We start from the raw sequence: 72,089 nt of genomic DNA, 5'->3' as shown, positions 1-72,089 counted from the left end.
TCCCTGCTCCAGGAAGATCCCACATGCCGCGGAGCAACTAAGCCCGTGCGCCACAACTATTGAGCCCATGTGCTGCAGCTACTGAAGCCCACGCTCCTAGAGCCCGTGCCCCACAACAAGAGAAGCCACGGCAATGAGGAGCCCGTGCACCACAACGAAGAGTAGCCCCCACTCACCTCAACTAAAAAGAAAGCCCACGCACAGCAAAAAAGACCCAACACAGCCAATAAAATTAATTAATTAATTAATTAATTAATTTAAAAATTGGTCTGAGTGGATTTTTATAGTTTTGAATGGAGAGACAGAGTTTTAGGGAGGCAGGGAGGAGAAAGGCAGCACACTGAGAAACTAGGACCCAGGCAAGAAAGAGAGAACACCCACATTCCCTAAATCCCCACAGGAAGCAGCAGACAGCTGTGGGAAAGCTTTGGAATTGCACAAGCTTAGAGAATGGGGATTTCAAGGCATTTTTACCAGATATCAAGGGCAGGGAGTTCTCCAGCTGTCATCCAAGCTGCCATTATAATATTGATCATAATTTTCAAACTATCTCCACCACCATATGCAATAGAGTTTAGGAAAACTCACGATGCTGCTCAGATCTGGTGGGTGGGAGATGGGCAGAAGAGTCAGATGGTAACCAGCTCCAAGAAACCCAAGAAGCTAGTGGGATGCGAGACGGATGAATCCCAGTTTTAGAAAAGTTTAAGACCACTAAATTTGTAGACACAGAACTATTCTGAGGGAGGTTGATTCATTTTTTATAATGATTTTCTGAATGGCTGGGTATTTTTAGTGGCGTGTCTCAGATGTATAAAAAGGTGTTAGAGAGTAGTAAGGCAAACACCTTTGTCCCTTCCACCCAGTTAAAGAAAAAGAAAAAACTTCATACAGGTAACAAGCCGGGTAGCATGATCGGAGTCTTTAAATTATGGCTGTGATCAACATAAAAAGTGAAAACAAGTTATTAAAGAATAAAGCAAAGAGCAGACAAATGTAAGAAAATTTAAGAATAAAATCACAGTGGCAGCGTCTTACATGCCCATCATGGACTGTGTCTTTAAATAGCTGTTTTTCTTTAATGAATAAATAATTACATCCATTTTTTTTTTTACAACAGACCCCTGTGAACCTCTCAACCTCTCTGATCATATTTCTCTACTTCTCCCCTAAGATAACCGCAATCCTGAATTTGACGTTTTCCTTCCCATGCATATCTTTATGTTTTTTTTAATATTTTAATCCTTGTATGATGTACAGTGTTCTGCATGACTTTTAAACTTCATACCAATGGTATCATTCTGCCCTTATCCTGCAGCTTGGTTTCCTCACAACACGTTAGTGTTTGAAATGGACCCATGCTGGTTAGGGTAGCTCCAGCTCCTCCCTTCTTGTGGTAACGTGGCTTCCCATTCTAGAGGCAGGACAAACACAGACTTCCCTGGTGGTCCAGTGGATAAGACACTGCTTCCCCCGCAGGAGGCACAGGTTTAATCCCTGGTCGGGGACCTAAGATCCCCCGATGCCTCGTAGCACAGCCAAAGTAAAAAAGAGAGCAACACGACGTATTTATTCACTCTCAGTGCTGAACCTCTTGTTTGTTTCTGATGTTTGGCAACACAGTTTTGCAGTTGACCCTTGTTCACAGGTGTGTTTTTCTAGGTGCCTGCCTAGGAGTGAAACCGCCGAGTGTGCCCGTTAAAATTTCCTTTGCTCCCCTCTCTACCAATCCTTGCTTTAAAAAACATTGAAATTGTTGCCAGTTTTTTCCAGACCTGGAACACATTTCTCATGAAATTGCTCAGCAGAAAGTCCCATCTCCACAGTCCTGCCAGCCTCATTCACTCTCTCACCCAACCAGTGATGCTGTTCCTTTCCTGACACCATTGGCACGTGGCTCTCTCCAGAAAACCCCAGCACACATATTTCTTCTCAGTCTTCTTCCTCTTCCTCGATTCTCCTGCACTGTTGGAACTTGTTGGCCCGGAGTCCAGTAGGGAGAAAACTTCAGAAATTGAAGACATGTTTCCTTGCCCACGAGGACCCCACACTTGAGGCCTGCATCGTCCGAAAGAAACAGTGAGCCACACAGGTACTTTAAAATTTCTAGTAGCCCCATTTCAAAAAGCAAGAAGAACCAGGTGCAATGAGTTTTAACAGCATAGTACATTTATTATAGTATTATTAATAACACAGTATATGTAATTATATTAAGACAATAATAAAATAATATAGTACTGTCATTTAAACCTGTAATAAATATTAAAATCATAAAATATGTTTTTCAGGGTTTTTCAGAATAAATCTTCAAAATCTGGTGTGTATTTTACACTTACAGCACATCTCAGTTCGGATAAGCCACGTTTCAAATTCTCGATAGCCACACGTGGCTGGTGACTACGTGGGGACACAGAGGCATGTGGACTTTGTTTCTCAAAGTGTGGTCCCGGAAACTGTTCTCTTAGAAACCCAGAGTCTCAGGCCACACCGTAGAGCTGCTGAGTCCAAATCCAGCTTTCACAAGCTCTCAGGTGATTTGTGTATGCTCATCAGAGTCTGAAAAGCGGCTCTGGAGTTCCTTAGGGACCTAAAGATCTAGGACCCCCGTGGTGTTCTTGTTTCACTGTCTCATTCACTCATCAAATACTTGTTTTGTCAGACTCTGCGCCAAGCCCAGGCTGGGGCTCGAGGATAAACTGGAGAACGGTCCTTCCATTGTTCATGCTCTCACGGAGATTACTCTGTCGAAAATGATAGAAAAACCCAACTCAAACGGGTTCAAGCAAAAATGCAAATGACTGGGTTCTGATTACGAACATAACCCCATCTGGATCTGGAATTAGCTGGCTGTTCTTGGGCAAGTTCCTCATTGCTCTGCCCCTCAGTTCCTCAAGCACTGGAAATGAGAAGAGCCTTGTGTTGGGCACGGTTGGTTATCGACCCAGAATCCACTGCCCTTTCTTCTCCAGCAGCAGAACTCTGATCTTGTTGCAGGGTTCATTCCTCTCCGACACGGCCCAGGCGACCCGGGAAAAACCGAGATTACCCCCCAGCTGTTCAGGGCATGGCATGTCCCTGGCCATTGTCCCCATGACCTCACAAGCTTGTCCCCGGACCAGTGACTGTGGCCAGAGGGATACAAGGTTCCAATTGCCAAGCCCAGGCCCCTTCTTGGATTCAGGGATAGAGCGGATTCTGTCCAAAGCTCATGGAGGGAGCAGCTGCTGGGTGCCAGCCACTACATTCCACATACATTCATCACCTGATAAAACAATTTTATCTTCAACTAACAGAAAAGGAAACTGAGGCCAGGAGAAATGAAATGACTCCCTTAAAATTACACCTGCAGGGACTTCCTAGGTGGCACAGGGGACCTAGGGCAGGGGACATGAGTTTGAGCCCTGCTCCAGGAAGATCCCACATACCATGGAGCAACTAAGCCCATGCACCACAACTACTGAGCCCATGTGCCACAACTACTGAAGCCTGCGTGCCTAGAGCCCGTGCTCCACAACAAGAGAAGCCACTGCAATGAGGAGCCCGCGCTTGCCACAACTAGAGAAAGCCCATGTGCAGCAATGAAGACCCAACGCAGCCAATAAATAAATAAATTAATTTATTTTTTAAAAAATCACACCTGCAGGAAATGGCCAGGACAGCATAGATGGTGCCCCCAAGCCCCCCAAGTCTGTGACCACACCGGAATGGGATGTGATTTCATTTTCTCCCTCCCCTCCTCCTCCCCCTCCCTTGCCGTCCTGGGCGCCACATGAAGGAGACACCACAGAGGGATGGGTGGGGGCCAAACACGGAAGCCTCTGTTTTTCACACAGTTTCCTCACTTGTAGACCCAGCAGCTGCCCAGTCTCCTGGAAAAGTAGAGCATCCAGTGTCTCTTTAGGGAACCAATGGTCCACATCCTTGTCAAAGCACCCACACCTTCTGTATCAACTTCAATCTAGAAAACTCTACAGGCTTGTGGTGAAGCCCATGGGCCCTTGGCCTAATTGACAGGTTCAGATCCCAGCTCTGTCAAACAATATGATCTCAGGAGAGTTCTCTGTTCCTCAGTTTCCTCATCTGTCAAATGGGTCATCAAATCACAGCACCTTCCTCATAGGGCTGGTAGGATTAATTGGAGCACTGGCCGTATGGCAGACACAGTGAAGTTAGTTATTATGGCTACAGTTCCTCTTCAGATACCATCCCACTGAAGGGTAAGACTTAACTTTAGCTATTTGAGCCTCTACACTAAAGTGCCTGGGGACTTCCCTGGCGATCCAGCAGTTAAGACTCCTTGTTTCCACTGCAGGGGGTGTGGGTTCCCTGGCGGGGGAACTAAGATCCCACATGCTGTGCAGCCAAAAAAAATTTTTTTAAAAAAAGGGCCTGAAGGATGGAGGAGCATTTTTGATTGTCAAGGCCGATGTCCTCAAGAGCATCTTCCCCTCTCAACCGCTAAACTGGAAACACTCTTGGAATAATAATAATAATGAAAATTGTTGCCAATAATTGAGAACTTGATATGTTCCAGACGTTGCTAAGAGCACCTTCCATGCACTCTTATGGGCCCATCATGGCAGCTTTCACAGGAGGTGCCATTATGGTGCCCATTCAAAGAGAAGGCAATGGACTGCGCTGAGGTCACGTGATTTAATACCATCTTTAGAGGCAAGTGGCAGACCCAGGACCCCAGTTCTCCCTGACCCCAAAGGCCATGTTTATCATTGTCAACCTGGATAGCATTGCTACATAAAACGGTCAGATGCCCAGTTATCAAAGGGGAAAGAACTGAGAAGATTCAACTTTGGCAGGAGTGTGGAGAGTGTGGTATCATCAGACCCTGCTGATGGGCATGTAAATTTGTGCCTCTGTGGTGCAAGTGAATTCAGCAATAAAAATTCAGATCGGATGTGCACATACCCAATAACCCAGCAATTCCACACTTGGTGCCCACCCAAGAGAAATACCATCATGTGCACCCTAGGGGACAAAGCGAGGCTGTTCACAGCAGCCTGTGTGCAAGCTGGAAATAACCTCCAGGTCCATTCGTGGAAGAGGGGCTCACGTGCTGTGACTGCAGCCACTGGCCGCCTTCAGTGAGGCTGGATGCAAACACGGAATAAGTCCAGGGCACTGACGTGAACAATCTCCTCTACATAATGTTAAAAGTGAAAAATAAGCAGATTACAGAGAAAGCATGAGGAGAACGAGGCTATCTGCATTTTTAAAAACCTTCCACGTCTACGTAATGCATGGGAAAACATCATGAAAGATACACATCACACTGCTGGCAGGGATTATCTCTGAGGAGGGGGTGGTTGGGGGGAGCGCAGAGAATTTAAGCGTCACTAGCTTTTTCTGCATTATTTGAATAGCTTACAAGACTATGCATGTTTTCTTGGGAAATTTTTGCCGAGCATTGGGATTAGATGAGGCTCAGTAAAAAGGAAGACCACCATGCAGTGATTCATAATCTTCCTGACAGTTCATCTCGCTGGGAAAAAAAAATGCACATTTTGCACATCTGTACAAAAGTGCATTCAGGGGTTTCACTGAAAAAATGTCCATGAGACCCTGTGACCCCTGGTTTAACGGACCTGCAATGGAGGGAAGGATTTGATGGATGAACGTGCCACAAGGTCTTTGCTGCCCCTCCCTGGAGAGGTGGGATCTGATGCCACCCTGCCTGGAATCTAAGTGGCCTCAGTGATTTTCTCGGCCAGTAGGATGCAGCAGAAGTGGTGCCCTGAAACCTCCAAGGCTACTCACAAGGAGCCTGGCTTGCAGCTCTGCCCTTGGGACACTCACTCTGCGGGAATCCAGCCCCCGTGTAAGGCCTCTGGCACCCTGACATCGCTATGCTACAGAGGCCACATGGAGCGGTCAGTGCCAGAGGCGCCCAGCCTTGCAGCAATATTTGTTGCCAGGACACCAGACACAGAGTGAAGCCACTTTCACTTCCAGACCAGTCCATCCACCAGCCTTCATGGGATCCCATTCACACCATAAGGGGCAGGAAAACTGCCCTGGGGAGTCCTGCCGACATTCCTGACCCACAAAATCAAGAGACATAATATACAATATACTGCTTGTGGGTTTAAGCCACGAAGTTTTGGGGTATGTGTTACTTGGCAATAACAGGAAGAGGATGCACTCCTATGATCTGGGGTGAAAGTGGGGACCCCACCTACCCAGGGACCCTGGGAGGGGTCTTCCCTTCTTACAGTATGTCCTAACCTTCCACTGGTATAATTTCCTTCCTTCCATCCTTCCTTCCTTCCTTCCCTCCCACCTGTTTCCTTTCCCAAACATTAATTGAGCAGCTACTAGATAAGTACAGAGCATGGACCAGACTCTGGGGAAACAAAGATTGGTTAGATTGGGTCCCTATTCTCAGGGGACCTTTTCAGTCTGAAATGGATAGACATGCAAATAAACAGCGACGATAAACTTCAGAATCATAGTAACTGCAATGCTACTACTTAGCAGTAACTGACTTTACATGGATGAACCCATTTAATCCTCTCAGACGGGTCTGGGTCCCCTTATTATTTCCATCCCTCACGGGAGGAGACTGAGACACACAGACATGAAGAGACATGTCCAAAATTGCGTGAACAAGGAGTAGCAGAGTTCAAATGCAAACCCAGGCTGCCCGGTTCCAAAGTCACCAAAGCTGTTGGGGAGAGAACAGGCTGGGAGGCCCCAAGGCAAGAGGGAGACCCTCAGAGATACAGTGGTTACAGCTCAGGTCCAGGGGAAGGTGTTTTTCGTGTCTAGCACTGAAGGGGTGGAGGCAGTAAGAGCCCCAGGTTAGAAATGCACATGGAAGGTTGACTTGGGGTGGGCTGCTGGCTGCGTTCCTGTGAGCCCCTTGCACGCCATCTCACGGACGCACATGAGGTTTGGGGTGAGAGAGAGAGGAGGTCAAAGACGGAGCAAGATTTGGTGGGAAAACGGAGAGTTCAGTTTGGTGAAGTACATTGGAAATCCACAGATACCTTCCAGTGGCCTGTGGTAAATGAGTCCACTTTTTCAAAGGAGGGGATGTCACTCTTGAAACACACCTGCTCGGGAATTCCCTGGTGGTCCAGTGGTCAGGACTCTCGCGCTCACTGCCCAGGGCCTGGGTTCAATCCCTGGTCAGGGAACCAAGATCCCACAAGCTGAAAAAGGAGTTAGCATTTAACAGGTGTGGGGTTTCCCTGCGGGAAGATGAAAAGTTCTGGAGGTAGAGAGCGGCAGTGGGTACACAGCTATGTGAATGGACAATGTCACAGAACTGTGCCCCAAAAATGGGGAAAATGGTATGTTTTATGTTATGTATTTTTTACCACCAAAAACAAAAAACCTGGATTTTGGAGTCTCTGAAAAAATTGGAAAACCTGGCAACACTGTGATGCCCTCCGGGTCCCCACGACCCAGCCACTCATGTGTCAGGACGCCTGGGTTCTCAGCTCCTTAGAAGGCCCGGCCCGGCTTTCCAGGGAACGTTCCTCCTTCTGGGTGATTCCTTTGCTCTGCCTGTTCCCGAGGCCCAGGGAGGGTCAGGGAGAGAGTCGGGTCTCTGGGGCAGAGGAGGACGGCCGGGCTGGGACCTCAGGCCTCCAGGCCACCTCTAATTATGATGGTCGCTGTGGTCCCTGATTAGCCGGCTCTGAGCCAGCATTAAACAGTCACTCAGCAAACCCTGACGCCCCTCCTTCAACAGACAAGCATGGTCTCGCCCTGCACTCAGCAAGTAGGTCCTGCCAGTCCCCCCTCGGCAGCAGCGTGGGGCTGGGGCTCCTGGCCTGAAGGGAAGAGTGGAAGCAAGGCCACGGGCATAGGGAGAGGACAGCTCTGCGCCCTGCAGGCAAGAGTGAGTGTGTGTGTGTGTGTGTGTGTGTGTGTGTGTACGCACATCTGCCACCACCACCATCACCACCACTGTCATCATCACCACTGTCTGAGCTGCACAGACCAGAAGACACAAATTGGAAGCTCGCAAAGGTGTTTCATGTGTCCTACGTCTTTTACATTTTGAACGAATATTTTTTTATAAAGGGAGATGTCACGTAAATACTCTGATTTCTGGCTTCTTTTTAAAAATCTGCAGATTTGGCAACACTGGACTTGCAGCCCCACCTGGTACTGGTCGGCCAGAGCTAAGTAGCCGCTGCTCCCTTTCAATGGGTACAGGTCCCTAAGCCATCCCCCCAGATTCACAGGTGCACGTGTCCACCCACTTCTGAGCCACCTGACTGGCCCTGATGGCCTTGGAGTTTGTCGCCTCTGCTCTAATCCAATCCTGCCCTTTCCCCAGGGATGACCAGAGAGGTTGTGTGGCCCACCAGAAGTCACACAGCAAGTGTGGACATGGAGTTGAGGCTGGATCCCAGGTCTCTTGGCTTCCAGCTTTCTTGCTGTAACTAAGATAATTATAAATGTGGGGCTTCCAACCTCCAGGACTGTGACAAATAAATATTTGTCATCTAAGGCCCACAGTTTACGGTGTTTTTGTTATAGCAGCCCGAATGGACTAAGACAATCCCTGTTTGGGGATGCTGGGACCTTGAAAAATAAGCCTCCTCTTTACATTCAGATTTTTTTTCTGAAAAATGAAATACAATTTTTAAAAGATGTTTCTGATTAAACAGACTCCAGAAATGACTAAATAGAAAGAGATACTTTCTCTTCCCTCATAAGAAAATTTATAGATATTTCTATGTATATTAGATTAAATCATATGGCCTTTTATTATGACATTTAAAAATTTATGTTCTGCTTCATTTCACAAAGGAGTTAAAACAGAAATTTGCACATACTTTATGGAAATAATTATTTAACTCAGACTGTTACTGTAATATTCAAAAAGTTTCTATGAGAATTATATTTTTAGGGGAACTCACAGGCAGTCTAAAGAGATGCTAGGTATGTCCTAAGCAAATGAAAACACCAATTTGGAAAGCTACATGCACCTCAATGTTCATAGCAGCATTATTCACAATTGCCAAGACTGGGAAGCAACCTAAGTGTCCATCAACAGATGAATGGATAAAGATGTGGTGTGTATAAATATATATATATATATTTACATACATACAATGGACTACTACTCAGCCTTAAAAAAAAGAATGAGTTTGCCATTTGCAACAATGTGGTTGGACCTGGAAGGTATTATCCTTAATGAAATAAGCCCAATGACAAATACTGTGTGTATGTTATCAATTACAGGCGGAATCTAAAAAATAAAACAAGAGAATGAATATAACAAAATAGAAGGCAACTCACAGATACAGGTTACCAGTAGGGAGAGGGAAGGGGGAGGGGAGGGGTGAAGCAGGGATAGGGGATTAAGAGGTACAAACTACTATGTATAAAATAAATAGGGACTTCCCTGGTGGCACAGTGGGTAAGAATCTGCCTGCCAATGCAGGGGACACGGGTTCGATCCCTGAACCAGGAAGATCCCACATGTCACAGAGCAACTTCTTATGTGCCACAACTTCTGAGTCTGTGTAAAGAATAGCCCCCATTCACTGCAACTAGAGAAAGCCTGTGTGTAGCAACGAAGACTCAATTCAGCAAATAAATAAATAAATAAATAAATAAATAAGCTACAAGGATATATTGTACAGCACAGGGAATATAGCTAGTATTGTATAATAACTATAAATGGAGTACAATCTATAAAAATATTGAATCACTATACTGTACACCTGAAACTAATATAAATCAACTGTATGTCAATAAAAATTAATTAATTAAAAAGATGCTAGATCAGGATCAGCAAACTTTTTCTGTGAAGGGCCAGACAAATGTTTTAGGCTTTCCGTCCCTGTTGCCACAATAACTCTGCTATTGTAACACAAAAGCCACAGACAACATGTAAACAAATAAGAGTATTGTGTTCTCATGAAACTTTATTATATCTAGATGCGAAGACAGATGTTAACTGAGCCTATTGTGTAATCACTTCACAATACATACAAATCAAACCATCAGCCTGTAGCCCTTAAACTTATACAGTGATGTCTGTCAGTCAATTATTTCTCAGTGAAACTGGGGGTGGGGGGGGATAAATAGTCTTTGACCCAATAATTCTGCTTCTAAAAAACCTAGCCAGAAGGAAAACTGAAACGTGGGGGGAAAAAAAAAAACTAAATGCACAAAGGTGTCCAATGCAATATTTTCTATAGACAATGAACACCTGGATCAACTTAAAGTGCTGTGGTCTGTATGTCTGTGTTCTCCCGAAATTCATACGTGGAGATCCTAAAGCCCAGTGTGATGGTTTTAGAAGGGGTGATTTGTCACGTGGGTGGACACTTACAGAGTGGGAGGGTGCCCTATCAAGGCGACCCTAGCCCCTTCCTACTGTGTGAGGAAACAGCGAGAAGTGTGCCACCCAGGAAAGGGCCCTCCCCCTGCCACACTGACCCCCCGATCGCAGGCCTCCAGCCTCCAGAACTGTGGGAAATAAAGTTCTGCAGCTTATAAGCCATCCAGTCTGTGGTGCTTTGTTACAGCAGCCCAGCTGACCAAGACACGAAGTACGGGGCAGTAGCGTCAAAATACACATTTCATTCATCAGTGGGAGATGTTACAACCTTCAAAAATGATGGCTACAGAGGATATTGATAACTGGGAAAAATGCTTTATTTTATACTTTTAAGTGAGCCAAGGAGGATGCAAATTCGTTTATAAAGTTCAGCCTCAAAACATAACCCTTTTTTAAAAATCATGAAAAGAATCACGCTCACACATTAGCTGCCTTGAAACAGGGAAGGTACAGGTGATTCTCTTTTTTGACGGTCTACTGGGGTGGTGGTCGTTTTTTAATTCATTCGGAAACCCACTTCTTTCCTTCCCAGAGCAACCTGGAGAAACTAGAGAACAGCAGAGCCGTGTGGCCCGGAGGTTAGGCGGGGTGGGTGGAGGGGATGCTGTCCCCACAGGCTGGGTTCAAATCTCAGCCTCACCAGCTGTCTGCAGGTTACATAAATGCTTCCAGGTCTGGTTTCCTTCCTAGTAAAATGGGAATGATACCAAGTTCCTGTCTCAAAGGGGAGTCATAAGAATTAAATGAGTCAGTACACAGAAAATAAAAATATGGAATTATCACAATGTACACCTGAAGCTAATGTCATATTGGAAGTCAACTATACATCAACTTTTTAAAAAGACAGAAAATGCACAGCCTGATGCAAATGCACAGGAAAAGTGAACTCTCCTCCAGCCTGGTGGAAACAGGCAATGCATTGAGGGAAATTCAGAGGAGTTACTTGCCCTTCGAATCATTCATTCATTCATTCATTCATTATTTCCTTTTTGGACCACAGAGGAGCTTAGTTCTCTGACCAAGTATCAAATCCGTGCCCACTGCAATGGAAGCACAGAGTCTTAACCACTGGACCACCAGGGAAGTCTCATGCCCTTTGAATCCTGATTTCCTTAAGAAGTTTCTCTCAAGCCAAAAGAATTAACACCTTTAGAATAATGCCTCCTTGAGTCTTGATGAAGTTTTCACGGATTTGTTTTTCATGAAAGTCTTGGGGGGTTTTCCCAGTTTAAAGGATTACCTCTTAGTCTTCAATTGTATTTTTCCAACTTAACTGGCAAGATCAAAACTTGATATCCACCCCTATGATGATATCAGCTTTTTCAATGTTCCGGGTTAATGAAATTCCAAAACTCTGAGCACCCTGCCCCCACTGGATGGAAGGTCTGCTTGGACAGTTGCTTTCAGCTGCTTCTGAGATACTCGTCGTGCACCTGGCTGCCCTCGCGTTAGAAAGTTCTTCCCCGAAGAAGCGGGGCCCTTTCTTCGGCTGCTCATCTGTCTGTGACAACCAGCACTGGGGCCACGTTTGGGCATCTCGGATGCAATTGTCAGGCAGACATTTGGAGGCGTGGGCCGTGAGCCCTTTCCCTCCCAGGGAAGAGGTGAGAATCCTCGCTGTGATTTTCGGAGCTGACGTCCGTCCTGTTTTATATTTGTTGACCCAGCGTTCTGCAGTTGCTGATTAATTTCCTGAAGTTGGCCTAGAAGCCCGGCAGCCAGCCTCGCTGCTGGTGACTGCGGCCTTTGTTCCCTTACAATTGCTATTCTGGGGGCGAATACTGCCCTCCTGTGGGCAGAAGCTGCCATTACATCGCCTGGGAAAAACCTTTCCTGGGGCCACCGTTTAAGGAAGTGGCTCTAGTGGGCTTTCCCTACTGAAACTCAAGTTCCCTCTCTGCCTGTGTCCTGCTTCTGAGTGTTCCAGAGCTCTCCAGAGATAGCAGTCCAATTAAGTAGAGACTTCTCTGAGATGTGGGTGTGAATTTAGACTCCACTGCTAAGAGGACACTCCCTCCCAGGCTCAGTTTTCTAATCAATAAAATGGACCAGAAGGCCCCACATGTAACTTGTGAGACTGATAGAGAAACTAAAAATTAAAAACAAAATACAGCCTATGCTCCTTGGCATGAATAAGGGGTCAACAAACATTCACTATAATCAGTTCTTGCAGAGAATTACATGCCCAGAATCTATATTACATATATAACAAGTTTTCAAATGTAATTAATAAGGTACCAATTCACTGACTAGCAAGAGGTCTTGGTGGATTTTGCTGTGAAGGGTTGCCTCAGTGACTATCATTCATTCATTTACTCATTATCTTTAAAATATATTTTTTTAGCAACTCTTGTTTATCACTGTTCCAGGCATTCAAGACTCATTGGTAAAGTGCAATTACTATCATTTGGACTACAAGTCTGGAGGAAAGTAACACACTAAAAATGGGTTTTCCTGGGACTTCCCTGGTGGTGCAGTGGTTAAGAATCCACCTGCCAATGCAGGGGACACAGGTTTGATCCCTCGTCTGGGAAGATCACACATGCCTCAGAGCAACTAAGCCCGTGCACCACAACTACTGAGCCTGCAAGCCACAACTACTGAAGCCTGTGAGCCACAACTACTGAAGCCTGCAAGCCTAGAGCCTGTGCTCTGCAACAAGAGAAGCCACTGCAATGAGAAGCCCGCACACCACAATAAAGAGTAGCCCCCACTTGCTGCAACTAGAGAAAGCCCACACACAGCAACGAAGACCCAACACAGCCAATAAATAAATATATAAAAATATATAAGTAAAAAAATAAAAATGGGTTTTCCTATTGAAAAATAAAAGGAAAAAAGTGTGTGTGATATAGTTATGCTTATGACTAAACAATTCCACTCCTAGGTATACACTCAAAAGAACTGAAAACAGATATCCAAACAGAAACGTGTACACACAAGTTCCTAGCAGCACTATTTCCAAAAGCCAAAAGGTGGAAACAACCCAAAGGCCTATCAACAAATGGAAGATAAACAAATATGCTCTATCCATATAATGGAATATTATTCAGCCATAAAAAGGAATGAAGCGACTTCCTAGGTGGTGCAGTGGTTAAGAATCCTCCTACCCATTCAGGGGACATGGGTTCGAGCCCTGCTCCAGGAAGATCCCACATGCCACAGAGCAACTAAGCCCATACACCACAACTATTGAGCCCATGTGCCACAACTACTAAATCCCATGCACCTAGAGCCTGTGCTCCGCAACAACAGAAGCCACAGCAATGAGGAGCCCTCGCACCACAAGGAAGAGCAGCCCCCACTCGCTGCAACTAGAGAAAGCCCGTGTGCAGCAACAAAGACCCAATGCAGCCAATTAATTAATTAATTAATTTTTTTAAAAGGAAGGAAGCCCTGACTCCTGCCGCCACATGGATAAACCTTCAAAACATGCTGCTGAGTGTAAGAAGCCAGACACTGGAAGTTCCATGTTGTGTGATTCCATGTGCACGAAATACCCAGAAAAAGGTAAATGCACAGAGACATTCACATAGTTATAACTACTGATTTTTCAGCTTTTAGAATCAGGGTAGATGAGTATGGACAGTGTTTCCAGAACCCAGATCAAGGGTCGCCAGTCTCGAACAGGGAACAGAAAAAGTACAAATGACATAAATGGAGAAGTGGAAGCAGAGGGGGGACGAGATGGGGCGGGCACCATTATCATCATGATTTTACAAAGAGGGGAAGCAAGAAGGTCCTCAGTAGAGCAGCTGTTCTCGACTGAAGGAGGTGCCGCCCACCCCAAGGACACTTGAAAACGTTTTCCTCACGTCATGGACAGATGCTACACTTTGGGTGGGGGCAGGGGTAGGAAGGCTAACGTTCCGTCTTGTAATAAATGGACAGTTCCACGCAAAATGCCAATAGTGCCCCCCCGAGGAACACTGCAGTGAGCAAACTAAAAATCCTGGCATAACGGAAGGGAGAGGACTTGAGAGAGGAGAGCTAGTAGCCTTACTGCTGGTAATGCCAGTAGAAGCTTGGAGAAATGGTCTTGCATCAGAAGAGCAGGATTTGGGGGGGGGGGGGGGGGGGGCGGGGGGAGGAAGGAGTGCAAGACCCTCGTTTTTCATTATAAACACTATTTGGTTGTTTTAACTATTTGCATATATGATGGTGTTCATTTCTACATAAATGGCCACTTCAACAGTATGGCAAGGGCTATGACATAAGGAAACCCTATCAGCTAACCTTTCACTTGAATTTTTTAATGTTTTCTAATGCCACATGGCCTTTGGTTTCAAGGGCAAATCCAGTTTGAAACTACAGAGCAGCTGCCTTTTTTCAAGGGAAGAAAACTTATGATCTGAAGCCACATAATTCACATCGCATCTCAACAAAGGATCGCCCACGTTTCTGTTTACCTGACGGCGGGCGCCACCGTGTGGCAATGGTGTGTCCCCAACCTTCAGTCCACACTGCCTGAAGTAAGATTCTCGGAGACTTTCTAATTTTGTGGCATTCACACTACTGCAAATTTGGTGCATGCAGTGGAACTCTAACATGTATCTAATTCACAATTTCAGATTTGCATAATTCAAATTTGCATAAAATAAGACCTCGCTGTGTCAGCTGGGATCCAGCCAGGCAGATGCTGCTTCTGAAAATCTGTAAACTTCTCAACCCCAGGCATCGTTTGTATTGTAGATGAAAGGAGACCATCGAGCTGGCTGTGATTTATGATTATTTGTTTTATATTAAGGATCAGCAAAAAGCAATAAAAAGAGTCATTAGAGGATTCCATTTTCCAATTCGCTACACTTGCCTGCTCACCTTCAGAACTAACCGATAATAATGAGGGAGAGTTAATACAAGTCCAACCACAAGTTCAAGTCTCGCTGTTGATTTTTGACATTGCCTTTCTGCTTCTGGTCGATAAAACCATGGATCTTGCCGTTCTGCAGCTTTGCACCCTGCATCTGTTGGCCACATGATGCTGGAACCTCCTTAATCAGCTAACCAGCACCTCTGCAGCCTCCTCAAGCCTTGCCCTGGCAGAAAATGCTCTCACTCAGGTGCATCGCACCTACTGATGATCCCTGAAGTGGGTGTTGCTGCCTTTAACCTCCAGAGGGAAGTTGGGAGGGAACAGCAGGTGCAAACCCTCTCAGGTCCATGTGCAAGTCTTAGATTATATGCCACTTCTTCCAGGAAGCCCTCCTGACCTCCTCATGGGGGTCAGATGCACCAACAGGTGGGGTCTTCCAAGAATGGGAATCAAGATCAACATGGTGGCATGAGCAGCCCCGCAGGGTCTCTACTGCATGAAAGCTCAACATCACTTGGAGGTAACATCAGTGACTCAACGACCATGTCCCAGCATGGTCAGACATCACGTTAGGATCTGGGGAAAGGGCTGTGACTAAGTCGAATCACATTAATCCTCTGCTCAAAGACCCCAGTGGCTCCTCACCAAGCTCAGAGCCAAATCCAGATCCTTCCAACAGCCAGCAGGTCCCCATCTCCTCTCTCCTCAGCCCCTGGCCAGCCAGCCACCCACCTGCACCTTCTCACTGTTCTTGAGTAACCAGGACCTCTGCAAGAGCCACACTAAGATGGATCTAATTCTGCGAGTTCTGGATGGAGTCACCTTGGGCTGGGGGGAGGTGGAAGAAAGAGAAGTGGGAGACAGGAAAGCAGGATGGGTGTGTGGAGAAAGGGGAAGACGGCAGGAGGGCACAGGCTCGATCCGCTCTCCCTGGAGCCTCCTTCCTGCAGGACTAGATTCCGTTTAGTGTTAGGACGTCATCACCTCCTCCCTCCCGTGCCAGGATCATTGATTTGAACCCGGATCTTCCTGCCCCACACCTCCTCATAGTAACCCAGGAGGCAGGGCACCTCCGTCCAGCCCCTGGCTCTCTCTGAAGCCAGCATCTGAGGCAAAGTGGAGAAGAGGATGGCGCCCAGTTTCTTTCTTCCTTTCTTTTTCATTAAACTGGGCTTGGGGCATTCCTGGAAATAAACATCAAAGTAGAAGTGGTGTCATTCTGCTCCAGTGTTACAGTCACTAAGTACAAGGACTAAGTAATGAACATAAAGGCTAGCTCGTGCGATGTTGAACTACAAAAATGTTAAACATTTCAATAAAAAGCATATTAATAGAGGCTCATAGTTCCTGCAGCATTTGCAATAACACAAATCACTATTGTTCTGTCTTGGAAATTTTGTCCCAAATAGTTGAATAGCAAAGCTGGTTGGACGAGTAAATGGTTTGTTTGCAACAGCGCCGCCTGGTGGTGTAGTTTATGTAACACTTTCCAGTGTTAAAACATCTGGGGTCTTGGTCAGTTCCAAGGGGAAAACAGTCTTGAATTATTCAAAAGGTTTGATTATTGACTGTCTTCAAGAACCCTACCTCTCACATACAATTTGGCAAAAGCATCACCTTCCTCGTGATTAGAGACCGTTTTAGTTCCAAATATAATTAAACCTTAGTAACTTCTTTAGCTTAATTCACAGAAATATATTCACATTTTACAAAACGCACATGGAAAGTATAGCCAGCTACGAATCTCTATGTTATAAATTCTCCACCTTAATATAATGCGTGTAAAGTCCCTTAATGCTTTTCTATTAAGGAAATGCTCAATACTTTTCTATTAAGTTGCGGCGGGGGGGGGGGGGTTGAGGGAGAATAATTTTCAGAAGGCTGGTAATTTCTGGTAATAGTAATAAATAAGTAGCGGTGTGGGCACAGAGAAAAATCAGAAGACGTGAATTCTAAACGATTAAGCGTGGTTATTTTAGAGGAGGAAGTTTCACTTCTATATTACAGACTTACGTGAAACTCGCCTTTTCCATAAGGACATATTGTGCTTGTAGTCTTAAAATTAAGGGTTCCTTGGTACTGTGGTAAAATACACATAACACAAAATTTACCATTTTAACCGTTTTTAAGGGTACAATTCAGTGGCATTAAGCACATTTACACTGTTGTGCTTCTATACCCACCCTCCATCTCCAGAACTTTTTCATCTTCCCAAACTGAAACTCTGTCCCCATCAAACTCTTCACCCTCACTCCCGGCAGCCACTGTTCTACTTTCTGTCTCTGGGGACTGGACTATTCCAAGTGGAATCATGCAGTATTTGCCCTTCTGTGCAAAATGAGGGGGTTTTAACAGAGTATACAGGAGGTGCTCAAGCAATACCTCTGCCTTCTGTAAAGCCCTCAGTCACTGCATTATTCCACAAGTCCTAACAGTGTGGTCCAGGGACCTTTGAGGGTCCAAAAGACCCCTCAGGGGGTCCACAGGGTCGAAAGATCTAACACTAGGAAGTTAGTTTACTTTCTCTCACGAGTCAAGCTTTCCCAGAGGCCAAGGGGTGGGATGTTACCAAAGACTGAATGCAGGGCAGTAAGACACTAGTGACAGTGACAAAAAAAGTGAAACAATGCCACTGTTCTCATAAAACGTTTTTGCCCTGGCAATTTTGTTATTTACTGTGAAAAGATATATTATTTATATTAACATGTTGTGGGTTTACAGTTTTACTGTTCCTGAAAGTTTGAATTGTTTTAAATGTGAATATGGTAAATACCACTAGGCATAGCCCACATAAACCTTTGAGGACCCTGAAGCATTTTTAAGAGTGTAAAGGGGTTCTGAAGCCAAAAGTCTTCAGAAAGGCCGAATTATGTCAACCTTTCCTACAGCAAATGATGCTTGGATTGGCATAGACCAAGGAACGCTTTTTCGGAATATGCATCGTGATTGTGAAGGGCTAAACTTCTCAGATGTGAATAATACCCTTTTCCGAGCACTATCTCTGATCTCCTACAACCTAATTATCAAACTCTGCCCTCCAGCCATCTCCACACCCTCACCCCCACCCACAAGCACACCCAGTAAAAAAGCAATCATTCAAAGTACTCCAGACCAAAGCTCTCAATCCTAGATTGAGATTCCTCTACAATCTCTGTCCCACCCACAACCATCTCTCTGTAAAACTCCTCTCACTTGGTATACTGATGTATAAGGAAAAATAAACTAACCAGTGGTGTAAATTACATTTGTTGCCATGGAAATGCTTATGTTGAGGAACTCAGTAAATAATTTCAAAGGTATGAGGTTACTCTGAGATAATTCTAGGCAACCACCTCTCTGTCTTTAATGAATTGCTGGGCTAGAATAAACCACATATATTATCCACCCATCCATCCATCCATTCTACCAACAAATATTAAGAGTGCCAAGATTTGCATAGGCCCGGGGATACACTGATAGCAAATTTCTGCCCTCAGGGAGTTCACCTTCAATGTGAAGACCAACCAAATGCACATGATAATGGCAGGTAATGCTGAGTGCTATGAAGAAAAATAATGCCAGACCCAGAGCCCGAGAGGGCTGGAGAGACCTGGGGGCAGGTGATGAATGAGCACTTGAACGTGGATTATCCGAGCTAAAGGTGGTATCAGGCACAAAACAGCAAGGGCACCACTGCTGAAAGAGGAAGGCACCCAAACGTTTCCAGAAGGAAAACCGAGTCCCCTGCGGCTGCCGTAATCAGAGAGGAGGGGATGGGGATAGGATGTCAGACCTAGTGAGCAAACGCATGGCCAGGATGGGTTTTAGACTATGAGTCATATAAGGTCATTGGGGGGTTTGAGCAAGGACAGGGGTAAAATGACCTCTATTGTAAAAGATGGTTCTGGCAACCGTGTGGAGGTTAGATTGAAGAGGTTAGAGGGAAGAGGAGAGACTGAAAACATCATCCAGGTGAAGCTGGTGTCTCCGTCTAGCGTGATGGCAATGGAGGTGCCGGGAGATGGCCATGTGTCCAGATGTGTTTTGAAGGAATAGAGGCAACAAGTTCGCTCTTAGATTGGATGCGAAATGAGAAAGAGCCCTGGGTGACTGAAAGGGTTTGGTCCACTCCACGGAGTGAGGAGGACGAGCTGCGATGGTTGCCGTCCATTCCAGGCTCCATTCCAGGCGCGTTGAGCTCACGCTGGGGACCCAGGTGCAGATGTGGGAGAGGCAGCTGTGAGCGACACATCTGGGATCAGGGGAGGGGCCGGGGCGTCAGACCAACCTGAGGCTGGACCAACGCTGACACAGCCCTGAACCCTGGGGTCCTGCCGGGTCTGCCTCGTCAGAGTCGTGGAAGGAAAAGATCCACCTGTTCCTAAAAATCCCTGCTGGGGCTTAAAGTGAAAATCCCCGGGGGCGCTGAGGACGGCAGTCTGTCCTCTGACAAGGCCTGTGAGGCACGGAGCTCAGAGACACTTTAATAATCATTATGATGAGATTACAGCTGCCCATTTGAAGCTATTTTAGATCACTTAGAATTCCAAATAGGATATCTAGGAACCTTAGTTAACATCGCACAATTTCAAGTAAATAAGAATCACCTGGTGTGCTTGGTAGGCATTCAGACTTCTCAATACTGCTCCCGACATGCCAACCAGAATCTGGGGGAGGTCGGGCTGGGAGGTGTCCCAGGTGATTCGGAGGCTACACAGCTGTTCAGGAGTTTGACGTGTGCACAGAAGTGATGATGAAATTTCCCTGGGATGAATAATGGTGAAGGGCAGAAGTGTGTTTTTCTTCTTCTTTGGTATGACTTTTCATGAGCTCACGGGTCGGAAATCTTTTGTCACATGAGTTTGTCCCATTCACACTAGAAAGCAGAATTTCACTGAAAGGCTGTACAACTGGATTAACATCAGGTGCCCAAGTCCCAGACACTGGCACAGAGATGTCACCCAGGCACCACAAACTGCCAAGTTCTGAGGAAGGAAGGGCCGACTCAGGTCTAACCAAGCCTGAGATTGACACACTTCTCTCTGACCCTGGGAGAGAGAGCCACGTGCAACAGAGGAGATGCCAAAAGATCCAGCCCCTCCTTCGTAACGCCCCGCAAAGCTGTCTGGCCTTGGGAACACATGTGGCCTTCTGGGGACCTCGGGCTCCTCATCTGTCCAGCAGCCTCTGGAAGGTCAGGTCCCTCACTCTCTTGACGTTTTAGAGAGGGGGCTCTTGCCTTATTTCTTTCTTAGCACTTTCCTGAGCCGGGGCTAAGATACGGTCAGCCTACCTGGGCAAAAATGTTGAACTTTAGCTATTTGAGTTCAGAAAAAAAAGGCTTGAATACATAAAAGCAGTTAACTATCACACATTGTACATGTCCAGAGGTGATGCAACAGAAGTGCAACAGGAGGAAGCCCTGCCTCCCCAAAGCTGAGCTCAAATCTACCCTAAACCTCTAGACTTTTATTTAGCCATTTATAGGACTAGAGAGAGAGAGAGGCTGGCTGGAGAAACAGGTTAGATGAAACCACAAATATGCAATAAACCCAAACAACAAAGTGAGAACTTCTATAGGACAAATGACTTGGTTTCTTCAATAAATAAAATGGCATAAAGTGTGTGTGTGTGTGTGTGTGAGGGCAAGATGGTTAAGATTAAAACAGGGTTAAGAAACCTATCAACTAAACTGCGTAAGTGGGTCTTGTTTGGATCCTGACTGCAACTTACCAGCTGTCAAAAGACGCTTCTGAGACAACCAGGAAATGCAAACATGAAGGTCGGTTATAAGAAAGCACTGTCTGCTTAGTTCGGCGTGATCAGGAAAAGCCCTTCCCCGTTAGAGATACTTACTGAAGTATTTGAGGAATGAAATGGAATCACGTCTAAGATTTGCTTTAAAATACTCAGGAAAGAGGGCTGGGGAATCAGACGGGCAAAGCCTCACTGGTGAGCACAGGGGGAGTCACTGCACTAACCTATTACCACGTGTGTCTAAAATTCTGTGTATAAAAAGTTAAGACAAAATCAGAAACCAGGGACACAGTAAAGACCAAAGCCCGAGGCTGCAAAACACCAAATCTATATTTACATCCACATATAATAACATAACTTTAAGCTGAAATATATCATAAATAAAACAAGTAATGTCTAACGGGTTGGACAACTTAAGTATCAACAATTAAAATAAATCAAACTGGAATGAAATAAATACATAAACAAAAATCCAACAGATTGTACCTCTATTATATGTACTGCTGTCTCCAAGAAAAAAATAAAACATACAAAACCAGTAGTATCCCAATAGTTAATACTGATGGACCAAAAAAAAAAAACATATTTTGGAGTACAAGGGCTGTAGAAAGAAAAAAAAAAAAAAAACATATTTTTATGCACTCAGAAATGTGGTTAAAAAGGAGAAATCTGAAAGCCCCCAAAATTTCAGCAAAACACGAATTGACTTGTTTTCAAATAGATTTGGTGATTTTTTTTTTTTAAATAAAGATTTAAATTTCAGCCCTCGATTACCGTGTATCCCCTTTTAAGATTTACATTTATCGTCACAGCAAGCTTTCTGTAACACTCATTGGATTAGATAAGGATCAGGTCAATCATCTTGCAAATGTGTTCATCTTCACAAGTAGGCTATAAAAGTGCAAAACTATGAACAAAAATCTAGATTATGTACATATGGCTCAGCTTGTGAACAGGAAGAAAGGTAAATAGTGTACACTTTCCTGATACAAAGCACTTCCTCACAATGCCAGCAGACTGATCTCAAATTAGGTCTCCCCTTTCGCCTGGGAGTTAAGACTTTTTCTATCAAGTAGCCGTCATGTTGCATAATGAAAACAAACAAACAAACAAACAAAAGTCAGGATTCTTTGAGGACATTACCCTTGCTCTAATGGAGAAGGGCAGGGCAAGAAAAATTAACAGTGCAAATTTATTTCTGAAACAGTTTTCTTAATAAAGTATTTCGTGGTCATTTAACCCAGGTACTGCAGAATGCACTCAGCCATGGATGGCGGAGCAAGGAAACAGAATTTAAAACATCTAGTATGCCAGCGGGTGGCTAGCCTCTCTTTAAAACCCAAATTGCACGTACACTGAGAAAAACGTTGCTGCTTCAAAACCACCAAAAATGGGAAGACAACTGAGGTCTCAAAACAGATTACCTCTCCCCCGAGGACCAGGAGACTCCGACAGCACTCCTGCAGAATCCATGTGTCTGTAATTAACAGTTAACCCAAATGCCAGACACACCTAAATGCAAACCTAAAATTTATCCCAAAACTTTCATTTCTTTTAAAATTGCTTCCAATGTATGTAATTCACGTGTATAATTTAGCGTTTATATTTTTATATACTAATTTAGGCAAACGCCAAAAAAAAACCAGGAATTTTCCAACAAAAATGATTAATTTGATAGAAAACATATTCAAGTAACTCCACATACAATTTGGTATATTTACTGAATGTGTGGCTGGCCTACAGAGGAAACACTTCTCTGTAGATACACGCACTTAAGAATCCCACAAACCACGTCATTCCCTCAGAAAAGGACTGTGGGTCTGGGTCTTTCTCAGATGACATACTGAAATTTGCAGTAAAAAGGGCACCAAATTCAGAAAGGCTGATCTCAGTACACGCAGAACATATTTAGAGAGGGTCAACACTTCTGTTAACAATTCAGTTAAGACAACAGACTGCGGAGGATTTAACATAATACAAGTCATTGAGAAATTCTTTTTTAAAAAACATACATTTTAAATGAAAGAGGACACAGAGCAGAAACGCGCTCAAAGTGATGAGCGACACTGGGGGAAAGAACACACACAGTATCTAGACAAGCGGCTCTACAACATACGCATACAGATTTTTACCTGAGGTGCAAGCGTTATATACTTTCTCCCCTCCCCACCCCCCAACCCAAATGATTTCTTTTCAGCAGCGCTCAAGTATGCAAAAAACTCCACTTCTTATTTGGTCAATTCTAAAAAAAATATTATCCAGGGCAAAATAGAGATGTCTGGTCTCCATTTGTGTACAACCCAACAGTTCCGACTATAGTTTTTATTGCTATTTGGTACAAAAGTTAACAGAACAACTTTACAAAACCGTAGTGTTCCTTGTATGTTATATGTACAGTACAATCACAGCTTATTTCAGTAGCTTCCACCATTTGCTTGTTTCAAAGGATGAATTAATTTAATTTCATGGAGAGTACACATTTATATCCATCAAGACCTAAGGGGGGAAAAAGGTTTTAAAATGATTAGGATAAAACTAACAACAGTTTACAAAAATCTTTAAAAAAGAAAAAAAGTATAATAAATAAATAGAACTCAAGGGATCTGAAAATGCAATGGGTTCCATTTAAGCTTAAATCTTGTGACCAAGGTCTCAGGAGTCTAAATAAGTAAGTTGCACTATTTAGGAGATGCTTATACTTAACAGTGATTTAATGAAAATGATTTAACCAAGAACCAGAATTTATATCAGCTACAGTGCCAAAGGCAACTGCCACCTGTAAGAAACTCCGGAAGTTTATACCTTATGAAAGGAAAATACATGGCACAGACCAGGGGTATTTAACAAAACAAATGACATAGAATAACCTCCTCCACGAGAAAGACGCTGTAACAATATTTGTTCAGCCAGTATCTATTGAGTTTTATGGCTAAAAATTTCTAGCGATGGGCCAGGCGCTGAATGAAGGAGTCTCTTCCTCAGCTCAGCTCAAGGTGGTAGTTGGACACACAGGTAAGAGGGGTGAAAACAGGTATGAACCACAGCTCAGAGGGAACAAAAACAGGGAAGCCCCAGCTCCTGGCAAACATTCTGCAGAAATGATATGTGAGCTGGTCCTGAAGTCTCAGAACGAGGTTGTTTGGCAAAATGGGTGCAGGAAGGATGTTCCCAGGTAGAGAGAAATGCAAGCAGAGAAGCCCAGAGGCTGCAGGAAGAGGCCAGAGCTGGACAAACAGGACAGTTCCCACTTGCCGTTATTTACAATGCAAATAATCTGTTGCTTGCAAGCCGTAAGATTTTTGTTTTTTTTTTTTTTTTGGGCGCATGGGCTTAGTTGCTCCATGGCATGTGGGATCTTCCTGGAGCAGGGATTGAACCCGTGTCCTCTGCATTGGCAGGCGGATTCTCAACCACTGCGCCACCTAGGAAGACCAAGATTTTTGTTTTTATGTTTTAAGGCAGAGTGGATTTAATCTCATTCCTGTGATGACACCAGTCTCACACCACTGGCATCACCTGAGCAGGATGTAGTGCTGCAGAGGCTGATGGGCCCCATGTATCCCAGTGTAAACAGGAAGGAGACACTCTGCCCTGGTCTGTGAGTCTCCATCTCTGTATCTAGATCTAGCAGGCACTCAGTCAAGAGTCTGCTCCATGAGGATATGGTGGTGGTTTAACAGGACAAGAGCTATCTGGTAGGGACCTATATCTGTCCATGAGCCCCAATCTTTCCATTCAATTTACTGCTAAAAGTATCCTACTGTGACTCTCAGAGAGACATCATGCCCTCTGCCCAAACCTGGAAGTAACTAAACTGACCTGTGTACAACTTCAAGAACACCACTTGAGTCTTTTGGGTAGCTACCGTAAGATACATTTGCCATGTGAACCAAAAAGTTGACATAAATTTACCTGCTCTATCCCACTGCCCTCCCCCAACAGATAAGGATTTATAAAGGCTTTGAACGAGCTCTTAAACTGGAGGACTGGGGCACAGGCCTTGGACTGTGCAGACCTAAGACCAAAAGTAGGCAAAGTAAGGCACTCAGCAAGTTACATAATCCAAGTCTCACTCTCCACATCTGTAAAGCAGGCTCAGGACCTCCTAAGCCAGGGATCGGCAAACTTTTTCTGTAAAGGGCCAGATAGTTACTATTCTCAGTTCTGCAGGCCATGAAGTCCCTGTCACAGCTATCCACCGCTGCTACTGCAGCATGAAGCAGCCACAGCCAATACGTAAAAGGGAAGCACGTGGCTGTGTGACAATAAAACTTTACTTTATTAAAACAGGTGGCAGGGGATTTCCCTGGTGGTGCAGTGGTTTAGAATCCGCCTGCCCACTATTTACAATAGCCAGGACATGGAAGCAACCTAAACGCCCATCAACAGATGAATGGATAAAGAAGATGTGGCACATATATACAATGGAGTATTACTCAGCCATAAAAATAAATGCAATGGAGCTATATATAATGAGGTGGATAGACCCAGAGTCTGTCATACACAGTGAAGTAAGCCAAAAAAGAAAAACAAATACCGTATGCTAACTCATGTATATGGAATCTATTCTTGACAGGGCAATAAGGATGCAGATGCAGTGAATGGACTGGAGGACACGGGGTTGGGGGGGCGAAGGGTAAGCTGGGACAAAGTGAGAGAGTAGCATAGACATATTTCCACTACCAACTGTAAAATAGACAGCTAGTAGGAAGTTGCTGTATAACAAAGGGAGATCAACCTGATGATGGGTGATGCCTTAGAGGGCCAGGAGAGGGAGAGCGGGAGGGAGTCGAGGGAGGGAGGGGATATGGGGATATATGTATGAATACAGCTGATACACTTTGGTGTACCCCAAAAGCTGGTACGAGAGTGTTAAAGCAATTATATTCCAATAAAGAGCTTAAAAATAAATAAATAATAAAATAAAATAAATTAAAAAAAAGAATCCACCTGCCAATGCAGGGGACACAGGTTCGATCCCTGGGCCAGAAGATCCCACATGCTGTGGAGCAACTAAGCCCATGCACAACTACTGAGCCTGCACTCTAGAGCCCACGAGCCACAACTACTGAAGCCCACATGCCACAACTACCGAAGCCTGCATGCCTAGAGCCCATGCTCCGCAACAAGAGAAGCCTGAGCACTGCAACGAAGACTAGGAAAGCCCGCTCGCAGCAACAAAGACCCAACAAAGCCAATAAATAAATAAATAAATAAATTTTTAAAAATGATTTAACGCTGCAAAGTCACTACATTAAAAAAAAAACAAAAAACACACAGATAGCAGGCAGTTGGCTGTCCTCTGACCTAATGCTGTAAGAAGGATTAAATGAGTTCATGATGATAAAACATTTCATTCAATGCCTGGCATGAAATTAAACAGTAACTTCCAGTTGCTATTATTATTCTTACCATTATCATCACCACTGATATCCAGAAACCCTGAGGACTCTGCTTTAAAACACTTCAAAATTCAAATTAAAAGCAATTTTACTTTGTATTTATTCCATTAGATAAGCTAGATGGTCTGTTTTCAGTTGAATAAAATCAATACATTACATGTGCTCACCTTTCATCCCCAAAATAGGAAATCAAGTTTTTTTGTCATTTGGTCGATAATGTGCATTCCCAATAAAACTCTCATAGTTCCTCTTTTGTAGCATGCTGCTAGATAAGTGTTGATAGGACACAGGCCTTTTTCCTGATTGAAAAAAAAAAAAGCATAAAAGAGCATTTAGAACAAAGTCCAACAATTAGGTAAGGTGTGTGGGTTGTTAGAAGTCAATTTTCCAAATTCCTAACTGATAATGTGACGGGAATACATTTAGTACATACATGTTACGAAGTTAGTTGCAAGTGCCATGAGGACATTTCTTAGCGCAGAATTTTAAATCACTAAAGCTAAAATTATCTAAGCGCTAGGTGGTCATTAGCAAAAATCAAAAAGGCAAAAGAAAAAGCAGCATAAAGATTTTAACCCTTTGTGTATCATGAACCAAAACTGTGTGAAGGAGAAGGAAAAAAAAGACCTATTTACTTGCAACACAGAGCCTTTTCTCTTCAAGTAAAGACAAAGTTATAACTCATGTCCATTTTAACTGCCAAGGAGGGAAAAAAAGGGACGCGTCTAATCAAAAGGCTACAAAAATTATCTTTTCGTCACAATTTTTATAAAAGTCACTGGAGTACGTGAAAGCAATTGTTTGTTCATTTGCGGTCCCTACCAGATCAACTGGCATCCAGCCATCCGTGACAGAGCACTGTCACCACACAGAATCTTTCATTTGAAATTAATACAAAGTGAGAGGTTTGAAACGAATTTGTCCCTCAGGGGCGGACAAACCTCTGCAGCGCTTACGTCCGACAAAGGAAGGCATGGTGGTTTCATCGAGTTTGCCGAATGGGACAGGTCCCCACGACAGTCTGATCTACGTTTTCACAGGCACAGGAACATGCCAGACACCTCTACGAAACACTGTCTGGAGTTGGCAGGGGCTTTAAAGACACCAAGGTGTCTATGAGCGTACCGGACAACACGGGGAAAACCGCGCTTTTAAAATTCACTTCATGTTTAACAAAGGCTGAAGAAGGAGCGCAGCTCCGCACGTCTGAACACGAGAGCTGCTGAAAAGCCAGCTTCCTCAGCAGCGCTCGGCCTTCCGCTCCGGTGGACCGAGGTCCTCACGGGCAGTCACTGAGGACGCCTCGCTCCCCGCGCAGGGGCCCCGCCAGGGCTGCGTATCCACGCCGCACCCAAGAGCGGCGACACGCGGCCCGAGGGGCCCACCTCCGGGCTCCCGTCCCCCAGGCCCGGCGGGCTGGAGCGCGGGCAGCGGGGCGTGAGTGACACCCGGTGGGTCAGCAGCAAGGGAAGCAGCGGCTCAGACTCCCGGCCCTCAGGCGCTCTGCATCCACCCCCCACCCCCACCCCAGACCAGGGAGAAAATTGAAAGAGCGAAATGAAACTCTGGGGAAGGAGCGTCCCTGTGTCCCTCCGCCCCCGCCTCCAGGACACCCACCTTCCAGCGCCGGGCCGGCCGCGGGGCCCGCGGGGCCGCAGGGGAACAGGGCCGCGGCCGCGGCGAAGGGCTTCTGCGCGGGCAGCGCGGCGGGCGGCGCGCACGCGCACTCGGGAGGCAGCAGCGCCGCCAGGCCGCGCACCACGCGGTACTTGGGCAGGTCGAAGGGCCGCCGGCAGTGCGCGTGCGCGCCGGGGGGGTCCGCGTCCAGCGCCCGCGGCCGCTTGGGGAGCGGCTCCCCCGCCTCGGCGCTCCGGCCGCAGAAGTAGTCCCGGGCCGCGGGCATCCAGGGGCCGTCGTTCCTGGCGGGGTGGTCGGCGCCGTTGAGGGCGGCGCCCGGGGCGGGCTGGGCCGGAGGCCGGGGCTTGGGCTCGGGCCGCTTGGCTTTCTCCGGGGCCGGGGCCGCGGCCGCGCCGGCCTTGGCGAGCGGCTCGCAGGGCGGCGGCCGGGCGGGGGCGGCCCCTGGCCCCCCGAGGCTCTGCGGCGGCCGCTGGGCCTTCAGGTCGCTGGGGGCTAAAGTGCTGGCGTCGATCCCTGAAGGCAGAGGGGCTTTGCCGGGCCCCGGGGCGGCGGGCCGCGCCTTCTCGGGCGGCAGGGGTTTGGGCTGCGCCGGGAAGGCGGGCCTGGGCTTGGGCCTGTAGGGATTCGACAAGGGAGGCACATCTTTCCCCAGCAGAGCTGGGGGGCATCCGGTCCGTCGACTCCGAAGCAAAGACTTGTTCCGACAGTTTTTGTGGATGTCGGGATTGTACTTATGCTCCAGTCTCTGGTGCATCGTTAAAACCTCTGGATAAAATGTCTTGAAGGTACAGAATGGGCAGGTGCTACTCGTGGTCACACTTTTACCCAAAGAAGCTGCCGGGCAGCCATGGGAAGCCCCGAGGGATAAGTTTAAGGGTTTTTCCTGACAGTCCGCGTCGACCTCCGCTTTCTTGTCTCTGTGGCCGACCTGGACGTGATGGGCCACCCGGCCGTCTGGGTGCGGGGCCGCATCCGCTTCTGTTCTACAGATGAGGTTGTTTGCCTGAGGTTCACCTGCTGATCTCTTTTTCAACACGTCCAAGTAAGCAGGGGCAGGATTTTTGCTCATTTTATCGGCACTGTCATCAGCTGCGTTTTTACTGAAATCCTGAGTATCTTTGTGTACTGGTAAGAGGACAGCACTGCCCAGAACGTTCTGAAAGGCAGGGGCCATCCCCTTCAGTTGCTTTGCAGGTGGGCTGCCTTTAACATCTTTGGCACCATCAAAACATCTTTTCAAATTTTTGGTGTGCGCGCTGTCAGCGGTTAGGAGTGCATCTTCGGTCTCCTGGTTCTTCCCTTCGTTCTTGACCTCCGCAGCAGCATCAATCTGCTTGTCCTTGTGATGTCTCTCCAGGTGATACCGCAGAGAGGTCTTCTGCGCTGCAGCATAGTCGCAAAATTCACATTTGTATGGTTTTTCACCTAAAACAAGAAATGTCACTCTATTACAGAAGTTTATGAAAAGCATCAAAACAGATAAGTCAGAGAGAAAATGGGGTCCTTTTCCCTTTCCCTCTGGTCTCTCAATCTTTACATCCAGGATCTGTCACGAGTTGTTGGCTTTATCACCCTTTCTACACCAACTATTTGAAAACATGAATACGTGTCTTTAATTTAAAAAATTAAAAAGCGCACCTTAAAATTATCTCATTTAACCTTCATAACAGCCCTATGGGAGTAAATGCTATTATCCCACTTTTATAGCTAAGAAAGTGGGAGCACAGAAAAGTTAAATAATTTGCCAAAGGTTGCACAGCCAGTGAGTAGAAGAGATGCAAATGTAAGTCCACACAGACTCCTAAACCATTATGTTACAGATGCTTCTACAATCTAAAGAAAAGAGTATTGGCAATTCCCCGGTGGTCCAGTGGTTAGGACTCAGCGCTTTCACTGCTGAGGTCACAGGTTCAGTCCCTGGTCGGGGAACTAAGATCCCACAAGCCGTGTGGTGCAGCCAAAAAAAAAAAAAATTAATTAAAATAAATTTTAAAGTAAATGAATATTAAATATATTCACTTCATTCTAAATCATAAAAATTAATACAAAAGACCTGTGGCATTAAAAAATATTAGGAGGTTTTAATAAGATGAGAGTCAGCATAAAGGAATCAGAAATTAAACAAGAAACTAACTTCACCACAAGAACAGTTCAAGTTACAGTGACACTAAAGGAATCAAAATGACAGCTACACTCAACAGACAGCACATATATTCTTAAGCTATTCCAAAGATCTAGCAGAATATCTGAACAACAATAACAACAACAAAATTCAGACACAGAACTACATCATAATCCCCTGAACTAATACATGCTGTAAGCAAATCTAAGAAATTCCTTACCTGTATGCGTTCTGAGATGAATATTGAGGTAATAATTTGAACGGAAAAACTTTCCACAATAACTACATTCTCTTGAGGATGTAAGATGCTTTATTTTTCCTCCATCATCATTTTTATCTTAAAACAGAAACAAAAATATTCATGTAAGAAGATGGCTCAAGTATGTGAACAGGGTGAGCGGACTCAAAGATTCTTGATAGAAATATTTTTGGAAAGTATAAAATAATTTTTACATGAGGTATTGCCTAAGACATGCCAAATGTTGCTTTGAGCTTGTCTGCAGTATATTAAAGCACGTGGGCATCTGAGCACAGCAGAGCTCACTGTGAAAGCTCCAGCTCTTCATCTGCCTCTCTCACAAGACCATTTAATAGACTGAAACGAACGGGCAGCTTTCCACTCTGCCAACAAGTCTGAGACACGCAGAATCTGGCAGACTCAAGCTGGACCTGCACATGGGCTGGAATAACCAGCTTCTTCAGAATAAGTAATTTGGAAAACTGAGCCAATACAAATCGCCAACCACTGAGGAAAAGTTTTTTATCTTAAGGTTAAGCCAGTTACCACTAGAGGGCAGCAAGCACAACTTAATCTTTGCTGAAAATAAAGCTTGGCCCTGGGCAAACACCTAGGAAAGTTTGTCAAAATTTAGCAACGTTTTTGGAAAGCAGATTGTATTATCCACAAGCACTCACGTGGGCAAAATACACCTGACAAATCAAAGTCTGTCCCCAAATGACAACGGGTTAAACTTTACACTCTGCAGCATGATCAGGACAGTGTATTTTGCATGCAGGGGAGGAAATACAGGTGGGCTAGGGATGCCAGTGAGGAGGACTAGGCCCACAGCAGCCCTCCCAGACGTCAGATGCTGCAGTTAAAGTACCCGCTAGCCAAATACAACTAAACCACCTCTTCCTGGCTTAGCTGGAAATTACAGAACGTTCTAGATGAACCTCCTCTTATCATTGGTCATATTATATACATTACAATATGACTACAACAGAAGTCAGGTCGTTTCTTTAAATTTACCATAACTCGTCCTTTTGCCTTGAAAAACTGTAATTTCTAACTAAACCACCTCTTCCTGGCTCCTTCCACATCCCACAGTCTAGATTTATAGATTTCACTGATTTTGAAAAGCAACTTGTAAGTAAACCACAGTGAGCCTCCAGGTACAATGAAGACAGGGACTACGTAGAGAATTCCCTGGTGGTCCAGTGGTTAGGACTCCACACTTTCACTGCCAAGGGCCCAGGTTCAATCCCTGGTCTGGGAACTAAGATCCCACCAAGCCTCAAGGTGAGGCCAAAAAAAAAAAAAAAAAGACCAGACTATAAAATCTGTCACCCCTAAACTTCCCTGAAGACACTACAGCCACCTCCAAACACTCTAAGACAGCAGAGACAACCCTTGATCTAAAAGGCTGTCATGAAGACTAAAAAATAATTTACATGAACAACTATTATTAAACCAATTTATAAAAGTTGAAAACAAAAAAGTTAAATTATTTATTTTGCTTTTTGATCTTTGAAGTAAATCTAAAGAAAGCCAGGCTGATAGTAAATAACAATGAGATAAATCTAGACTAGAAGGTGTCATTATAATATGAATTCAAGAAAGTCTATTCCCTAACATAGACTGCCCAGCTCTCTTTCTTACAATCACGCCCAACTTTGTAGCTGGGCTCGCACCTCACTGCAATTTCCTACTTTCAGCTATGTCTCAGGATTTATGGTATATTGCAACATATCCAAAAAGTTATGAAATACCTTTATTCTAACACAAAGGACATGAAATGTCCACATCTACCTGGTCCTGCTCCTTTAGCATCACCTGTGATTATGTTGTGCTGTCCTTTAAATGATTTTTTATAAATAGGCAGTTGAAATCATCCTTGGGAGGCGGAAGACAAGGGTTGATGAACCAATTTTGTAAACAGGGAAATCAGGGCAAAGAAAGGTTAAGCAACACGTAATGGGTCACAGAACACGGCAGTGGTAGAACCAGACTAGATGCAAGTCTTGGCGCTCCCAGCTATTATGGGCTATTCTATCTGCCTGCTGACTGGGCCCAAGTTTTCCACCCAATTCCGCCCATACCACCTACCAGCAGAATGTGACCCGCCAGCTCACTTCTTTCAGGGCACTGGGGCATCTATGTCGCAAGCCCAACTACCTCCCCATTACTGCAAGCCCACGAACGGCACTGCCGCTAAGAGGAATCACTTAGAAGCCTTAGAGGGCTGGGTTTAAACTCATTTTTGTGATGTCATTAAGACACCACGTGTTTTCTAGATTTCTGAAAACTGAAGATTGTAAAACATGCTAAATATTTGACATGAAAACTTCTGCTCTCACACCCATCATGTGATCAGAAAAAGAACTGGGCACTGGCTTCAGAGATGTTATTATCCGGTCACATTCACCCTGGGTCTCATACACGGGGTTCTTAGAGACATCAACACAGTCAAGTTCCGATGCAAGACGCCAGCATGTTTAAACCCAAGACCACGTCTGTAAATGATACCATTTCTCTAAGACTAACTCATGTTCTCGTCATTCCCGTGTTGATTATGCAGGGGTTTATTCACTGTTCTCCAGCAGCAGAGTCTCTATTCAAACAAAATATTATTAAATGGATAGAGAAGCTGTGGTTATGTGACGATGGGCACAACCTGAACCACAGGTGGCATCCTCTGCCTAGAGGATGCCCACTGGGACTCAAGAGATACATCCACAAGCCTTCAGCGATGGCTTCTCTTCCTATAAATGCCATCAGTATATTAAAATTGTGACAGCAAATGAGATCTTTAAATCATCTTTGGTGTGTTCACATTCTCTTTACAAACTGTTTCCGTGACTGAGCTGTTCATGAATACTTGCCCCCAGACACAGAGGACAGGGGACCAGGCAGCACCAAGAGCCTAAGAGTAGTACCCTTTTCTGGTTGACAACCATTCCCAGTACTGATGTGTGCCCACAGATATCCACTTGGAATGAACGTGTGAAAGTTGGCCCTGGACAGAAGAGGAAGTGTACTGCATAAGGATGCCGTGTGTCTTTATAAATGAAGATCAGGAATGCTGGGAAAGGTAAGGCAGGCCAGCGTCTCTCAGCCCCGACACTGCTGACCTCCACGGCCAGCTCACTCTCTGCTGTGGGGTCTGCCCTGTGCACGGAGGACATGCAGCAGCATCCCAGGCCTCCCCACACCAGGCGCGAGCGGCACACACACCAGCACAACCAAAACCGTCTCCAGACAGTGCCAGACGTCCACTGGGGGCAGAGTCGCCTCGGTGAAGCAGCACCGGTGCACAAGGTAAATAACGTGTGTCCTTTGTTAGCAAAATATGAAATCATATCACTTACAGAACAGGAAGAAACCCTGACAGTCCTTTTAACTCCACCCCACTGTTACAGAAATAAGAAAGTGAAGACCACGAGAGGTGAAGGGACTTACAACAGGGCAGCACCAGAAAGAGCCAGGACTCAAACCCACCTCCCCAGTGTCCCCGGCACCCAGTGAGGAGGGACAGCGTGCCACCGTGCAGCTTACCCAGGTGAAGCCCTTCTGGAAGCCCATCCTCGGACCCGTCCTCAGAGCCACCTTCCCGGTCGATGGCTCCATTCTCCTCCAGAGTGGGGGGCAGGTCCGGGGAGCACGTCCTCGGCTGCCTGCCATCCACGGGCATGGTCGGCGACTCGGCGTCCGCCCTGCGGTCCTTCTTGTGCACCCGGGAGTGCAAGACCAGCTGGTGGTAGGTTCTGAAGGCTTTGCCACACTCGGAGCAATGTGTAGGCTTCTCTTTGTTACTGGCTAACTTGGGGTCCGTGTCCACAGAAGGCACTTCACCGTTGGGGTGTCTAGGCTTCTCCTTATCCTGCGAGAGGCCTGGACAACCGCTTTTACTTGTCTTGGACTTTCCGGAACCTTCGGGATGGCTTTTATTCGTGCTCCAAACCTCTCCCAGCTCCTCCTTATCTGAGCACGACTCATCGTTGTCAGTGCTCCCCTCCTGGCCCGGCTGCTCCTTCACCTCTCGGCACACGGCGACCTTCCCTTTGGTGGCCAGCTGCCAGGCCTGGTAGGTGGTGAACGGGTCCAGCTGAGGTATCCACTTGGCCGGCTTCTTCACGATCTCGGGGTGAGACCTGGGTCTTAAGTTTAAGAACTGCAGCAACTCTTCCCCCGGCGATGGCATTCCCTCCTGCTGCGTGTCTGTCTGTGAGCCGCGGGTACCGGAAGCAGTGTCTTTGGTGTGCATCTTCCTGTGATCGATGAGACTTTCTTTATTTGGAAACAGAAAGCCACAAACCATGCAGATCTTATAAGGAGAGGAGATGCTCTCGGCCGCGTGCTCCTGAACCACCTCGTTGATGGTCGCCGGGCTCTCCAGGCCTGGCTGCGGTCTGCTCTTGGCCCCCGACTTGCCAGTGTGCGTTCGCATGTGATTCTTCAGAAACCAGGGCTCCTTGAATCTTCTGCCGCACACGTTACACCCGTAAGTGAAAGAGTCCTTGTGTTTCTTCATGTGGATCTCAACGTCAAAAGCGACTCGAAAGGTCTGCCCACACACTTCACAGCTGAGTTCCTCGTTTTCCTTGCAATTCTTGTCCTTTGGAGGCTCTGTTCTCACTTGAACTTTATCAAGAGGACTCAGATACTCGGCTTCGACACGCAGTACGGCAGGCTCACAGAGGATAGGCCGATGTTGCATTAAGACGTGCTTATTGAGGTCCTCCGAACGTGTGAAGGTTTGACTGCAGAACATGCAGTCCAAGGGCATATACCCTTCCATCTGGATGATGTTCTTCTCCTGCGTGGCTCTGAAAGGAACAGTGGCGCTCCCTTTTATCATCATGGCGTCATCCATCTCCATTTGGGTGCCAAGGGAATTGCCAATAACTTCTGGTCCGTCCATATACACCAGGAGGGATTGAGTTGGCATGTTTCCTGTCTCTTGAGGACTGTATATAAAATTAGAATCCAGTTGAGGAATCTCTGGAGTTGGAATAAGGCCACTTGTAAAGACTTGTCACTCACACGCCCAGCAGCCCGAGGCTTCAAAACTAGGGCAAATATTTGTTATAAAAACTCAAAAGACAGTGTATGTTCCTCTAACTTCTTATCTTCAGAAGTCTGAGGAAGCTCGGTGATAAAGACAGATCACTGGATCTTTCCACAAACCAGGCAGACAGACTCCCCGGTGCCTGGATTCAGAGATGAGTCAGCACAAGCATTAGTTCTCTTTGTCTTCATCGAGTGAGTGATTCAGTTGAGCAAGAAGTCAATTCCAGCAACCTGGAGACAAGGGATTTCCAAAACCTAGAGGAAAAAAAATTAGCAACGGTGAGCTCCAGTCAGAGAAAAGAGAAGGCTGGCCAATGACTCACAGTGGTCTTTCCCACGGAGCAGAGAAGGTACCTAATTCAGTTGCTTCACTTTTCACTAATACAGGGCATCCTGTTAAACGTACTTGTTAATTAAATCACTAGCATTTGATCCAATCAGTACCCTTATCAAACTGCTAGAAATTCATGCAGTTAAACTGAAAACCTGGTGCTACTGATTTAAATCTAAAATGTAAAGTTTCAGGACAGATATTGTCAAACTCAGCTGAACATGTTTCAACGGCCACTAAAATACACGTTTATCCTCACAAACACCCTCTGTAAGTCTAGGAACTATAAGAATTGTAAAAAAAAAAAAAAAAAAAGTAAGATAACAATAAAAAGCACTTTAAGTAAAATTTTAAAAGCCAGAGTTTCAAACTGCCTTACAAACATACAAGAAACACAAATACCTAAAAGCACACTCGAAGGTTATACATACACAGGTCAACAACATAAGCACAAAAAATCAGGAAGCTTTCCTAAAATCCCCATTCCAGAAATACACCTCAGAATGGTTTCTCATCCTGGCCAAGCAGAACCTTGATATTGACATATTTGGGTTCACTGGATATTCTGACCCTCATTTCCACGGCCCAAATCCCAGTCTGCTTTTAACAACTTTCTGCCATCAACAAGGATCAGGGTAGGGCTTCCTTGTCCAAACAACAAATAAGGAAATACATACACAAAGCTACTTTGTGAACGTACATATTTAAAATAAAATCCTCAACATAGCTGGTTCAACATAGCTTAGTGTTTCATCAGAAAACAGAGCCTCTTATTTCTAATCCACCTTTCAGGTATGCCTTGGCCAGGTAAAAAATGGATGACTTGACTTAATGCGACAGGCTCTGACTTCAAAGCTAATTTTCCCTCTTGGAGAAGAATTAACCTCTAAAGCCAACACCCTCCACCTTCACAGCCAGCATAAGAATTGTTTTTAAATAGTCCCAGCTACTTTAACTGAAGTCAGTTAAGTCTACCCAGGGAAACAAAGACACGCAAACTACTCCCACAACAGTCAACGTTAAATTTAAACACACACACACACACACACACACACACACACACACCCTTTCCTTTCCTTCTCTCCACTTCCTCAAAGAGCAAGCAAGGGCCTGTAGGCAGAAGAGGAGGAAACACTTCTTCCCCATCTTTACACTCAGAAAAAGAAAATTCTCATACTCCCTGTTATCTTTAGTTTTGAGTAAACTAGATCTTTAACACTAAGCTTTTCTAAATAAGACTGCACATCAAAGTTTAAGGTGAAGAAAGAATGGACTAGAGTGTTTTATCTTAATTTCTTCTTAGTCCTTTGTTGTAATCACAATGGAGGATAAACACAGGGCTGGCTACCGGCTGCTGGGTAGGATAGAACAGAACACTCCAGAGACCTGAGTTCCAGTCCTAAGTCACAACCTTAAAGTGGTCACGACCACAAACCTCATTTTTCTCTATCTACTTAAATCATAGGACCATTTGCAGAGTTCCAAAAACCTATGATCTTGGGGTTAGATCTATATTTATGGATGGACATACTCAAAAGAGTATTTAATGATTATACTAATCAAGATGTTAAATGATACTTGGATTTGTAATTGATAATTTAGGTTTCTGAGTGGTCATTTACTCATTCAACAAATATTGACTGAGTGCTAGTGTTCCAGGTAATATTTTAACTGAAGAAAGTAACAGCACATACTCTAGAAAAGCAGCTCTCAAACCCTGACAGCACTGTTTTCACTGGCCAGCAGCTGAATGAGAAACAGAAAAATTATTCAATGAGCTCTACACAAAGCTACATGAATTTCAATTTGAATAAAGACTGTCCTTTCTTTGAGGTCCTTTCTACTTTTTGATGCCAAAATACCCTTTTCATAAAACAAAAGAGTGGCAATAGCAGGCTCTTTTTTTAGTGTCCTAATTTGGCAAAATCAAAGTCCCCCATGTCTGACCTCAACATTATATATATATAATATTTTTTAAAGACATTTGACTAGTCTGTGACATTTTTAAGTTGGGGGGGGGAACTCCACTTTTCTATAAATGATCTTTCCCCAAAAGACACAAATCCTAAACTCAATCTCTGGATTAGAAACATGATGCGGGTACATCCCTATTATTTCCCACACGGGGAAACAACACATATTGGAAATTCCTGCCTTAGAAAGATGGTTTAGTTTCAACCTTTATTTCTGAAATGTTCAAACATCTGGGTTAAGTAAGTCATCGTCAGCTTCCAACACAAGACCTAAAGGATTGGTAAAGAAGGGCCCTGGGAAAAACCTTAGGAGAAAGAAGAGCTTCAGTTTTGCCCAAAAGGGTGAACAGGATAACAGGATGGAGAGAAGGATGTCCCAGGCCAGGGAATCTTCTGGTGAGGTCAGATGGGAAAGACGACCCTCCCAGGCAAACCCCAAGGACTTCTTCCTTCAGGGAAGCTTCTGAGACAGATTCTGATAGTCATTAAGTATGCCTAGCTTTCCGCAGCACTAGGGCCAACAAGCAATTCTTACTATTCTCCCAAAAAATATGAAAACTATGGGCCATTCCTTTAAAGATCCCAGGGACAGAGGTCCTGTCAGCCTGGCTCACTGCTGCCCTCCAGTGCCTAAAAAGGGTCCCTGGCACAGGGCAAGGCCCTTAAGAAGCGCCACACAATCAGTACAGGTGCAGAATGAGTGTGTGTCTCTGACCACAGTCACCAACCGTAACTGACTTGATATTAAAATTACCTTGAATGTTCATCAAGACTTCTACATGGCTATCTGTGGCCGCCATCTAATTACCATTTTCTGCAATGTTAAGAGTATAATAAAAAATGAATCATATATAATCATACCATAAAGTTAACTAGTAGAAGCAAAACTGCATCACTTGAATTTACACCACTCTCCTTATTGACCTACCAAACCCAAAATACAGGGCCTGCTAGGGAAATCTCTCAGAGCAACTGCCCTCAACTCTTGCCTTAGAAAACTAAATGCAGACAAAACATTTCCTTAAACTATAAATCAATAACTACACTCAAAATCAGTCTGCTCAACAAAAATCAAAAATCCTTATAGACTGCCTGTAATAATAAAGACTTCAATAATAACAGAACTTATGAAAAACAGACATTCTAACCTAATTACTGTTAACAGCAATTGATCACCATTTCAACTGAGGGAAGCGTGTGCACAGGCTTCCCAGAACCTTCGGCGTTTTACGTGTAGAACAGAGGGACACCAACAGCACACCAATGGCACTGCTGATAGAGGGAATTCTGTCTCCACAAAGAAATGGAGATGCCGGGGGGGGGGGGGGGGGGGACGGGGGACGTCATAAACCAACACCTACAGTCTAACTGCTTTTAGTTTGCAGAAAAGTGAGCATTCTGAACACACTAAGCTCACTGAAAGGCACTCGGCAAAAATGTTTTTCAACGTCTAAAGTAAATTTTTTTAACCTTTACTCAGGTTAATGACAGCACTTAACCATCAGCCATATACCCCTAAGGCACCTAAAGCAAAAGGATATTCGGTATAACTCTATCTTTTGAGAGAATACTAGGGTTAAATTTATATTGTGATCACTTAAGTAGATACTTAAATTTACCACAACATAAGCTTTGAAAAGAATAGGAACCACACTACTATAACCACCTGAAATATAAGTCTGGTCATTTTTTTTTTAAAGCAGATATTCATTTGTGAGTAGTTACTATGAATTCTGCCAATACCTACAGACCTTGAAATTAGCAAATATTGTGGGATGAATTGGGAGATTGGGATTGCTATACATTACTAACAAGAAAAGTATCAAACTGTACACTTTAAAATATATAGTTTATTGTATGTCAATTATATCTCAATAAAAGTTCTTTAAAAATTAGCAAATATTGATACTACCCGTTATATAATGCTTAATGAAAAGCACCATGACATGTTTAAGCACAACTAATTAGAGGTGAATGCCGCCTTGCTGACAATGTAACTTGGAAATACTGTTCTGTATGTACAGCTGTAACCAAACTATTGCCTTTAGAGACTGCACATCCAGACTTCAGCTGAGCAGATTATCTGACATGTCTTGGAATGGAATATTTATTACCACAGAATGCAGCAATAAGGTATTCAAAGTCCTCAAAACCTGTCAAAAACACACAAAAATTCTATTTATAGTTAAGTAATTTGCAGTATTCCTGCAAATCTACTCCCCCCACCACCACCCAAGTTACCCAACTGTCCAAATAAACGATCACTAAAACATTCAGTCTAAACAAACTACTAGTCTCTGGCCAATTCATTTGTATCCTTTAAGCTTCAAAATTATCTCCAAGATCTGGTTAGGAAACTGATGATTTTTCTATAGGTCTCCCTTCTCTATTTTACACATATTATTTTTTCCTTACTCTGACAAGTGAAGAGAACTCTACACAGTAATCTACACTGGCAATCAAAACCTACAGCTTTAAATCCTTCAACACTATTTCAAGGAAATCACCAAGGTCACACCCATTGAGCAGATGGTCAACCCAACTTTCCTAATATAGCTGTGGAAAGATGTTTAAAAGTTAAGTGAAAGAAAATGATTAAAATATTCAAAGTTTATATTCAACATTACAATCTATTTGAAAGCAAATGATTGTTCAAAGGCAAAGTTTGGGAAGATCCGATGGAACAGTCTCATTTTCTCAAAATTCTGGGTAGGTGCTCTGTTCTACTTGGGATTAGAGACCAAAGTAGGATAAAAATATAATCCTACTAGCATATTTGAGTGTCATGATTAAGAACTCTGCCTGATTCCTCCTAAATCAATTAAAGTCAATAAAGGATCTTAATATGAACTTAAAAGCACCACATGTTAGTTCTAGTTTCAATTAGTTTAGTACTATCAATGTTAACAGATGTTGTGGCCTGTAAACTAGCTTTTAAAAATTCCATCTTGATGTGAAAAAGAAAATTATGAGGGAAATTATTTTTTTTAATTTTTAATTAAGCAAGATTAAGCACTGCTATCAGTGAGTTTCTATTATTACCACTTAGCCAGTACTACCTTAAGTATTTTGAAAATATTTTGGACAGGACTAACTGCAGAGAGATTTCAACGAATTAAAAAAAAAAAAAACTATTCTGTCTTTACCTGTATTCTCTAATTCTCCACAAAGAAAACACTGCATGTGTTTTCTTGCAGAGAAAACGTGTGTATGTATATATATATTTGAGTATCTGTATGTCTGTGTGTGTGTGTGTGTGTGTATATATATATATATATATATATATATACACAAATCAACATAACCATTATATCACCCATTACCCTACACCTCTTTTTCCACAGGGCCAAATGGTGAGTGTTCTTAATTATACCCAATTTAACCAACTTCAGATTATATATAAACAAGGGCAATGCCTTTTAAGGCATGAGATCTTTCTTTAGCCACATTTAAATATTCCCCTCCCTATCTCTGTTGAGTAAATACTAAAGCTGTATGCCTGGCTCTTTCAAATCACCTATTTGCTTTCAAAAATAAGAAAAAATAAAATAAAAGTCTCCCTTCAATTAAAACAATCACTGCTGAGTAGACATATACTGAACTGAAAAGAACTTATCCGCTGATTTACAAAACACAAGAACACTTCTTCTGGTGTAACTGAACTGTTCTGAGGTTATCCTGATTTGTTAGTTACAGGGAGGAAATATAAAAACAAGTGTTCCTCCTAACACTGCCTCAGGAACAAAACCTATCTGGACTCTCAATTTCCAGTCCATAGAACTAGATTTTAAATTCAGAAGGTTCCCTGACACCCTAGAAACGAATGAACGCCAACACAAAACACCCCACGGACCCATAAAAACACCAGCAGCTGACTCCAGGGTTGCTCTCCTATAGCAAGTGGAGAACCACACAGGCCAGAAGCAACTTGGGTAAAGCTCGAGAACAGAGGCTAAAGAATTAAACTAATTCTCTCATACAACTTATTCAGCTGTCTTTTCGGGTTTAGTAATTTTATTTCTCAACTTTATCATAAAATTACCAAACTGGCCCCAAATTTCCAGTAACTGAGTTATGTTGTTACCCTGGGCAGGAAGTTATGAGGATGTTCGGAACAGTCCGTCAACAAACGTTCAAATGTAAAGTGTTCTAATGAGCATTCCAACATGAAGCATAAGTGAGCAACAGTGTGGTGGCACCTGGCTGAGAGGGGCTGCCCCTCTGTTTGCTGGGAAGATACATTTATACAAGAATTGAGCTTACTTATCATGAGCTGCAGACTTTGGGAAAGAATGGTCCCTGTCCTCCCACTTCCTCAAAGTCAGATTTCTAACTGCCCTCATGGTCTCAATTCTGAATCCTTTGGCATACATACCGCTGCAAACGTGCCTAACTGTAGTATCAGTTGGAGAAAAATAATCGAGATCACCTTACTTCCAAAAGTGAACATTTCACCAACATTTCAGAAGGTTTTATACGGACCCCAAAATGAGGCCATTCACCCCCAAATTTAAGAAATTTCCTGCCGTCTTTGTGCAACTCATTCTTTCTTCCACGTGCATTTAAGCTAGTCAGCACCCCTCCCCCGAAGATCTGGAGATGAGGTATACAAATCAAGACTCCTCCACTGTCACGACTTTCATTTACATGCTGTAACTAAACCCTTCACTATTTAGAATATTTAGTATGATTGGGATTCCTTTAATTCCACTTCGGTGGCTGCTTTGTAAATACCTTCCAGGTTTTTTTGTTTTTTTTTTTTATTTTGTAGCACACCTCAGTAATTTGAAAACTAATCAGTATATTCCAAATAAAGTCACTGAACCTAAAATCTCTTTACATTTATTTTATTCTACTGGAATGAATACTCATCAGTTTATCCAACTGTCTCATGTGGTTCATTCTTACTGTATAATTCTGAAGCTTAAAAATACATAGAGCCATTGTTCAGTTCTTTGACTTCACCTTTCCAATTCATCTATTAAACACACTACTACATGATTAAACTGAAATAAGAAAATTATAAATGAACCATTTGAAACAAGTCATACCCAGCAACCTAAAAAACCCTTACAGGCCATAGTGGCATCTGTGAGCTGGCACGATCTGAACTGTTTTTTTTTTTTTTTTTTTTTTTTTTTTTGAGCAAATGGAAACAAAGCTTCATGTAAAACATAAAAAACATCCAATCATTTACAGTATTAAGAGAGATAAAAGTCTATTTCTTTTTTTTTAAGTAGTAGATTGTAAGCAGTCAAGAGTCATTAAAACTACTCGAAAGTTCTTATCAACCAATATCATATTTGTGACAACTGTGAGAAAAGAATGTAATTTTACAAAGTGGGAAAACAGCACATCTTTTGGGACCCCCGAGGCTCTAATCAAGCGTATCAGAATGAAGAGTGCCCCAGGGTTAGGAAAGCAACCCTGCTGTGGCAAAAACAGGCCATTTCATCATAAATGTTGTTAAAAGAGAGAGAAATGATGAGCATTTATCTGAAATGAGGAGACAGAGGGACTCTGTCCTTGCCAGGCCTTTATATTCCTTAATTATTTCATCAGTTTTGTAAGTGATTTGATGACTGAGTCTTATTTTCAGATTTCCTCTTGAAAAGGACCACTGGAAGGGGCTTTTATTAAAACAGGAGCTGCTATTCCCTGAAGCTCCACTGCCAAAAATGGAGGGTTATTAAGAGAACGCAGAGGGACCTCCACCTTCAAACTTTACTGACAAAGTCAAAACCTTCACCCCTCCCTCTTCCTCCCCTACTTGGAAAAAAAAAAAAATCAAGCTATTATCTAAATTGATTCTTTGGGGTGAAGGAGGAAAATATTTTCTACAAGTTTTATCTAAGTGGTGTAGGTTCCTTTTTTTGATTAAGAAGTGAAAGGGAATAATATGAACCCAAGACAACGACTAAACTTCGATCTCTCAAGTTATTAAAAAAACACAGCAAAGGTCAAACGGCAGCGTTAGACGGTGTTGTGAAGATAAAAGGACTTAAAGAAGTTGGACCCAAAAGAAAAAAGTATGTGTCCTTTACCTAGAGAAGTCATGATCTTCCCCCTACTTCCTCCTCCAGCATGCAAATCAATGTGCAATTCTAAACGAGCAGCCTCCCTCTTCTTGCCAAATAATTAAAATTCCAAACAATCAGGTTATTAACCCTATTCTACCAAACAAGTCAAATAAATGCTGAATGTGGCTTGTAGCTACTGACAACTGAATTTTTAAATAAGTCACTGCCTCTTGAATTCAGTACTTATATAACAGATTTAAAATGGCAACAATTTGGGGTGGGGGTCGACTTCCACCAAAATACTAGGATTAAACACACACACAGACACACACACAACTAGTCTTTAGAATACTAAACAAAACAGTATCTAAAATAAACAGGACTTCTCAGAAAAAGTCATCTACCATTAAGGACACACCTTAAAAGTTCTTAGCACACATTAACCAAGCAAGCACAAACTAGTGGTTTGACTGTTATATTTTTCAGACAAAAACCAATTAGGTTATTGCTCTGCACTTGTCACCATGGCACTAAAGGCTTTTTAGAAAATCTAGATCTATTACTCATTCTCAAAGTATTACAAAATTCACTATTTTAAGTCTTACTTGATATCAATCAAGGGAGTCCATCCATTGGGGGAGGGAAGGGGGGGAAGTACAGTAAAGAACATTTTAAATGTACTTTTTGACACACACAAAAGAGAAGGTGAAAGGCCTCCTAAAGACCCCTACCTAGTAGCCAGGCCTGGCCGGCAGCTGCTGTTACCCTGCCTTTTCTTTTGTTGAGCTTAATCTCATGTCAACTCATTCAACCAACTCAAAAGCGATGAAGACATTAATTGAATCAACCTGAACTAAATCAGACCTAGGCTCCTTAAAACATACAGCTTAATGGTTCCAAACGATCTAGAAAACTAGGAAACCTGCTAGTTTGCACGGTGGTCAACAACATAGGACCCCAGACCCACCAAAGAACCACTGTACCCGCCATATCTTTAATACACGTTAAGCAATGTTCAAGCTCAACGCTCCAAGCCCTATAGGCTGATCCAGAAAGATAAATTGAGGCTCAAGGAATTTCAAAGGGGAACAACACACCAAAGCCTTAAACTCTCAAGTGACTACTATCCTTTTCTTGGGGGAAAAACAACAAAAAGAGAAAAAAAGTTTACACTGCTCCAAGTGTGAACAGGCTACTTGGGGGTCCCAGAAGTGGCCACTGGTGGCCCTTTCCTGCTCTCGTTACTAAGCCTTGCGGGAAAACGCCCCGCCCCACCCCCACCCGCCCACCCGCCCAAGAATACGGCTTCCCGTCCTCGGTGGCCCTACCCTGAATCCTAAAATGTGGGTTCCAACCCAGGACCTGAACTTCTGTCCCGACCCCCGGGGCGCAGGTATCCCTGCACCGCGCAGGCCAGGCCTGGCCCCCTCGCAGCAGCACCCACCGGGCCGCCCCAAATCCAGCCCCCGCGGGCCCCCGGCAGCGCCCTCCTCTCCCTTCCCCTCCCCATCCCGTGCGGCTCGCATTTTGGGGCCAAATCAAGAGTGGAGAGGGCTCTACATCTGAAACTGAGCGGTTTCGCCACTCAGCGCCTCCTGGCAGAAACTTCCCTTTTTAAAAAAAAAAAGAAAGAACACTTTTATTTCAATCCCTCCTGCCCTTTAGAGTTCCTAGTTCTGCTTCCAGCTGGCCTGGCGTCTCCCACTAGAATTAAGTGATAAAGACATTCTTAAAGCGTTTAAGAGTTATTAAAACAACAAGAAAAAGTTTTTAAAAAAATCTTTTAAAATTAAAGTGAGGAGAAAAAAAAAAAAAAGAAAACCTTATCACACACATCCAGGAAACGCAGCCCCGGTGCACCAACTGCTCGGGGATGGGCAGAGGACCGGGACTCCCGAGGACGGATTTGGGGGCGCCCGGGGGGCCAGCGGGGGTGCGCGTCCGGGCCCGCGGCGAGGCCAGGCCCCTCCCTCGGCCCCTGTAGACGCGCACTCCGCCCGGCCATTGTTCGCGGGGGACGCCTGTTAGGACGCATTGTTTTGGCTGTTCCCAACTTGCCCCGGCCCCTCCCGGGCCATCGCAGGGGACCCCGCGCCGGCCACCCCCCCCTCGCCGAGAGGCCGACCGGGCACACGGGGAGACCTGCCCGGCGGAGCCACCCAACTTTTCAGGAACCGCCCCCCACCCAGCCCCCGGGCGGGCCCGTCGCTCCCGACCCAGGGAAGGGGGGCTCCCCCGCCCCCAAGCCGCCTTCACGGGTTCCGAGAGTGAGTGTGATGGTCAGACACAGTCTGTGCACACCGGGGGCTGGCCCGACACCTCGCCGGGCGTCGCTCCCAAGCCGGGTGGGGAGGGGGCGCCCTAGACGAGCGGAATGGAGAGTAGGAATGGGGGGGCCCCCCGCGGGGCGGGGGCACCATCCGGGGAGGGGGGCGAGGTAACGTGCACGGGAGACTCGAGGGCGGGCTCGGGGGAGGCCGGAGAGGCGAGGCGAGGCGCCCCCGGGGCCCCGCGCGGGCGGGCGGGGGGCGGGGGGGTGCGCCCCCTTTACCTGCGGCTCCGGCTCCTCGGCCATCTCCTCGCTCGGCGGCGGCCGGGACTGAACTGACACCACACGAGCCAGCCGAGGTTTGAATGAGGAGGGGAGGGGGCGGGGAAGGCGGTGGGAGGGAGGCGGCGGGGAGTTTCTCTCGGCCTTTTGTGCCGACACCTCCCGGATTCCGCGCCCGCTCCGGGCTCCCCAAAAGAGACGGGGGGCTGCGGCGCCAGGGGTGAGGCCATCCCCCAGGGCGCCTCAGGGCCTCGCGCCTTGAAGACCCTCCCCCTAAAAGGAGCGCCCCCCACCCCCACCCCCCATCCCACCCCACCCCCCCACACCCCCGCCCGGAGGATCTGGGGGCCGGGCTCACCTCGGGCGCGGGGCTAAGGTGAGCGGGGCGGGGGTGCTCACGGGGGGCAAAGGCGCGGGCGCCCCCTACTCGTCCGCGCGGGGACAGTGCAGGCGCGGGGGGTCCCTAGAGCCGCCGGGGCGCGGCGCGTCCGGCGCAGGGGGACTGTTGGGTCAGAAAGTGCTCAGCGAGCAGCTGTTGCGCCCTCCCTCGGCCCCGCTGCTCGGAGACGCCCCGCCTCCTGCCTTCACCGGCGGCCCGGCCCCGCCCCCGGCCCCGCCCCGCGCCCACGTGATCTGCGCAGGCGCGCCCCTGCCCCGCCCACCGCCGCGGACCCCGCCTCCCGAACGCGAGCGAGCGGACGAGCGCGCGCACTCCCTGTTCTCGCCCTGCGACTCCCGCGCACGCGCGCGCTTTTCACCGCCCCCCCTCCCCCCACCCCCCAATCCGTCTTAACGTGGCCGGCGCGCGCCCCGGCGGTTCCAGTGACAGGTACGCGGGGAGGGGGCCACGAGGGCGGCGCGCAAGCGCAGTTCCAGGCCTCTGCTGCGCCGCTTCCCCCTCCCTTGCAAGGTGTGCCCAGGCGAGGGGAGGGGTTGGTCGCTCGAACTCCTGGGTCACCCAGCATAACCAACACACAAAAAGCCTTTACACCTATTTGGGTAGGTTAGAAGGCAACTGTGCACAAACAACATTTTTTCAAATTTTCTTCCAGCTTGAGAAAGGTCGACAAGATGATTAAAATATTTTTTACTTAGTCTCTTCATAAAGCTATCTTTTAATTGTTAACTGTTTCTTCTGGAAGGGCTGGCTTGCGCTGCTATAACTTGAGATTTCTACACTTGGCCTAAGTTCCAAGAATCCACTTGGCTTTGATAGAAATCCACGTGAATGAAACCAGGCTTAAAACTGGTGACAAAAAAAAAACAACACTAGCCTTCCTCCTCCCCTTAATTGAAAGCGTTTCCCAACTATTCTTTTTATTTGCTCACCAAAAAAGAAAAGGTTATGATTCCAAAGGCCGGTGATATTCCCCCATTTTAACTAAGCCCCAAGGAGGAACCATAGAAGAAACAATCACATCCACCAAGTTCTCTGCCCCAAGATGCAAACGAATGCAAAAGTAAAGGGAGCTGCGCAGGTCCCCTCAAACAAAATAGCCAAGTTTGTTTGTTCATTTTTATGGGCCTTTTGGTGTATCCAGAATGGAAAAACTTACAACATATCAAGAATTAAAAAAAAAAAAATCAAGAAAGGCCCTTAAAGCATATATTTAACAAATCAGGACCAAAAAAAGTCCTGCATAAATGCTCAGCTGGTGAGCAATGCAATCCTCAATAAGTAGGAAATGGAATTTGCGAGACAGTTTCTTTGCAAAGAGGAAGAATTTGCCAAGTGTGATGTTTTGCTGTCATTTTATATATAACTACTAACCCCACATATGGTCTGGTTAGTCTTTTTTAAAAAGGAAGTGAACCAATTACTTACTCACACTTAATTAATTAGCAGTTCCAGAAGCAGATTCTTAAGCCAGAACTTTCTTTTTTTCACTCAAGTACACTGATATCGATCACTTCTAGTACTCGAGTTCCTTTTCTCAGGGAAGATGAATATCTGTCTTTAAAATATTTTTTAAAGTCTTATAGTCACTTACAAAAACACAGTCCAAAGACACATTCCTCCTAACTTCATTTAACTTATCAAAACAAATGACTTCGGGCATTGCTACAAAACAAAGAAACTATGAACAAGTGAAACCAAATTGAGTCTTCACCTAAGTGTAGCCTCACTCTACATGTTAATGGATAACCTTTGAACTCTGAAACCTTGAATGCTGTAAACACAATAGTACTGATAGTTAAAAATCCTAGTGTCAAAATTGAGCAAAAAGAAAAGTCCAAACTTTTTAGTAGGAATAGGGAAACAATCAAATGTTTTGACAAATAATCCGTTTCACTAAGAACAATGAGGCTCCCGGCTCTCAGACCTTGTTGCTGCTGAATTATTTTCTGAGCAAAAAATAGTGCTTTTCCCTCTGCCCTCACAAAACTGCCACTTTGTGAGCATAATAGCATCATATGGTTTGTTAGTTACTGTTTCTCTCTCCTCCCCACTCCCGGCAAAAAGAAAAAAGAAAAAAGAAATCAAAAACAAAACGACAAAAAAACAACCTTATTATGTTGTAGCTTTTAAATTTGAAAGATAAATTGTATTAACTGAACTATCCGCTAAGAGTTTTACAGACGATCCTTATGTTTGAGCAAAGAATTACAAAGAACCTTATTCCTGGAAACGTGCCAACAAAACTGGGAAGTCGTTGCAAAATTCTGCCAGTGGCTGAGTGCCGGGTTGCAAACACATATTGTGTTTTTAAATGGACACAGAGTGATCTGAATGCTCTGTAAGGGCGTCTGTGAGACACACTCGCCCCTTAGAAGGTGGAGACTTACTCTTAAAGATGTACTTGGAAAGCGCGTAGAGTTAAAACAATTAAGAACGAAAACTCCCAAAGCAACAGGGGGACGCTAGGAACATTTGGTTTTGTAGTAAAGCTAAGGACTCATTATTATCGTATGAAATGAAAATCGAAAATCGAACGTTGGTCTCCATATACTTAGCTCCGCCCACGCGTAATCCTGTTTTGCCATCACCCCCACCCCCCACCCCCAGCTAGACTATCTCTAAAGGAGTCAGGTGCTGCAGAGACGCAGGCGACACAAACAATGGAACCAGAAATGTCCCTTCAAATGTGAGCTGATGCTGTGCACACGTTATTCGGAGAGAGAGTGAAAGACCCCACTTCACCTCTTTTGAATGCGACACACATCAGCTACACCTCGTTTTTCACAATTATCCAAACAGACCAGCCCTCCTTAAGATCTGTTTCCCGGTGTATGCTTATAAAATCGCACCATTATCTCTGATCTAATCCTAGTGATAGGAGCCCTCTGCCTTTAGCTAACTTCTGATTTTCTCTCCAGCTCCTGCCTGCCACCGCATTCTCAGATCTAACAACAAAACAAAACAAAAAGCCCTTCTAATTTGCTATATTTAACATTCACTGGAATCATCTTTTGAGAGTTAGCCTTAATTAGAAGAAGAGGATGCCGGTATGATCCTCTTATTTTCGCAAGTATTTATTTTACTGTGTAACTATTATAGAGAAACGATTTGGAAACTGTATGTAAATCCCTGGAGCTGAAATGGAGCCAACACAGACTTAAAAGAATTCAGTGTTCAGAGCAGGAAAACCTGAAAAACTGCAGTGAGGAGTTAGCAGGAAAAGAAAATGAAAAAGTTAGGCAAAACCTGCCAGCTCTGCAAACTACAAGGGACATTTGAGAAGGAAACCGGGGCAGCTCTTTTAACAGGACTGAATGCACTGAATGAAGTAGGGATCACCAGCGACTCCAGGGAACACCAAACTTCTCTCTTTTCTATTAAGTTTTTTGATCCCATTCAAGTCATCTCACAATTTTAAACGCCCTATAAAACATCATAATAATACATGATAAAAATAAATAGCAGGATTACCTTTCAGAAATGGAGACACAGTCTGGAACCAGGAGGCTTTCTCTCCCTGAGCTGGCCGGTCCACCTGACTCAGAACAATACTGGAAGAGATGTGATTGCTGGTTTTTATAAGCAAACCAAAAAAGGGAGGGGCCAAGAATAAGGCTCAGTATAAATAGAGGTTTAGATGCAATCCCGACCTGACTAACCAATCATGACTGTATCTGTCCCACTGGCAAGTTTGGTGAGGACCCTCCCCCAAGTTACAAGCACAACTTATTTACATCTTCCTCCAATATCCTGGACAGTTTTCCAAGGTTAACGCCACTCAATATGTCACTGTAAACTGTCTCTAAAAATTACAAGGGTCACAAATAAAACAAACTAGAGACTATAACAAAAAAGAAACACTCAGATATAGAGAACAAACTAGTAGTTACCAGCGGGGAAAGGGAGGGGGGGAGGGGCGAGATAGGGATAGATTAAGAGGTACAAACTACTACGTATGAAATAAATAAGCTACAAGGATATTTTCTACAACACAGGGAATACAGCCAATATTTTATAATAACTATAAATGGACCTTTAAAATTTTTGAATCACTATGTCCTACACGTGAAACATATAATATTGTACGTCAACTATACTTCAATTAAAAATACATATATATAAAAATAAGTATAGGGATGTAATATGCAACATGATTAATATAATTAACACCACTGTATGTTATATATGAAAGTTAAGAGAGTAAATCCTGGGTACTCATCACAAGGAGAAAAAGTTTGGTTTTGGGTTTTTTTTTTTATTTTGTGTCTAGACGAGATGATGGATGTTCATGAAACTTACTATGGTCATCATTTCATGATTGTCAGTCAGTCATTATGCTGTACCCCTTAACCTTACACACTGCCATACATTGAATATATAACAATAAAACTAGAAGAAAAATAAATTACATGGGGCACATAACTTTCAGAGCACCTCTTTAAAGCTTTTGTACTCATATTCCAAATGCAGAGCTGTGGGGTGAGAGGGAGGTGATGGAAGAGGAAGGTACTAACCTCTATTGAAATGCAATTTCATCATTCCAATGAGTGGAACCATCTTCAATCCACCCACTTAAGCCAAAACCTAGGAGTCAAACTATGATATTTCATCTCTATCCCCCGCCCCCGCTCCCCCCACACACACACCCCTTTAATTCAACAGCAGGGCCTATAATTTCTGTCTTAATATATCTTGAACCTCTAACACAAGTCTACTCCATGGCACCGTGATCTCTCACGCCTCCAAATATACCAAGGTGTCTGCAAGCTTCTTCCTTTCTAGGTTTGCCTTCACATGTTCTCCACCCATAGCCCAAGAGATCTTTTACAGTGTAAATCAGATCGTGTCACCACCCTGCTTAATGGCTTCCTATTGCTTCAGGGAAAAAAAGAGCAAACTCCAGAGCCTGCCTGCCAACCCTGTAGATCTGGCCCCTGCCTGAGTCTCCAGCCTCAAGTCCTGGCAAGCCCTCCACTTGGAGCTCTAAGCTTCAGCTGTGAGGCCTTCTCTCTGACCCAGAGGCTCCAGCCCTGTGGATCCCTTTGCCTCGTTCTCTTCCCAGTCTTTCAGGAACCTGAGAGGTTTAAACTCCGGGCTCTCTGGGTGGGGCCCTCTGACAAGGTGTTGAAATTTTTCCCCAATAATCCAATCTTGGGCTCAGACCTAGAATACTATCTCCATGGGTTTCATTTCTTGACCCATAAAATGGTGTGATAAAGAAGGAGATGGAGGAGGAGGGGAAGAGGGAAGTAAGTCTTTAAAAAAAATTTTCTTTAATTGAAGTATAGTTGATTAAGGGAATTCCCCGGCAGTCCAGTGGTTAGCACTCAGCGCTTTCACTAAGGTAGCCCAGGTTCAATCCCTGGTCAGGGAACTAAGATCCTGCGTGCCTCTCGGTGTAGCCAAAAAAATATATATATATATTTACAATATTACAATATTATATTAGTTTCAGATATAAAACATAGTGATTCAAAATCTGTATAGATTATACTCTACTTAAAGTTATTATAGGGAATTGCCTGGCAGTCCAGTGCTTAAAACTCCATGCTTCCAGTGCAGGGGGTGAGGGTTCAGTCCCTGGTAGGGGAACTAAAAGCCCCGTGCCATGGAGTGTGGCCAAAAAATTTTTTTAATTTTTTAATTAAAAAAAAGTTTTTATAAAATGTTGGCTATACTCCCTGTGCTGTATCATATCAATATATTCTTGTAGAAGAAAGTAGATCTTAAAAGTTCTCATCACAAGGAAAAGGAAAAAAAAATAGTGTGTGAAATGAAGCATGTTAATTAAACTTACTGTGGCTATCATTTCAAAATATATGCATGTATCAAATTATGACATGGTACACCTTAAGTTTATACAATGCTATATGTTAATCATATCTCAACAAAACTGGAAGAAATATATAATAATATATTATTTATATAAATAATATTTCTGTTTATATAAGACTCAGGAGAATTGAGACACACTGTGTAAAGCTTCTAAGCCCAGAGTTTTGCGGGCCTGGCTCTGTGCTGGGCACGGGAGCTAGAGCTTACAGTAAGCAAAATAAACGAAGTGCTTTCCCCTTTGGAGCTTATCTTCTAGAGGGAGGCAGATGACACACAGATAATTGTATTTCAACATCAGGCTCTCTGGCGAGGGGAAGATGCCTACTGTTTTTTGGACTGGGGCTCCCTGAAGAGCAGAGACCTCCAGGAAGTCAGGTGCCAAGGCATTCTAAGACAGGGAGCAGAAGGTGAGAAGGCTCAGAGCAGAAGACAGCCTGCCCTGGGGAAAGCACTGCAAGGAGCCCAGTGCATCAGGGCCCAGCGAGTGAGGTCACAGGAGCAAGGAAATAATAAGCAGGACCTTGTAAAGACAGAGGCAAGGACTGGTTAGTTTGTTTGTTTTGGCTGCACCGCACAGCATGCGGGATCTTACTTCCTGGACCAGGGATCGAACCCATGACCCCTGAAGTGGAAGCTTGGAGTCTTAACCACTGGACCGCCAGGGAAGTCCCAAGGACTGGTTTTTGACTCTGGTCTCAGTAGGATATCGAAGATGGTCAATTCTCTGCTCTCATTTTATTGGCCACATCTGCAGTCCTCGATAGAGAGTTAACCCCTCCCTCTTCCTTGAAACAGTTTTTCCCCTGATTTGGGACACCATGCTCTCCTGATTTCCACCAGCCCTCACTGGCTGCTCTTTCTCCCTAACCCTAACCCTAACCCTACCCTTTGCTGGTTCTCCCCTCCCTCCATTCCCCCCCACCCCCGCCATCTCCCGACTCTTAAGTGCCCCAAGGCCCAATGCTGGAGCCTGGTCTTTTTCCTACTCATTCCCTAAGTATTTCATCCAGTCCAATGGCTCAAAATACCATCTCTAAGGCTCCTAAATTTATATATTTCCCACCCAGACCTCTCCCCTCAAACCCCAAAATATATTTCCAGCTGTCTACTCCAGCTCCATTTAGATGTTCAGAAATTATTTCTAGATTTCAACCTCAGACCTTCTCCTACAAACCCCCACCACTAATGGATATGTGAGATCATAGAATTGCATGAGACTCTCAGGAAGGGAATGCAGATGGAAAAAGAACAGTGGGTAGAGACCTGGGTCAGCCACTGACACCCCCCCCCCCCCCCCCCCCGCCAAGCTCAAACCAATGCAGTTATACCATCACACATTATAGTAATTATTCCTGCCTGGCCTCCTCCCACTAGAGTCTAAATTTCATAAAAATACATTGACACTGGGACTTCCCTAATGGCACAGTGGTTAAGAATCCTCCTGCCAATGCAGGGGACACAGGTTCAAGCCCTGGTCCAGGGAGATCAGATATGCCGTGGAGCAACTAAGCCCATGAACTACAACTACTAAGACTGCGCTCTAGTGCCTGCAAGCCACAACTACTGAGTCTGAGTGCTGCAACTACTGAAACCCGTGAGCCTAGAGCCCGTGCTCCAAAACAAGAGAGCCACCACAACTAGAGAAAGCATGCATGCAGCAACGAAGACCCAACGCAGTCATAAATAAGTAAAATAAAAATGAAAAAAATAAAACAAGAAAAGCCACGGAGTTAAAAAAAAAAAAAAAGTACACGATATTATGATTAGTTCTCTGCTGTATCTCCAAGTCTTAGTATAAAATCTGTCTATAGCAGCGATCAACAACTGTGTTCAAGACAAATTAATATAGAAATAATATTAATGCATAGAACTCAGCTGTAGTGAGATCCAGCCAAAAGGGACCTGAAGTTTGGGTGTTTAGGCCATCACAGGGGACTTGGCTCAATTTTCTCATCTGTAAAATGGGGCTTCTACCCTCTATTCGACTTGCCTCGTTGGATGGTTGGGTTGCCCCTGTCATACCATGGGGAAGCTCCATGCTGTATAACAGCAAAGTGTTCTTTTTACCATGATTCTTGTCTTGACTACTGAGTATCAACTCGGCAGGAGGTTCCGCTTTTGTCTGGACTCATCTTTGGATACACCTGGAACTCAGCTCCCCTGATGACCTTTCCATCAGACCTGAAACCCGAGAGGTCCCGTACCTTGCTGGAAGAGCATTCAGTCTTTGAATTCACTCTTCTCTCCCTTTTGGATGAGAGAAGTGGCATAGTGAAAGGTTTATACAATTGGTCGGTTAGAAATTTTATTTTCTTTTACTTTTTTGGTCTGAATCAGACTGTTAGCTCCATCAAGAGCAGGGACCTGTCCAAACTCACACACAGCAGAGCCTCCTGCATTTCTCTGCCTTGGGATGGGTTGGGTGGACCAAACCGCGGACACTTCAAAACAACTTGTATGCCAGAAACAGGGCCAGCTTGCCGAGAGGCTTAGCTGATAAGCACTAACGTTGATTGAGTTCATGTGTGCTTTTCACTTTGTAACTCATTTAATCCACCTAACGACCCTGCGAGGTAGAGCCTATATTTTTGTATTTTTACACACAAAGAATGTGAGCACAAAGAGATTAAGTAGCTGGTAGTAAGCTGCAGAGCTAGTCGTCTAAATCCAGCACCTGCCTCTAGGGCCTCTGTCCTTATCCAGAGATATATGACCTCCCTCATAGCAGGGTCCCCTGCCTAGTCTCCACCTCAGCTCCTCTCTCCCCCTTTCCCCCTCCCTCACTGTCCTTCATCACGACAGCCTCCTTTCCTGTGCAGACACCAGCCAAGTCTCACCCCAACACCTCATGGTGTAGCCCCAGGACCTTGAACCATGCCTGGCACATGGCAGATGCTCATCAAGTCCCGTGTACAAAATGGGGATGAATGTTGTGTGCCAGGCACTTGCCGTCTGCTCTCCTAGCGACACAGGGAAATAGTTGTCCTTAGTCTTGCTTTCAGTGCAGAGGTGACATATGCAGTCGACCAAAAGAGCCCACACCTACTATGAGCCCAGCATTCTCCCCACGTGCCAGGGATACAGCTGGAAGGAAAGTGGACCCTGAGCTGGCAGAGCTGCTATTCCAGGAGAGATGACACCTCTGTCACACTGAGCTCTTCACAATCTGCTTTGATCTTTTCAAAAGTCATATCTGATCACATCAGGGCCCTGCCCCAAACTCCCAACGGCTCTTAAAGACAAAATTTCTGGCAGGATCTGGTGGGCTCTGTGAAGACTTTGGACTTTATTCCAAAAGTACTGGGATGCCAGTGGGGGAAAAAAAATAGAAGTAAAACTGAAAGAACTATTGAACTTCAAGTAAGTGTTTCTTCCTCCAGAGATTATCTCCTGAAGGATCTCATCCCGGTTAAACAAAGAGGCCAGGGCAAAGTGAAGAAGTTACAGTCCTCCTACTTCAAGCCCACATTTTCCTCTCCTTGTGCCAAGGGTAGGATCACAGAATCACAGCACTCACTGGTTGCAATGCCTGGCACCAGCTGTAATCTGATCAGTCTTCACCCCTTGAGTTATTACTGCCTTTCCTTTAAAAAGAGGTAACTGAGGCTCAGGAGAGGTAAGTAGGCTGACCGAGGTCACCCAGCTAACAGTTTGATTCCCTGCCTTCCAGACTAAGGCCAAGGGGCCATTTGAACTGAACATCAGACCCAGGCTCTGTCACCTGCCTAAGTGTCCTCACCTCTAAAAATCAACACTGATCACGTTGCTCGACACCCTATTTCCTGAATGTTCACCAGTCACCCATGCGCGGCTCTGGGGCAAGGTTGAAACCTCCTCACCCAACGTGCCTCCCCTCCCCCCATTCTGGAACAGCCATATTTCACTCGGCTGCCCTGGGGCTGGTCCCCTCCCACCTCAGTCACTCCCTGGTGTTCCTGGTGTCCCTGTGTACTCAGCCTGTCTTCCCCAACAGTCTGCAAGTCTCCTTTGAAGGTAGAGAAGAAAGGTCATGCAAAGTATGTCCCAACAGCAATTAGCAGAGTGCTTTTTGCAGAGCTGGGAAGCAATATAGGTTTCTAAGATGAAAATATCCTAGACTAGGTCTCAGATGTCCATGCCTTCCTTTATACTACTCGTCAGAGCTAATCAGCTAGCAAATCTCACAGGTCCTGTCATCTCAAAATCCCTCAAATGCACCGTTCTCCTTTTTATTTCCACAGTCCTTGTTTCTTGTTTCATTCCAATCTGTTTAATAATCTCATAACCAGTCCTCCTGTACCTGTTTTCTTCCTAACCCAGAATACTTTCTCCTGAACCCTACAAATAACCATTCTGCCACTGACCCGTACAAAAATCTCCAATTTTTACCAAAAGAAGCCATACTTCCCTCTCTTAGGATGCAAAACTACACGTGGCTGCAGCCAACCTTTCAGCCAGATTCATTATTATTTAGGAGTACGCCTCTGTCCCAGGCACTTGGCTAGATAGTAATTAAAGAGTGAGGTACAAAACAAATTGGATTCCTATCCTCGTGGAGCTTATATTTTAATAGGAGAAATAGACATTAAACAAATTAAGACATAAATAAATAGAAAAGCATATCATTGCAGTACTGACCCTAGAGAAATAATCACTTGGGTGCATAAAGAAGCATGTACAAGGATGTTCATTGCAGTGTTGTTTATAACAGTAAAAAATTAGAAACAACCTGTGTGTTTACCAAAAGGAAAATGGTCACATAAACCGTGGTATATCCAAATTGAAAAATATAGACAGCAGTTGGAAAGAAGGAAGTGGTGTGGCTAGATCACCAAAACATTGCAGAGTAAAAAGAAACAAAGCTGCAAAAAAAGTCATGCCATTTTTGTTTAAAAACACACACACGATAATATATTTTCCAGGGACTTCCCTGGTGGTGCAGTGGTTAAAAATCCGCCAGTCAATGCAGGGGACATGGGTTCAATACCTGGTCTGTGAAGATCCCACATGCCGCAAAGCAACTAAGCCTGTGCGTCACAATTACTGAGCCTGTGCTCTAGAGCTCGTAAGCCACAACTATTGAGCACATGTGCCACAACTACGGAAGCCCGCACACCTAGAGCCCGTGCTCCGCAACAAGAGAAGCCACTGCAATGAGAAGCCATGCATTGCAATGAAGAGTAGCCCCCACTCATCGCGACTAGAGAAAGCCTGCCTGCGCAGCAACGAAGACCCAATGCAGCCAATAAATAAATAAATTTAAAAAATAATATATTTTCTAAAGGAAATACATGTATATGTGTATAATATTTATGTGTATATTTTATAATAAATATATATTTACATATATATAATATACGTGTACATATACTTACATTACATATACATGTGTATATGTATACACATGTATTGTATATAAATGTATATATGTGTATGTTAATGTAAATATATACGTGCACACATCATAAGAAATATATATGTTGATCATTTCTCAATATATACAAATACCAAATCATTTTATTGTACCACTTGAAACTAATATAATGTTATATGTCAATTATATCTCAATAAATAAATAAGAAACATATATAGGCAAATACACAAAACCTGGTTAATTCTCAAACGTGGGCAAGGATCCATGACCGTTTGGCGATAGCCAAATATTTCATCCTCTTTACATGTAAAGCATACTCATATGCCTACTAACAAGGAATTCCAAAGTGTGCTAACTACCCTCGGAAATAAAGAAACAGGGAATAAAATGATTAGTATCTCCAAAGAGAACCCTCCTACACTGTTGGTGGGAACGTAAATTGGTGCAGCCACTATGGAAAACATCATGGAGGTTCCTCAGAAAACTAAAAATAGAGTTACCATATGATCCAGAAATCCCACTCCTGGGAATATACCCAGACAAAACTATAATTCAAAAAAATACATGCAACCCTATGTTCATAGCAGCACTGTTCACAATAGCCAAAACATGAAAACAACCTAAATGCCCATCAACAGATGAATGGATAAAGAAGACGTGGTACACATAGACAGTGGAATACTATTCAGCCATGAGAAAGAACAAAATGCCATTTGCAGCAACATGGATGGACTCAGAGATGATGATACCAGTAAGTCAGAAGGACAAAGACAAATACCATGTGATATCACTTACATGTGGGATCTAAAGTATGCCAAAAGGAACCTATCTACAAAACAGAAACAGACTCACAGACATAGAGGACAAACTGTGGTTGCCAAGAGGAAGGGAGGGAGGGAGAGAGATGGACTGGGAGCCTGGGCTTGGTAGATGCAAACTGTTACATTTAGAATGCAGAAACAAAGTTCTAATGTGTAACACAGGTGATAAACCATAATGGAAAAGAATATAAAAAAACAACACATATATAGGTATAACTAAGTCACTTTGCTGCACAGCAGAGATTGGCACAAAGTTATAAATCAACTATACTTAAATTAAAAAAAATTTTTTTAAGTAAATGTTTAATATCTCCATCTTTGGCTTCTTGATAAACATTTGATAAACCACTCTCTGCTTCCCCATCTCCTTGCAGTGATGGCTGCCTGTCCCACTGTCCCTTCGAATCTTTCCAAGTACACATGCCATGTGTCTGCAGAAGTCAACCCGTAGCCATCCTGCCCCTGCCCCAAGGCCCACTCCAAATGCCACCCCCTCTCTCTGTTCGGCCCCTCCCTGTTTGTTCAGCCCCTGCTCTCTGACACTGGCTGGATCGTGGTGAGCCCACCTGAATGAACTGCAGGCTCCTTGAAGGGAAGGCCAGTTTCCTCCACGTCACAGTTGCTGGCATACAGGAAGTGTCTCAATATTTAGCTGTTCTGTTTCATTAAATAAACATGCTCCCTGAATTCTTTCATTCACTCATGCATTTACTCTCTTCCTCAACAAACATTCATTAAGCACCTACAGTGTACCAGGCAATGTTCTAGGTATTGGGGATAGAGCAGGAAAGCAAACCAATCAAAATGCCCATCCTCACGGAGTTAGCATTTAATATTCTAGTGTGTTTAAGTAAGTGCTCTGGAGAAAAATAAGAGGAGCAAAGAGGTCTGGCGTGGGTAGGCGGTGGGGTGGGGGATGTTAAAGAGGCCAGGCTGGGGATTCCCTGGTGGTCCAGTGATTAAGACCATACTTCCCTGGGTGAGGAAGTTCTACATGCCGTGAAGTGTGGGCCAAAAAAAAAAGAAAGAAAGAAAGAGAAAAGGCTAGCCCAGGATGACTTCACAAGTGGAGACATCTGAGTAAAGATCTGAATAGTGTGAGAGTGGGAGCCATGAGGAGTTCTGGGGAAAGAGGCTGAAAGGTTGGCCTGCAAAGACCTCGAAGGGTGTGCCCAGTGATTCAAAGAACTGCAAGGAAGCCAGCATGTAGGCGGCGTGGCCGGTGTGGTGTAGGAAGAGACAAACCAGAACAGGAGAATGGAGGGATGCATATTAATTGCCTGGGGCCTTTGGGACTTGGTAAAGATAGGATTTTATCTGAATGAGCCTGAGAGCCACTGAATGGTCTGAGCAGAGGAGTAATGACCTGGCTGGGGTATTAAGAGGCTTATTAAACGGATGATAAAATTAAGAGCACTTCTAAAATAGTAAAGTAGATAGTCTCCTTTGCTGAAATCACTCAGATATTTAAGTGTGTTCATATCTTCAGGCTACTTTTACAACAACAACAAGAACGAGGACAATAGTAATAAGAGAAAAAGGATAAGAAGAAGGGAAGAATAAGGGAAGAATTTACTGAGCTCCTGCTATGTGCCAGAGTCTTAACCCCACATCTAATGTAGCCAATCAAGCTGTTACTTAGTTCTCCTGACAACCTATCTATATGGATGTAAATATATACACATGTAAATGTATATATAAGTTAAGTGTATTTCAATTCATTTGCCAGATGAGGAAACGGCAGCCTTCAGAGGTTAACTTGCTTTCTGACTTACTAGCTTCTCTAGCTTCCTTGAGGTTCTACAAGAATAAAGTGAAATTCTAGCCCAATCTTATTCCAAAGCCCATGCTACCCATGCCACTTTTTTACCCTAAGTTGTTGACCTTGGCCTTAGGAGAATAGAGGATAATAACAGAGACCATTGATTAAGTATTTATTATAGGCCAAGCACATTGTATGCACCATTTCTGGATACCCAGGCAGAGTCAGTACCACCTTCACCCAGATTAGAAACCTGCAACTGAGCAGTCACATGGATAGTGGTTAAAAGGCTGAGCTCATAAAACTGGGTTCAAACCAAGACTCTGGGCTATGCAGGCTTTGCACCTCACTTGATCTCTTTGCCTCTCTTCTCCCCATTTTACAGATGGAGGTAAGAATTCTCACTGACAAGTGTGTTTAAGAGGAATAAATAAATCCTCACCTGTAAAATGGTTTGGAGAGAATTTGACACACGCTAAGCATTTAATTAAGACACTGTTATAAAGATGATTGCCCATGGTCACAGAAGTTCACCCACTGCAGGACCCTGCCAGGGTACCTATTCATGGGTTGGAGAAGAGAAGTGTGTTTATATCAGGTGAGGGGTTTGTCCTCTCCAGAACTGAGTCACTTTCAGTCATCTGCTAGCCCACCCAACACAGACTACCCAAGTGGAATTCTTTGAAAAAAAGATACCTTAATCTGGGTGATCCTCCTGGAAGTTCAGAGACAACCCACCTTTCAGTGTTTCTTGGGCATCTTCTCCAAACTGAAAGTCAAGCAAGGCCTGAGGGACCCCTGAAGGAGGAGGTCGGAGGTGAGTGGCAGCAGGAAAGGATGTGGAACAGAAGTGTCTCAGGATTTTAGGTGTGCCCTCTCAAGCCACGCCCTCCAGCAGGACATTGGGATTTGGGAGAAATGCTGGAGAGGAGATTAAGGTCAGAGCCACACCCTTGACAGCCATAGAGTGACCAAAAAAATCCCTGAGTCTTGGACTAAAGATCAGACAGCTGCCCTAAATTTCTGGAGCACAGTTAATCCCAAACCAGCTACTTCACCACTTCACTTTCAGCAGCTCCAGCAAGTTTTCCCAGAAACCGGAACTGAATAAAATACAGTGTCCAGAGCTTTCCTGGATCCAAATCCTGACTCCTGAGCTGCTGGGAGATCTCAGCCCAATGATTTAGCCTCTCTGCCTCATCTGTAAAATGGGAATACTAATCCCCCATGCATTGGGCACCTTTAAGGGTTAAATGAGCTGATGGCGATGAGACCTTAAAAACCTTAAAACTAACTCAGTAAACGTCAGCCAAAATAACATTAGCCATCCTTCTCCCTTTCCTAAATCAGCCCTTCAACTTAACTAATCCCCTTGGCCTCTTTGACAACTTTTTTTCAAACGTGGTTAGCACATTTTGTTGACATATTTTTACAAATACCAAGTCTGCATGTCCTCTTAAAAATATTTTAAGAGATTATGTTTTGTTCCCACTTGCTTTGAGGAACGGCTTCAGCATTGTTGAGTGGGATGAGAACAGTATAAAAACAAAAGAGGATAACAGAACCATCTTTCCTGAACTTTAAAAAAAAAAAAAGAAAAGAAAAAGAATTAAAGATTCAGATGCTGGGCTTTTAAAGACCATCTTGCTAAGTATTTTCTTATCAAGTTCCTTCTTTTTTTTTTTTCCTCCCCCATAAACACGACAGTAATGAGATAGTTTTTCTTTCTCCCTGCTTTCAAAAAAAAAAAAATCTGTCACATAAATTTCTCCAAACTAATACAACTGAATTTTCTATAATGATTTGTAACTGATATGCTATGTCCTTTAAAGAAAAGAATGCTATGAACAGAAATAAATAGTTTCTGAAGCAGTTGGATCTGAAGTCAAGGAATAAGAACAACGTGTCCCCAAGGAAACAAAGTAGAATTTGGACTCCAAGCTAAAATGGCTCTGCTTTAATCCTCTGTTACCCGGTACCATGGGGCTGCGTTTACAGGAAACGCCAGCCAGCAGAAGTTTTCTGCTAGTTTTCAACCCGCTTTCAATCGTATTTTTGCATCATCAACTCAGCCATATGGAAACAAATAAAACACTCAGCTTAAAAAAAAAATCATAAGGTAAAGGAAGAGATTGCTGACCTGTTCATTTCTACCTTCTCCAGGATGGGTAGAGAGGCAAGAAGAAATGCAGGCTCCCCTCCCCCTCCACGACTGGGCTTCCCGGCTGGGTGGAAACTATCTCATTACCACATTTTCAACAAGCAGACCCGTTTCCTCATTTAATCAAAGTTAGTTTGTGGTTGTTTGGCAGTCTGCGCATGCCAAGTTTTTATGGCTATAGAAAGTGTGTATTTATTTATTTTGAGATGGCTATGACCATATGACACATGAGCCAGCCTTAGCCAATTATTTATAAGAGCTCTGAAAAGCACTGCCTTTAAACATTTTAATAGACGCTCTCTTATCCTTTGTAAGTGGAAGTGTAAATTGGTACAGTTCTTTTGTAAACAACTCAGTGAGACACGTCAGGGGCCTTACAAATGTTCATACATTTGGGGGTGGCAATAACACTCCCGAAATCAATCCTAAGGAAATAGCCCCAATCAAGGAAAAGGTGTTATGGACAAAGACATTCATAGCAACAAGATTTATAATACTATAAAGGGAAGAAACACACACATACCCCCTCCACATACGTGTGGAAACACACAGAGGAATAGCTAATTATCCAAATTATGCCCCACTTTTGCACATAGCCATTTTGAAATTAGAAAGTTTTGAAAAATAATACCATTGGGAAATAGTTAAAATAGCAAATGGAAAAAAGTCAAGATGCAAAATCATATTTTTAATAAACTGTCTTTTTATTAGTAAGCAAAATGAGAGCATATAAGACTATGTAAAACTGTTAAAATTGGTTTTCTTATCAGGGAAATGACTGCAGATTATGTGATACCAAGGAACTATTGTTCATTCTTTCGCTGTGATAATGGCATTTTGAGCTACTGGGGAAAAAGTACGTATTTTTTAGAGACATGTATAGGAGTATAGGAGTACTCATACATGTATAGAAAAAATGTACATAGGAAAAAAAGTGCATATTTCTTAGAGACATGTATAGGAGTACTCATACATGCATAGAAAAAATGTACATAGAAAAAAATGTACATTTTTTAGAGATGTATTGAAGAGCATAGGAGAAGAATGGCATGGTATGTTGGAATTTATTACACTGGAGCAAATTTTTAAAAGGGGAGAATTGAGGCAAGTGTGGTTTACATCTTGAAACTGCAGAACTGAGTGTTGGGTATGGGGGCTTCATTTCACTATTCTCTCTATTCTTATGTTCATTTCAACATCTCAATTAAAACATTTTAAATGGTTGTTTTTTGATCATGGGATATGCATGACCTTTTTCTACCTCCTGTTTTCCTCAAATTATTTTCTCTTATATGCCTGCATTACCTTTGAAATAAAACACATTAACATTTATTTTACCAAAAAGAAATTTAAAAGAGTTGACAGTCCCACAGAGACGTTTTTATTGCTGTATAATAGTCGTGAATCCTCAGAATGCTCTGATAAGCCTAGGTACCTTCAAATGAGAGCTCATAAATAGTCCAAATCCTCTTCTGTGGGTTGCACCACTGTCTGAGACTATGCTGTAAATATGATCAGCTGATAACAAGGCCAGCTGCAGAGAACCATTTTAAAGATTAGGAACCATTTAAAAACACACACACAGATACCACCTCCTGCCTCTTAAGTGTTAAGTGGCAAGATACCCTGGTTTTATTTCCAAAGTTTCATGCAATAATCATCTAAGCAGCAAGCAGCACAGAGTTCCACATACCGCCAAGCTGACTCAGAAGGAAGGGTTCCACATTCCTTAATTAGCAGCATCAGAAAAGCACCACTTCCTGCAGTGGAGTTTCCCATTTCACCAAGCTACTCATGGCTCAACACACCCCACAAGTTCACAGGGAGGATTTCCATAAAGTCTGGAAACATAGATAGTGTTATTTCACTTACTTTATTAATTTACTTTACTCTGTTTTTTTGTTTTGCTTTGTTTTGTTTTATTCAATTATACCACTCTCTTTGTCTACTCTGTTGTATTCTAATTTTTTGCACATTGAAGAGGTTCATAATGATATTATTCATTTCCTTTTTTGTTTCCAGACTTCACAGACACCCTGGAAATATTGAGATCAAAGCTGGGAGCAGAATAGATGAACAATACACCAACTTGAAAATACAGTTCTCTTGGTTATTAATAGTCCACAGATTCAAAGTACTGGGCCAAAAGTTTCTTTTTTAGTACCATTTCCTTAAACTAAGTTTCCGATTTGTATTAAAGTTCTCTAGCCGATCTCTTACAGGGGCAAGAGCATGAGGGAGGGTTCCAAACAAGATTACACGGTTTTCCAATGTGATATATTTGATCATCTTTGAAAAGGCAGGGGCACCACTATTGTAACCTTAATTGAAATGTCAAATTCTCAGGAAACAGTCTCCTTGTAAATATTGGATTTAACCCTTGTAACAATTATTTACTTTGAACTTCAGAGGTTTTGAAGAAATGTAGAATAACCCTAAGCAAGTAATTGACAGATTTGACAGACACTTTAAAACTATTTGGAAAACATTATTTTGCACTTTGAGGAATCCTAAATCTGCTCAGTGATGCATTATTCCACATTTCTCTTTCAGACCTCTCTTCCCTAAACTGTCTTTTCAAAGACTTCTTCTCTTTGCCCATCGGGCTGATAGGTTTATATTCAGTTTTTAATTACGTACCTTAGCTGTAAATAAGAAGGCAGATAAGAAAAGCTCAGTCTTAGACTCCAAGATAAAGCAGGTGTTTGCCTTAGTGGCAAAGCTGCCTTCTCAGGGGTCTAAGAGGGAGCAAAGAAGGCCTACTTAGGAATTTTATTTCTCTCTAAGGCATCTTCTGGCATTTGAGAATGTCTAAGGCTATTTAGTGGGGAAACTAACTTTTGATTTGGTCTCTTAAGAATCAAAGGCTTTCCTTCTGACCCCAGAGAGTAATGAATTACTTCTAACACTGCATGATAATTGTGATGAAAACTATTTTTTTAAATCACGTACTTTAAATAACAATGATGTCAAGTTGAGTTGAGAGCCAAGGGTACTGGCTTCAATTAAATAGACTTCGGGCTTTTGGTGTTCTTGGATCCTGTAAGAGCTACAGTTTGAGTCTATCCCTGACTCAGTTTCCCTCCTTATATCACAAGACATTAGGAGGGTGCATGGAAAGTGCCTCATGACAATGATATTCTCTTTTTTTTTTTGGCACAGCATGGGCAACTTCCCAGACCAAGGATGAACCCGTGCACCCGCAGTGGAAGCGTGGAGTCTTAACCACTGGACCGCCAGGGAAGTCCAATACTGTCTTTTTGGAGACGTTAAGATGTCACAGATTTTTGGTCTTGAAAATACCGTTTATAAACACAGTACTTTGGGGACTTCCCTGGTGGTCCAGTGGTTAAGACTCCATGCTTCCAATGCAGGAGGCACAGGTTTGATCCCTGGTTAGGGAACTGAGATCCCACATGCCACACAGTGCAGCCAAAACAAAAACAAAAACAAAAACAAAAACAAAAAACAGTACTTTGTAAGAGAATCCCGAACCCAAGAAGCTGTCTCCTTTCACCTTCAAAGAAATCAAGATTGGGGGTTTCCTAGGTGGCACAGTGGTTAAGAATCTGCCTGCCAATGCAGGGGACACGCATTCGATCCCTGCTCCAGGAAGATCCCACATGCCGCAGAGCAACTAAGCCCGTGCGCCACAACTATTGAGCCTGAGCTCTAGAGCCCGTGAGCCACAACTTTTGAGCCCATGTGCTGCAACTACTGAAGCCTGCGCACCTAGAGCCTGTGCTCCACAACAAGAGAAGCCACAGCAATGAGGAGCCCGTGTACCACAACGAAGAGTAGCCCCCACTCACCACAACTAAAGAAAGCCTGCGCACAGCAAAAAAGACCCAACACAGACGAATAAATAAATAAATAAATAAATAAATAAATAAATAAATAAAATTTATATTAAAAAAAGAAGAAGAACTCAAGATTGAAGTAAAACTATTCTTGTAAACATTTTAGTGATATTATTTATATCTGAGAGTTTTTGCTTGTGAAAAAAGATATCTGAATTCACTCTCAAGTTTTGTCTCCTTCCATTTCTGTGTGTTAAAAAACAATTTCTGCCCTCCTTTTACTTCTACAAGTTATGAAAGATTTCATGTCTTTCTGAGTTTTCAAGTATGCAGCTAAACACTGTAAATTCATCAGAGAAGCACTGGAATTTCAACCTATAATAATTCAAACTTCTGCTTTGAACACAGGGCACCCACCATTCACGTATATTCTATTGTATTCTGGTCACATAGAATCCAACGTGAATGGTGTCCACCTGCAGTTGTTCAATTGGCTGAAATAATCTTAGCAGACTTGCAATGGTTTGGGTACAACCATTGCTCCACGTCATCTAGCTGGGCCCGCTGCTGGTGCCACCATCTGTTAGATAGTGACTTGGGAGACCTCCTGGCCTTGTTGATATTTCTTTGCCTATCAGTGGATCATAAGTTGGAGTATTTCCTTAGTCACAGAGACTGGCCGTTTATTGGGATGTTTGCAGTAGGAACTACAGTTGAAGATAACAAAATTAAACATGAATGTGAAAAAATATATATTCTTTCCTCTTGAGGCTTAAGATTGGCTTTGCTATTTTCTGATCCTTAAACTATTTGTTGTTTTTTAGGACTAGAGATCTGATTTTTTTTTTTTTTTACTCTTTCTTATGACATTTGAGTGTTTAAGTTTTTTGAAAGTATTTACATTTTCTGTCCAGTCAGCATAATATCTTCTATGGTCCCTAAAGATGAAGAAAATAAGTAAAAGGAAACTAGAGAGTTGTGGCAAGCAAGTATGTAATAATCTGGCAAATAAATTCTTGAGCAAGAGTGTATGGGTTTGAGTTTATTGCAAAATTTGAAAGTGATTAAAATGTTTTTTCCCCCTCAAACTTATTTTTGTCCTTTTCACTTTAAGCACACACAGGCATACAACTGAAAAATAACATTACAATATAAATGAATCATTAAGCTGATCAAGCCAAGAAGCTACCGCCAGGGATCTTTATAGACTATCAGATGGAGTGTCTGTAATCCATTCTTAGGCTCATTACAGGTGTCAAGACCAACTCTTTAAGAAAAGCTGAGCAGATCCTCAATATTCAAGCTTCGTTTCTATTCACTGACCCAATACAGAATATCCTGCATAGTGTTAAATATACCAACTTCCAAACTGTAGGGATAGTTGATGAAATGTTATCTATATGGTTAAAGTATACATAATATATGTCGAACAAATGTAAGTGGGATACAGCAGAGGCCATAGAAGATGATTCAGAATTATTCTGGCTAACTCCACAATAAGCTAGAAGAATACTGTTACTAGGTCTATGCACCTGCCATATTTTAAATACAGGAGTTCTCAGATTTTACAATATCACTGAGAAAAGACCAGAGGATACATTATAGACACAATATGCAATGCTTAAAAGATACTTTTTAATGTTCATGATTAGAAAGACTTACTGTTCATTACAGAAAATTCGAAAAGTGAAGAAAACACCTATAAAGCCAACACATGACCCTCAGAAACAACCGTGGTTCTTAAGTTGGTGTGTTTCCTGGCAGCTTTTAAAAAATGGCACAGTACTTGCTTTGATTCTGCTTTTCTTCACCTGATCCTTAACAATGATGATTTTTCTCATGTGTTAAAAATGTTGGCTTCTTAAATCATGCCTTGCTTTCTTTCTCACATACGTATTTATAAAATACAAATTCTGTACAGGCCCCCTCCCCGCCCTGGGCCCCCAACTCCTTTCAGTCTTTTGGTCAGCAGAATGGTGCAGAACATCTCTGAAAAGTGAAACAGGAAAAAAAGAAAAAAAAAAGGGTTTCACTGACAGCTGAATTAAAACCCTAATAGGTAGAGACTATCATACCACTGAAACTCTTTCTTTCCCTTTGTATCTTAAGATATTTCAGAGCAAATTATCCAGGAATAAAGACCACAAAAGAGGTATTCACATTGTAAAGGAAAACCAAATTGACAGGGTAATTATCTCCTTTAAAAAATCTTCACTCTGGTCATAGTGGTGACCTCTAGGGAGGGGACCTGGGAAGGGGGGGACCATAGGAAGAGGGGGGATAGGCTTTTTCTCTGTGTCCCCTTTGTCCTTCTTGAATTTGATATCCAAGGCAAGTATTAGCATGGTACAAAAATACAAATGTAGATTTTTTTAAGTCCAGTAATATACGTTTCTATTATAATCTTAAGGGATCAAGCTCCTTAAATAAGAAACACACCACCTCTGTTTCTCAATGCTCCCTTTTCTCACTTGCCATTTCAGAATCAAACTTTATGGGGGGGGGGGTGCAGAGTAACTGAAAATAAAACACCTGCTCCATCTTGTCCTTGAGGAAATTGTCAGAACAGCCTTGGCAACGCCCCCCAACGCTAGATTATCTAATTATATAAAACAGAAACACCTAAAGATGGTCATGAAATGAATCTTTATAGCATTTGTATTTGTTTCTACTCTAAGCATTTTTCACGCATTCTCCAGCACATGCGACCTCGAAGACAGCGAGTCCGCTCCTGGAAGGTGCCTGAAGGTGAACGGACGTGGGATTTGCTGCTGTCCACAGTGTGCGATGCTGTCTGTCGTGGGTGCCACACGCCATCAGGGCATCTGCCTGTGAGGCGCTTTCCCTGCTCCCTCCTGCTCCACAGCGGGTGTGAGTAATTTAGACATGTTCTGAAGCTTTAAATCCATTCTCTTCCTGTGTCAGTGTGGACTTTGCCCGATCTGTTTCCTTGAAACACTTCCACTGCGCATGGACGAGCAATCACACCGGAGCGCGGTTTCTTCCAGGGCACAAAGTGGATCACGTGTGCTCACACAGACGTACACAGATGTACGGTTTGAGCTTTTCTTGCCAAGTGAGGACGACTGATTCCGGCTTTAATTCACAGTGTTAAACATGGCAAGATTTGTGATTTGATATACAGCGTGAGAAATCTGCCATGGGGCCCCTCGCCTTTCTTGTCTTTTTTCTCTTCTGTTTCAACGTGAGCCTCTGTCTGGCTTGGAGCACACGCCAGGGACGCACGTAGTGATGAGCCCATAGCCTGAGCAGGGCAGGCTCCTGAAACCACAGCAGTCACAGCACCCGCCGTGATCTAACACACCAGATGTGAGTGACAAAAAGTTTGATGGTGTCATTTTCCCAGTAAGATGACCTGAAGCTAGTGCCTTGTTTGCCATCTACATTCTAGAAAATGTTTCTAATGTGTTTTGGATTCTTCCACACTAAGTTGTTTTTTTTTTTCCTCTTGTTAACGGGGCCTGAACTGTGGTACCTTATTTATAAGATGGTATTTTGAGAACATGCGGTGAAAGTTGGGATTTTTCTCTCCCTCTTCTTTTTTTTTTTTCCCTACTGCTTTAAAAACAAGATAAGCCTGTATGCAAATAGTCCACGGTAACCACAGTAACATTCTCAACCTTATTTATTGAATTGCAGAGTCTTCCTTCGCGATTAAGCTCTATTTGCATACCTTCAACATTAGAAACATTTATTCCAATAATGAGTCATTGGAGACATCTTCTGGGTTTATAACTCTTTAGCTGGATTCTACAGTACTAATGCCGGAAAAATGGGTGTCTTCTGTGTTAAAACTTTAGGATTTTTTCTGTACAGAGAAAGACAGAAAGAGAGGTTTTGTTTTTTTAATTCTAAAACGGAAATGTGCCCAAATGAATTAAAGATAATATTTGAAACATATTTCGTTATTTATTTCATACACTAAAGAAATATACTGTATCACCTTCTCATTTTGTGAAGAGAGAAGGAACTTGCTATTCTCTTCTCGTCCGAATAGAACCAGTCTTGTAAAGAAGGGTAATAGCTTTATATTTTGAATATTTTTTCCAGCTCGACTGAGGTATAATTGACACACAACATTATGTAAGTGTAAATTGTACAGTGTGTTAATTCAATACTTTATATTTTGCATTTTCAAATGGAAAAAAAAAAGGAAAGAAAGAGAGAAAGAAAAAGACAACCTCGATGCTTTTCTCAGAAAGAACAGGAAGCCTGAAGGAGGAAGTATGTGACAGTTTATTTTTCAACAAGTACACGTTATCAAGTGAATGAAATTCCTCTGGAAGCTATAAAAGTGAAGATTGGAGGATGGCTGTGTTCAGATAGCATAAAAGGCTCCTCGATATTTAGAACCATTCTTTTTTTTTTTAGCTAACTTATTAATGAACGTCAATTATTGCACTTTTCCAAAAGGAAACACTGAGTCATTCATGAAATGATCTAAGATTTTGAAACTTGCTTACACCATTTTTTTCTCCTCCTTTCCTACCTTGCCAAAAGCAGGCTCAGAAAAGCCAACCAGTAACCATGGCCTAAATCCAGGGAGCCAGCACCAAATTAGCTCAACACTGCAGCAATTTCACAAAGGCTCCTGCTGCCCCGAAGGATTACTCTCCCACCAGAATAGCAGGCTCGGAAGCGCCTGCCCAACCCGCCTGGGTCCAGAGTGGAGGGGCCTGTGTCCCCCCTGCTCTGGACGGCCTGTGAGTAACTCATTCTGGCACAGTCATTATTTGGCCATACCCTGGCACGCCTCCAAGTTTCATGTGGGACAGCAGATGGGCGTGGGCCCACAGATAGGCAGGCCCGTGTTCCTAGGAGGCATTACATACTTATGGCCGGAGCCCTACAGAATTTGGCCAGAGATGGGGTACAGATGAGAATGTGTTTGGCGAGAAAATACGGACTTCTTGATCCATTTATCAAGACTGCTTAAGCTTAGGCCATGAAACGGTGTCCAAAAACAATCAACGAATGTTTGTCAGGAATCAACAGTGAGGGAGGTGGTTTTAACCTCGGGACAACTGAGGAAGCGTATTTCTAGGTACTTATTCTTAAAAACATGACTTTAGATACATTTACAAAGAATTAAACCACCCAAGTTTCTGAACAGGCTCTGGGGAAGTAGCTCATTTTCATCTTTACAAACAACTGTAAGTCCATGTAGGTAAATAATGTAGACAAGGAAATAATGTTTTGATACAAACAATACAGAAAAGCTTGGAATTGTGCCTCCTGAACCGTATGTCTGCATTGTACTACTGAAAGGATTTTACAGATACATTATCTTCATATGACTCTGCAAGGGAGAAAGAGGAAGTAGATGCTCCCATTTCACAGATTAGGAAACCGTGGGTGAGAGAGACCTTGACCTTTCTAAGGTCACAAAGTTAGTTAATTGCAGAGCTCAGACTTAAATCCAGGACTTCTGGCAAAGAGAACTGGCCTTCCTCTGGCACACCCTGTCCCCTGTAACCTGAATCCACACGTTCCTTCTGTACATCCAGACTCTGTCAGCTCCTATGCCTGTTGCTGTTACATTAAGCCTGTGCTTTGCAACTCCTAGAATTCCCAAGGAATATTCTTGTTTCTACTCCATATGTTGGAGATCCTGGTCCTTTTTCACAATGGGGGGATGTACCTATCTGAGAAGGAAGTAGTCTTCATTCTGGTATTCGTGTAGAATGGCTTCCTCTTTTTCTCCTTGAATTTATTTTGGTCTGATTTTAT

At 43.8% G+C, this 72,089-nt stretch overlaps 1 protein-coding gene across 3 annotated transcripts; it reads right to left on the bottom strand.

The window, feature by feature from the left end:
- Positions 1-21,173: 21,173 nt before the first annotated feature.
- Positions 21,174-50,157, bottom strand: ZNF217 (zinc finger protein 217). Of its 3 annotated transcripts, none has more exons than XM_057702976.1 (6): positions 50,078-50,157; positions 33,817-35,586; positions 30,259-30,375; positions 27,896-29,341; positions 26,446-26,577; positions 21,174-23,372 (listed from the first exon to the last, which is right to left on the bottom strand). In XM_057702976.1, exons 2-5 carry the CDS (start codon positions 35,207-35,209, stop codon positions 26,468-26,470), a joined length of 3,066 nt encoding a protein of 1,021 aa, XP_057558959.1. In that variant the 5' UTR covers positions 35,210-35,586; positions 50,078-50,157; the 3' UTR covers positions 21,174-23,372; positions 26,446-26,467. The 3 variants fall into 3 exon arrangements, with proteins under 3 accessions (XP_057558959.1, XP_057558961.1, XP_057558960.1); XM_057702978.1 differs by lacking the exon at positions 50,078-50,157 and adding an exon at positions 46,565-46,750; XM_057702977.1 differs by lacking the exon at positions 50,078-50,157 and adding an exon at positions 46,207-46,274.
- Positions 50,158-72,089: the final 21,932 nt, after the last annotated feature.

Source organism: Hippopotamus amphibius, chromosome 12 (genome assembly GCF_030028045.1).
Source record: "Hippopotamus amphibius kiboko isolate mHipAmp2 chromosome 12, mHipAmp2.hap2, whole genome shotgun sequence".
In the NCBI taxonomy this organism is placed as follows: Eukaryota; Metazoa; Chordata; class Mammalia; order Artiodactyla; family Hippopotamidae; genus Hippopotamus; species Hippopotamus amphibius.
Note: the sequence above shows the minus strand (reverse complement) of the source record. Positions and strands in the feature narration are given on the sequence as shown.

What these genes read in the sequence shown, in the direction of transcription:
- ZNF217 (XM_057702976.1), bottom strand. Translation starts at nt 35,209, where the DNA reads ATGCCAACTCAATCCCTCCTGGTGTATATGGACGGACCAGAAGTTATT. An exon ending in TCATCTCAGAACGCATACAG is followed by an intron (nt 29,342 to 30,258) that starts GTAAGGAATTTC and finishes TTCTTGTTTTAG; the next exon opens with GTGAAAAACCATACAAATGT. An exon ending in GGCCGGCCCGGCGCTGGAAG is followed by an intron (nt 26,578 to 27,895) that starts GTGGGTGTCCTG and finishes TTTTTCAATCAG; the next exon opens with GAAAAAGGCCTGTGTCCTAT.